General features: G+C 43.9%; 1 protein-coding gene across 1 annotated transcript; it reads right to left on the reverse strand.

The window, feature by feature from the left end:
* Positions 1 to 1,372: 1,372 nt before the first annotated feature.
* Positions 1,373 to 37,808, reverse strand: NUF2 (NUF2 component of NDC80 kinetochore complex). Its single transcript, XM_077453041.1, has 14 exons — positions 37,712 to 37,808; positions 34,506 to 34,669; positions 30,924 to 30,998; positions 27,906 to 27,982; positions 25,578 to 25,639; positions 25,377 to 25,474; positions 25,185 to 25,258; positions 24,032 to 24,128; positions 13,968 to 14,030; positions 13,239 to 13,376; positions 7,950 to 8,090; positions 7,682 to 7,857; positions 7,068 to 7,203; positions 1,373 to 1,603 (listed from the first exon to the last, which is right to left on the reverse strand). The coding sequence occupies exons 2-14, from the start codon at positions 34,635 to 34,637 to the stop codon at positions 1,478 to 1,480; spliced, it is 1,395 nt and encodes a 464-aa protein (XP_077309167.1). The 5' UTR covers positions 34,638 to 34,669; positions 37,712 to 37,808; the 3' UTR covers positions 1,373 to 1,477.
* Positions 37,809 to 72,089: the final 34,281 nt, after the last annotated feature.

Below are 72,089 nucleotides of genomic sequence, written 5' to 3' on the forward strand. Positions count from 1 at the left end.
TATTAGGGGTAATTTAGATAGGAGCCATTTAACCTACCGGCATGTCCTTGCAGTGTAGGAGGAAACCATAGTACCCGGCGGAAACACGCACAGAGTGATGAAAACTCCAGGCAGGTAGCGCTGTGGTTGGGATTCGAACCAACGACTCCAGTGCTGCTAGGCATTAACACGTTATTAAAACCAAAACCAAGAATGTACTATATTGCAGCTTACAAATTGTTAGAAGTGGTGGCTGCAGGCTTAACCCCCCGCCCCCCCCCCCCCCCTCGGTTCTCACTTGGTGATCTGCTCAGTAACACATCTCCTAGATTAGTGAGCCCCCTACTCTGTATGAAGAGGCAAAGGGACACCTTTGGACAGTAGCAGTCTCAGTCTGGGAGGAGGGGAGTGTTAAATGTACTAGCATATTTAAATAAAAACCAACAAATGCCAAAATGCTAACACTGTTGTAAAAAGTCAGCCTAGCAGCCAATTACAGGCAGTGGGAGGGGGATGTCCCTCCTCTTCCGCCACCTTACCAGGCTCTCCCATGCAATCAGGGACACCAGTATCCGCTGGGTTATCATAGAGCTGGCTGAGGACCAGGCGGTCCCTGGTCCTCTCCATGGTCTAGGAGGCTGAAAGTGTGGAAATGTTTTGTTTTGCACTTTCCAGGGTAGATCAGGGCTCTTATAGACCCCAGATGTCTCCATAAAGAGGACTGGTCATGCCTGATTTCTATCACAAAAGCTGTTTACATTTCTTGTGAAAGGAATAAAAGTTAATAAAAAATAATAATATTGCTGAGCAAATACAGTGCGACATAAAAAAAAAATTACAACACCCACCATTTAAATGGTGCCATTTACCACTCTGGTTGGTATAGATTAGGCGGAGTTCTGCAGTGGATGCTTCTTCATATGGTAAAGGTATAGGAATACACTACGACATATGGAAATGAACGATCGGTCTTGACAAAACCTCCTGTAATCCCAAGTTACCAAACAGCACCCAAACCTAATTTACCTATACTTATTTTATGTAGGTTATTTCATTAACTACAAAGCATTATTGAGCTGGGTTTGCTATACTATATACAGATCAGCACAATTTTTGGTGCTACATCCCTGTATTCTCCGCTGTGTCCTGAATATCTGCTACCATGATGGAAAAGATAATATGCCTAAGCATGTATTATGAGCTTGGTTTTGGATAGATTGAGTTTGAGGAAGTGGTGCGACAGCCAGACTGATATATCTGTTAGTAAATTAGTGATACATGAGGAGATGAAGAGAGTAAGCTGAGGGGTAGAGATACATTTTGGGGTCATCGCGTAGAGATGGTATTGGAAGCCATAGGAGGCTATCAGCTACAAGTATACTCAGAAATTACATTACTGTTTTGCAGTCCAAATTTATTCTTAGTAATGAAAAACACATACATTTACACATACAAATAAAAACAAAAGAGAGACAAGAAGTTGTGTAATTAGTGCAAGTTATCTTCGGCTCAACCTTTTCAGCTCGGCCAACTTTTCTCGTTTTCGCTCAGCACTGCGATCAAATGTCTTTTGCAGGTTGTCATGGTATATCTCCAGTGCAGTTCTGAAGTTTGCCACAACATCCTGAGGAAGCCAATAAAAAAAAAAAAAAATAAAAAAAAAGAAGAGGATTAAAAACAACCCAAATGCAAACAGTCAATAGCAATGCAAGTTTGATGGCCATAAAATCTTCAGCCATAGTTAGGTATGCAGCACGCCATTGTAAGAAAGATACAAGCAATTATTTCTTAAATCCCGAAAAATACAAAGATGAAGCCACTACATATAGCACACCGGATCCTTGTGCTGTCTTCCATACCAAGACTAACTGTGGTTGGCTGTTATGCTATTGGTTTTACATAACAATTTGGTTTGGGACACACACAAAAGGTAGTGGTGCAGTACCAATCCACAGCACTGCTTGCGGTCTTCCAGCAACGGATATTCCCCCACTGTTGACTTGCCATTACTTGTTCGGCAGTTTGTCTTTATATGGAGGTGGCCATTTTGGTAGAGGCTGGGTTTTGCTTCCGCATGCGATAGCCTACAGCAGGAAGAACAGTAAGCAGCACAGTAGTGATATTAACTCTATAAAGACTATTGGTCAGAGGGAGCAGGTCCTTACATCTCATACGTCTGATATACAGCTTTCAGGCTGTAGGCACAGAAGTGCTTAGACATGCCTCACACAGCAGGAAGTGCAAAGCTATTTTTCAGAGCGATTTAAGATTTTTTTTTTTTTATTATTAAAAAGTAAAGCTTTATGGTACTGTTTAGGCACACTGGTGCACACAGAATCTGGTGCAGTTGTTCATGGTAGCCAGCTTCTAACTGCAGCTTGTTTAATTAAGCTTTGACAATTAGCCCCTGTTCACATCGGCGTGATTTGTATCGGAACCTATTGCTGGCAATAGGCGCGTCCCAATCAACGAGACACCGACTTTGCAGCGCCACACAGATTTTAGAAAGTAGTTCCTGCACTACTTTTGGCAACTTCAGGGGCGATTTCAATAGACATCTGTGCATGAATCCACACATATGTCTTTCAAGTTTAGATGAACCCACACGATTTCAAAGCCATGTTAAGTGTGAACGAGGGATAAAACCTGGAAGTCGATCAGCTACTATGCACAGCTGCACCAGATTGATCTTAAATGTTTTGCTTTAACATGGCACATCTATAACTTTGGAGTTCAGGTCCACTTCATTAAAAAAAAAAAAAAAAAAAAAGAAGGAGGAATAAGCAATAAATGTATTCCTCGCCCCAGCAATTCTAACCGGTCCCCAAAGCCTCTTCTCTAAGGTGCTCTGGGGTTGCAATCTTGACATCATCATATAAAAAGCAGAAGCAATAATCCTGCCGTTGATGTAAAGCGAGGGCCTGCCCACAATCTGAAGCACCAGACAGAAGAGTTCCAACGGCTGGGGGAGCCAGGAATAAGGTTTTGCTCCCCTTTCCTCTACCCTGCCTACACTATGAAGCCAATCTTTTTTATTAAATAAAAAAAAACCTTTACAGTAGCCCCATCACCTCTCACACTGCAAGGATCCCCCCTCTCCACCATCGGAGAGGTCAGCTTCAAGTCTCACAGTATAGGTTTCTGAATCCAATAATAAAGTTTAATTTGCAGATGAATAATTCATAATTCTATGATTTTTAAGTTATCTGAAATTCCCTTAGGTAAATAAGTAGTATGGGAATGGGTTTTTTGTTTTTGCGGTCTAAAAAAATAAAAAAAAATAATAAAAAAAAAGCCTCTAAACTCAACTGCCTAGAAACGACTATAAATGACCCTGTGTACATGTCCTGATAAGATAACAGAGGAGAGTTCACGAGCAGTTGAAAAAAATGCCCAACTGCTCCTAAATGTCCATTTACCAGCAGCAGTGTACATGAGGACTTACAGACGTTTCTAGGCAGTTGAGTTTAGAGGCTTTTTTTGGAACACAAAACAAAACAAACAAACAAAAAATGGGTTCATAAGCCAAGTTTAGAGGCATTTCAAGCACCAAACGCTTCTAAACTCGGCAACTCGCGGTTTGTTTACAGGTGTTTTTTATTTTGGCTATAAAAAATATATATATATATATATATATATATATATATATATATATAAAACGTGGGTTACTATCTGTCAAGTTAAAACGTTCAGGAGAGGTTGCAAAAACATCCCGTGTACATGAAGCCTTAGAAGACTCCGTCAGCATTTGGCAAGGACCTCAACTTCCCTGCTCCTTTCATATTTCCCACAGGCGCTCTTGTTTACCTCCTGTCACTTTAGAACCTGAATGGCTCTTATGTACAGCTTGATGATCTGCTTCCCTCAGTGTTCACTTTCTATTGCACAGCAAGCTTTCCCACTGTTCTTACCTCTTTAGGATTTCATTAAGCTGTTCATTTATATTTGAGATGTCAAATAGGTTTCTTAATTGTGCTGCAGGCTTAAGACTAATTATTCAGGTTATCCCATATCAATGACATCAGGAAGGTCTGGGTCGTGTTTATCATTCATTAACTGATAGCTAATCAGTAGATGTATTTAAAAACTGGTAGTAATGATAGAAATTACGCTGGGCTAAAAATCCAGGTTATCTGTTCCAGCTTGCACCTTCCTCCTCCTCTTTTACACCTACACATGTCTGGAAGAGGCAGGCTAGATAGGAAAAAGATATTGGATGGTTTCTATGGATGACAGAACTAAGAAAAATGGATGGGATGCTGCAACCCTCTAAAATTTCTCCATACCAGCGCAGGGTATAAGTAGTGGCCGTTCTCAGTAATTAACCATGAGCCAGAAGAGAATGAAAACCACCACTTACTAGGGTTGCACCAATACAGACGACGTATTGTTTGTGAATGCATGCCCAATGTCTGATGTGTCAGTCATAATGTCTCCACGATTTAAAAAAATAAAAATAAAAAAAAATAAAATAAAATCGCTGATCGCCCATTACTAGTAAAATTAATAAAAATGCCATATAAACTATCCTATCCTTTTTATAAACGCTATAACTTTTGCGCAAACCGAACGCTTAGTGTGATTTTTTTTTTATATACCAAAAATATGTAGAAGAATCGGCATAAACTGAGGAAAAAAAAATTTTTTTTTTATATATTTTTGGGGGATATTCCCTATAGCAAAATGTAAAAAATAATGCATTTTTTCCACAAATTGGCGCTCTTTTCTGTTTATAGCACATAAAATTAAAAAAACCCAGAGGTGATTAAATACCACCAAAAGAAAGCTCCATTTGTGGGAGAAGAAAAAAAAAAAAAAAACGGCAATTTTGTTTGGGAGCCACGTCGCATGACCGCGCAATTGTCAGTTAAAGTGACGCAGTGCCGAATTGCAAAAAGTGGTCTGGTCTTTGGCAAGCAAAATGCTCCAGTGGTTAACGGCTGCTCATGGCTCTGGGTTTTAGCAAAATGGCAGCCTCCAGCAAGAAGAAACAGAAGAAATTTTGGAGGCAATTTACAGCACACACCAATTTTGGTAGCATAATGGATGTTCCTCACTAAAGTACATTTCTTTTTATCAATTGTTGTGAGTAAAGTTCAGTTTTAAAAGCAGAACCTAATCCACGCAATCGTTTTCAGCTAAGGAAGCTGGCATCTTTGCCTCTTTTTGATCTTCAACTGCCATAATGCTGCACATGTGATCAGTTATGACACCAGCCAATGACAGTTTGACAGTTTTTGAGAGCACAAGCAAACAAAACCGTTACGATCCAGGCATATGCCAGAATGTAACGGTTTTTGAAACTCTTTTAGGCTGGGTTCACACTGCTGTGATGCGGGAACGCTGCAAATCTACTGCGGGTTCCCGCATCGCATGCCTCCCGGCGGCAGTTCACACTGCCCTATGCGAACTGCTGGGAGTGTCAGTGAAAAGTTAATGACACCTCCAAATCAGTTCGCATATCGCAGTGCGATCTGCAAACTCTGACAGGAATCGGATCGCACGAGTTTGGGCCGGACGCGATGCGAATTCAGCCATACTATCTGTATGGCTGAAATCGCATTGCACAGAGATCGCATGCAATTTGCACTGTGGTGCGAATCACATCCGATCTCGTACACCGCAGCAGTGTGAACCAAGCCTTAAATTGTTGGGTTTGGTTCCGCTAAAAGCAAACATTTATGAAAAAATAAATAAATAAATAAAAAAATAAAAAAAAGGAAGGAAGGAGAAGGCTTTAGTGACATGTTGTTGAATTCTACAGAAATCTTGTCAGGGATGCTAGTGCTCTATCTGGTGCTGAACTTCCAGTGCTGGTTAATAGCTTCAGATCCTTGGACAGAACCGCAGTGTAGTAGCTCCCGATGGAGACCCCACCCCCCCCCCTCCTCGCTCCATTCCAGTTCTTTCATTGTTTATAATTCATGCAACATGGTCTGTCAATGGGGAAGAGTGATGAATGACAAGGGTCTCGCTCCCATTTACAGATCATGTTTAATGCAGTGTCAACAACAAAAAGAACCCTTTCTCAATGTTAAGAGGAGGGGGTGGGTCCCCATCAGGAGCTTCTTTACTGCCGTTCTATGCAGAAGCCATTACCCATCTCAGCGCTGGCATCCCTGCAAAGAAAATTTCTACAGAATCTAGCAGTCTGCACAGCGTGGGTCATTACTGGTACAATAAGTCAATAAAGCTGTAGAAGTAAACTACATTTAAAGCGGGAGTAAACCCGCTGACTTTTTTCTGACCTGCAAGGGAAAAGTCATAATGAGCTCCGCATACTAGCTCATTACAAAATACTTACCTTAGAACGAGGCCGCGACATCTTGCCCGAGCCACGCTGAGGGAGCTGACATGTTCCCTTGGCGTGTCTTCCGGGTATAGCGGCTCCGGCGCTGTGAGTGGCTGGAGCCACGATATCGTCACTCCCACGCATGCGATTTCTTTCCGGCAGGGTCCGGCATCTGCCGGACTTTCAGCTGAGAATCCCCTGTGCGCATGCGCCGCTGCAGTCAGCGGTGCATTGCAAGGGGAATATCTCCTAAACCATACAGGTTTAGGAGATTTTTTTTTTTACCTACAGGTAAGCCTTATTATAGGCTTACCTGTAGGCAAAAGTTTTTTTTTTTTTTATATAAGAGACTATAGAACCGCTTTAAGAAAATGCATGCTTTATTGAATAGGGCGGCACAGTGGTGTAGTGGTTAGCACTCTCACCTAGCAGTAAAAAGGGTCGCTGGTTCAAATCCAAACACAACAATACCTGCCTGGAGTTTGCATGTTCTCCCTGTGCCTGCATGGGTTTCCTCCCACACTCCAAAGACAGGCAGGTAGGTTAATTGGCTTCTGTCCAAAATTGACCCTGGTATATGAATGGGGACCTTGGATTGTGGGCTCCTTGAGGGTAGGAACCAATGTGAGTGTGTGATGTACAATGTACAGGGATATGGTCAATTGTAGACACTCACTCAGGTTGAGCTGGATGGACTGATGTCTATATTCAACCTTACTATGTAAATAAAGCCAACTTCCAGAGGTGCCAAAAATAAATAAAACATGGACACATGCACAGCAATGCTAGAACATACCTCACAGGTCCTCTTTACTTTTTCTGCTCTTTCAAGGATCTGTTCCTTCTTACTGTTAATCTGCTGTATTTCTTGAAGAACATGTGACACGCGTCCCCCCATAGCCTGTCTCTTTTCTTGAATGCGACTACAGGTCCTGTGTTAAAAAGGAGACAAACAGGTCCGACATTTTTATACAAGGGCAAATTAAGCTGAACTCCAGGAAACATCTAAAACCAAAAAGGTGCAACAATTCCCAGTCTGCTGTTACCCAGTTGTAAAAAGTGCGTTTACATATCTCAATAACTCAAAAAAAATAAAGTGCACGCACAAGTCTAACTAGTGACTCAAACCCTCCATCTATAACAGATAACACAACTATACCTTTAACAAAATCAGAATAAAAACAGACGCAAAACCATTAGCATTTCCCTTTAAACATGACACATCAAAAATGTACTAAAACCCTTATCGCTAGAGGAACAAAGGGCAGCGTCTAGCTCCCAATGTCCCGATTCACAGCAGTATATGTATTAGTAATACCTAGGTGCGCTTTGAAGACACATGAAAGCCATTAAAATGAATAATATTTTAGGCTTTGTTTTCAGCTCACTGGATAAAAGCCAAAAACTTACTCAGAAATGTCCTTCTTTCTCTGCTCAAAGTTCTCTTGATTCTTTTGGTTTTTAATATCCGTTTTTGCAAGCTTCTCTTTTTTCACAAGAATAGTCCTTTTTAATTGCGTCTCTTCTGAGGTTATGGACTTCAGATCAAGCTTTTCTTTTAAATTTTGTTCTTCCTCTTGTCTAATCTGGAATATATGAACAAGGACTACTGTAAGAAAGGGAATACAGACAGTTTTTAAACCAATGACAAACAAGATTCACAAGTATAAAAAGGTACCTCTTCCCGAATCTTCTTAAACATTTCCAGGTTGGCCTCCATGCTATGCAACTTCTTGTTATAAGCGTGTATGTCTGGTAGCCACAAAGCAGCCAGGGTCACCCTCTCCCGGTAATGGTCATACTTTTCTAGTGTCTCTAGCTGTATATGAGAAAAACAAAATCTTGTTTAGAGCATATTGTAACATCTAGTAAATTACCCATCTATGCCCCCATAGGTAGAAGAGGAAATAGATGGTTCTACAGTCACACGCCTGAATTGTGGTAAAAACGGATTATGGGAGCACTTTTGTATAAAAAAATAAAAAATAAATAAAAACAAAAACAAGTACCATAAATTATGCATTTTGCAGAAAAAGCATACATTTGAAATAGTAAAATGGCAGAACATGGATAGTCAAAAATCATTTAAAATTTACACTTAGAGGAAGAAAACCATATAATTTATCTTTAAAATCCTGAAAAGTAAACGCATAATGTGCTAGTATGCATCGCAATGATCGCATAAGCGCACATTATGTAACACTTCCTTTAGAACGAAGCCCTGCACCGCCACCCTGTCAGCTCTGACAGATGCTTCCATAGTCACGCGCTCTGCCTTCTGATTGGCTGTGTCGCGATGACGTCACTCTCACGCATGCACACAGGAGTCACACCGTGGCAGGGAGCTATGAAGGAGTGGCACGGGTATACCATTCCTTCAGAGACTATTGCGCCGGTGACATCACCGGCTGCGTGAAGTGTGAATATCTCCTAAACCGTGCAGGTTTACGAGACACTCATAGTGCCTACAGGTAAGCCTTATCTGTAGGTACAAGTATACAGAATGGTTTACAACCTCTTTAACCACTTCAGGACCGCCGTATTGCCAATGTACGTCAGCACAATGGCACAGGCAGGCACAATCACGTACATCTACGTGATTGCCTTCCAGCGGGTGGGGGGTCCGATCGGACCCCCTCCCGCTGTTTACGGCGGTCCGATTCGGTCCAGGAGCGCTCCGTGATGAGGGGATGGCCGTTGGTTTTCGGCCACCCCCTCTGGATCGCTCCTGGCCAATGAGAAGCTTCCTCCCCTGTGTATTGTTTACACAGGAAGGAGGAAGTGATGTCATTCTCCTCGGGGCGGTCTTTTTGACCGGACTACGAGGAGAAGAGTAAAAGTAAGTGTGCACCAACACTACACTGACATGTAGGTACACACAGGCACACAAACCCCCCCCCCGATCCCCCCCCCCGATCGCCCCCCGATCCCCCTCCCCCCCCCCAGTCACAGTGTCACTGATTGCATTGATCATTTCTTTACTGATCAATGCATTCAGTGTCAGTTGTGACAGTAAAAACTGTCAGGACAGTTAGTGTTAGGTCCAGGGTAGCCCCCTATCACCCCCCAATAAAGATTTAACCCCCTGATTGCCCCTAGAGTTAACCCTTTCACCCCCTTTTGCCAGTGTCACTAAGCGATCATTTTTCTGATCGCTGCATGTGTCGCTAGGTAGCTAGTTATTTTTTTAGGTTCACCGCCAGGTTTTTTATATCGCTAGGTACCCCGATATACTACCCAATAATGTTTTTAACCCCCTGATTGCCGCTAGTTAACCCTTTCACCCCCTTTTGCCAGTGTCACTAAGCGATCGTTTTTCTGATCGCTGCATTAGTGTCGCTACAGTCGCTAGGTAGCTAGTTATTTTTTTAGGTTCACCGCCAGGTTTTTATAGCGCTAGGTACCCCGATATACTACCCAATAATGTTTTTAACCCCCTGATTGCCGCTAGTTAACCCTTTCACCCCCTTTTGCCAGTGTCACTAAGCGATCATTTTTCTGATCGCTGCATGTGTCGCTAGGTAGCTAGTTATTTTTTTAGGTTCACCGCCAGGTTTTTATATCGCTAGGTACCCCGATATACTACCCAATAATGTTTTTAACCCCCTGATTTCCGCTAGTTAACCCTTTCACCCCCTTTTGCCAGTGTCACTAAGCGATAATTTTTCTGAACGCTGCATCAGTGTCGCTAGGTAGCTAGTTATTTTTTTAGGTTCACCGCCAGGTTTTTATAGCGCTAGGTACCCCGATATACTACCCAATAATGGTTTTAACCCCCTGATTGCTGCTAGTTAACCCTTTCACCCCCTTTCACCAGCGATCACAGTATAAGTGTCACTGGTGACGCTGGTTAGCCAGTTAGTTATTTAGGTTCCCCGTCAGGTTTTTATATAGCGCCAGGGACCCCCATATACTACCTAATAAAAATTTGAACCCCCTGATTGCCCCTAGTTAACCCTTTCACCATTGATCACCGTATAAGTGTTACGGGTGACTCTGGTTAGTTTGTTTTTTATAGCATTTTATATTCAAATCCGGAAGGCAGTGCTTGGTTTTCGGGGTCCCGTACGTGGCTAGGCTCCCAAAAAGTCCCACACATGTGGTATCCCCGTACTCGGGAGAAGCAGCAGAATGTATTTTGGGGTGTCATTTCACATATGCCCATAGCATGTGTGAGCAATATATCATTTAGTGACAACTTGGTGCAAAAAAAAAAAAAGTTTGTAATATTCCCGCAACTTGTGGCAAAATATAAAATATTCCATGGACTCAACATGCCTCTCAGTAAATAGCTTGGGGTGTCTACTTTCCAAAATGGGGTCATTTTGGGGGGTTTTGTGCTATTTTGGCATTTTATGGCCTTCGAAACTGTGATAGGTAGTGAGGAGTTAAATCAAAAATTTGCACCCTTAGAAATCCTGAAGGTGGTGATTGGTTTTCGGGGTGCCGTGCGCGACTAGACTCCCAAAAAGTCCCACACACGTGGTATCGCCATACTCGGGAGAAGTAGCGGAATATATTTTGGGGTGCAATTCCACATATAACCATGGCATGTGTGAGCAATATATCATTTAGTGACAACTTTTTGTAAAAAAATTTTTTTTTTTTTTTTTTGTCATTATTCAATCCCTTAGGACAAAAAAAATAAATATTCAATGGGCTCAACATACCCATCAGCAATTTCCTTGGGGTGTCTACTTTCCAAAATGGGGTCATTTGGGGGGGATTTGTACTGCCCTGCCATTTTAGCACCTCAAGAAATGAGATCGGCAGTCATAAATTAAAAGCTGTGTAAATTCCAGAAAATGTACTCTAGTTTGTAGACGCTATAACTTTTGCGCAAACCAAAAAATATACGCTTATTGACATTTTTTTTTACTAAAGACATGTGGCTGAATAAATTTTGCCCTCAATGTATGACTAAAATTTAGTTTATTCGATTTTTCTTATAACAAAAAGAAGAAAATATCTTTTTTTTTCAAAATTTTCGCTCTTTTTCCATTTATATCGCAAAAAAAAAAAAAAAAAAAAAAAAAAAAAAATCGCAGAGGCAATCAAATACCATCAAAAGAAAGCTCTATTTGTGGGAAGAAAAGGACGCAAATTTCGTTTGGGTGCAATATTGCATGACCGCGCAATTACCAGTTAAAGCAGCGCAGTGCGAAATTGCAAAAAGACCTCTGGTCCTTAAGGTGTTTATTGGTCCGGAGCTGAAGTGGTTAAATAAAGCTTATCCTTTCAAAAATGATATAATTATATATATATATATATATATATATATATATATATATATATATATATATATATATATATATATATATATACACACACACACACACATATACACACACACAAACACACACATATATACACATACACACACAAGGTGCATTTCAAAGAACGGCCTATAATGCACCACTCAGCGCCGAATGCAGACTAAACCAGAAATCCAAAAAATATATATGGTAAATATAGAACCCACAGTTATGGCCTGTCAAATCTTTGCAAACTAACAGACAGATCAATACGATAACAGCCGTTTAAAAAGTATAGTAATTATATAACCAGTAATACAGAAATTAGTCCATATGATTCCTGAAATTTTCAGTATTAAAACAGCGCTCTAAATTAAAGCGGGATTCCACTGGCGTTTTTATTTTTTTTTACCTGTGTCACTGGTGGGCGATTCCTACGGTGTCTTTGCAGCCACGATCGGCGTCTTTTTAACCCCCGGCGTGACGATTTCATTGCCAAGGAAAACTTTAAAAAAAAGCAGTCCGGCGGATTCCATTTTCACTGTGGGCGTTTGAAGCCCACAGGCATTTACTTCCTGGATGCGATGACGCTGAGCTCCCAGAATCCACTGCTCCATCTCGCACATGCTCATTGAGTGTCCTCTTTGTTTTCCTTCCTTTTGTCTCATGTGCTATAGTGGTAATGGCTGATAGAGCTGCCTGCCCACTTTCAAAATGGCAATTTCGGCTTGACTGTGTCCCCCACGGATTCCTGGGAAATAGCTAAAAAAGTTCCCAGGGACCATTGCGAAGCCGATAAACACACCTACTCCCACAGGAGGAGAGCCTGGAAGTCGGCATAAACATTAAAAATAAAAAGGTAAATACTGCATATTATTTTATTTCAATGGTCATAACTGCATCTATGTTCCAAAGCCATTTGAATAAGATGAACTTGCAATTTTCTGTACAAAACCGCTTTAAGTCTAAGATATTTTCATAAAAAGTTATATCCTAAACAGTTAAAACAAAGTCCTTAATGTGCAGAAAGGGTGACCATAGTGATTTAGTCAACGTTGCGAGGTGATCACGGTGGTTATATCAGAGTGCTGTTAATATCGCTTCCACCAGATAATTCCACCAGGGGTCGCTGTCCTATGCTAAAGGCCCTCCTTTCAGGTGAAAGGAGGGCCTTTAGCATAGGACAGCGACCCCTGGTAGCCAAGTGCAGGGATTTTCCTCAGACTTCCTGCACACACCTTCTAGAACATAGAGACACATAATGAGGCCTAGCTGCATTGTTGAAAGCTGGACCCCCGAGGGATGACGTATGAATTCTGGTAAACCTAGAGAGGGAATACTTCTTAAGGCTTTTTTGCTCAACATTGTCTGGTGAGTTTAACCCCCTAAGGGGGATGTATCACACACGGTGAAATCCTCCCATTATCTGGTGGAAGCGATATTAACAGCACTCTGATATAACCACCATGATCACCTCGCAACGTTGACTAAATCACTATGGTCACCCTTTCTGCACATTAAGGACTTTGTTTTAACTGTTAAGGATATAACTTTTTATGAAAATATCTTGGACTTCATTTAGAGCGCTGTTTTAATACTGAAATTTTCAGGAATCATATGGACTAATTTCTGTGTTACTGGTTATACAATATATATATATATTTGAATAATCTCCTACTTAATACACGGTTAGTGAATCTGAACAATCTTACCTTGGCTCGCTTGACTTTGTGAACATTTTCCTTCATCCTCTCAGTCTTATCTTTACGTTGTTCTGGCGATTCCACAATTTGGGATTTCATGAGCTCCTGATCTTCCTTCATTGTAGCAATAGCAAGCTTTAACTGGTTCTGCGCCACAAGAAATTGCTTTAATCAATTTTAAATTGCTTATTCACAGGCTGCACAAATGACAATAAGGGACATTAAAGCGGAGTTCCACCCAAAAGTGGAACTTTTCTTTGACAGGTATCCTGCTCCCACTTCCGGGAGTCTGGGCTGTGGCCCATGATGTCACTGCTCGGCTCCCTCCTCTTCCCCCTGCCACCGGGCCAATTGGAGAGAGGAGCCGGGCCTCACGCATGCGCTATATAGGGTTCCCGGCGTGGAATCAAAGCTACACACAGCATTTTGTGGACAGAAATGGAACAAAATTATCTTTTGCCAAATGAATGAATCCCTCCTCCTCCTCTCTTCATCCCCACAACATGAACAGAATAGTTGTAGATTCAGTCCAAGTAAAAAGCTAGGAGGTCTAAATTTGATTCCTTGAGATAAAGGTGCACAGGACTGCTCTGAAATTCTGACACAAAGTAGTATGTTGCACAGACATAACAAACACACTATACTATACACACACACACCACAATAGGTAAGGAGGTGTTTTGCCAAGTGTTGGATTTGGGGGTTGTCAGGTTTGCCTGCAGTTCTGCTTTAACTTACCAATTTTTTCCCAGTCTCTGCAATGACCAATTTTTTCTGTACTAATTTTTCCTGGAAAGCACTCTAAAAATAAGAGGGAAAATATTGTTCAAAACACTCAAATAAATGAACAAAGCTTATATAGTGAAAAGAAACATGAGAAAAATTTTCAGATGTGTTATTGCAACCAAAAGATTATTCCACTGACAGAAAAACGTACTAGTAAAGTAATACTAAAAAACATGCTCTTTGGATGACCAGAGGAAATGAAGTACTAACCAAATTTTACATACAGTTGTTACATGTTTAATCTGGGGAAAAAAAAAAAAAAAAAAAACACACACAAACACAAAAAAAACGCCAAACACCCCTAGCACACTCAAATAGAAAACCTCCATAGAAAATGGGGGTTATTTACTAAAGGAAAATCCACTTTGCACTGCAAGTGCACTTGAAATTAAAGTCGCTGTAGATCCGAGGGGGACATGCAAGGAAAATAAAAAAACAGTATTTTAGCTTGCACATGATTGGATGATAAAATCAGCAGAGCTTCCATTCATTTTAGATTTAGAGCGACTGCACTTCCAAGTGCACTTGCAGTGCAAAGTGTATTTACCTTTCATAAATAACCCCCAGTGCCTTGAAAATGTATTCATACCCCTTTAAATTTTCCACATTTTGTCATGTTACAACCAAAAACATTTTATTGTGATTGTATGTGAAAGACCAACACAAAGTGGCACATAATTGTAAAGTGGAAGGAAAATGTTTTTCAACATTTTTTACAAATATGTGAAAAAACGTGTGGCGTGCATTTTTATTTAGCCCCCTTTACGCCGATAAACCCCCCCCCCCCAATTAAAATATAGTGGAACCAATTGCCTTCAAAAGTCACCTAATTAGCAAATAGAGTCCACCTGTGTGTCATTTAATCTCAGTATAAATACAGCTGACCCGTGAAGTCTTCAGAAGTTTGTTAGAGAAGCTTAATAACACCCACATGTGTAAATGGTGTTTGTACCACACATATCACCACAAACGTTAGAGTGACAGCAATATTTATAGCACTAGACCTCCAACTCTAAACTGGTAATCTGTAGAAAATTTTGAAGGATCGCCTATAGAGACTTTTTAATTACTGACGTTTGGCACCGTTCCACTCGCAATTTTTAAAGAATGACATGTTAGGCATCTATTTACCTTACTAACATTCATATTGTACAAAAAAAAAAAAAAATGTATAATATAATAAAAATATAAAAATTCATTAACCACCTCAATACCGGGCACTTTCTCCCCCTTCCCATTTTTCAGCGCTCACACTTGAATGACAAATTGCACAGTCATGCTACACTGCAACCATGTGAATTTTTTTGTAAATTTTCCTCACACAAATAGAGCTTTCTTTTGGTGGTAATCACTGCTGTTTTTTGTAAACAATAACCTGAAAATGTTGGAAAAAATTAAATAATAATAAAAAAAAAAGAAGATTTAGTGCATCAGTAACTTTAGTAAATAAGCAAATTTTCTCCTTCATTGATGTGCGCTGATGAGGTGGCACTGATTAGGAGGTACTAATATGCCGCACTTATGGGCGCTGATATGTGGCACGGATAGGCGGCACTGACTGGCATCACTAATGGGCACAGATTGGTGGTGGTATATTGTAATCAGTTCACTGATGATCAGTGCCCTGATTACATGTCTAGATGTCCCCTGAGAGGAGATGCCACTGATCAGCTCTATTCGCCATCCTCTCTCAGTGTGAGGCGAGGAGAGCCGATTACCAGCATTTCCGTGTTTACATGTGACCTCTTTAACCATGTGATCACATGGTTAAAGAGCCAGAGAGCGGGATCGCGCTGTGCCCTAGCAACACGGCGGCGTGGACGTTGTCCCAGAATGAGAGCCACACCGTCCCTCCGTCATTTGGATAGTGGGCGGGCACCAAGTGGTTAAAGTGTATTTTTTTCCGAAACAATTGCGTTTGAGACCACTACCCTAGAGAATAAAACATTTTTTTGTGCAGTGGTATTTCAAAGTACTGGCCTGGGGTGCACTGCCCCGCGCCTGGGAGCGCTTGCTCTCGTGTCCTCTCCCCTCCATGCTGCTACAGCCCAGCATGCACAGCAAAGGAAACAGACACAGCACAGGAGAGCGAAAGGAACAGAGCGGAGGGTGGATCCGCCCATCGCCCCACCCACATAGGCTCTGATGATCGTTCAGAGCTGTGCTCCTGGGAGGCTGTACCCGGATCCAGGGTCCTGCTGCCACCTCATGGCGTTCTTGGGGTGCCCTACCACTAGGCCCGTGTTGCGCCAGGACCTGACAAGAGGAGAGGACTCGAGAGGCAGAAGATCAGACTACCAGCTGACTGCCAGAAGGAGAGGTAAGCAAAGACTGAGGCAAGTCCTTAGTGGGGTGACTGGGGTTGAAATTTGTGAACATGATATAGGTGTTTGTGGCCTGTAGGGATAGCGTGCCCACTGACATCAGTGCTGGGGGTTAATAGTGCGCCCGCTGACACCAGTGCAGGGGGTTAATAGTGCGCCCGCTGACACCAGTGCAGGGGGTTAATAGTGCGCCCGCTGACACCAGTGCAGGGGGTTAATAGTGCGCCCGCTGACACCAGTGCTGGGGGTTAATAGTGCGCCCGCTGACACCAGTGCTGGGGGTTAATAGTGCACCCGCTGACACCAGTGCTGGGGGTTAATAGTGCGCCCGCTGACACCAGTGCTGTGTTTGAAAGTTTGCATGCAGCCCCCATGGGATATGAAAGCTTATCTTGTGGCCCTCAGGTAATTTGAGTTTGAGATCCCTGCTCTAGGGTGAAATTAAATATATACATAAATAAAATGTATATGTGTGCAAAAAAAAATAAAAAAATACTGATTTTAACTTGTAAGCAACAAATGTCAGAAAAGGCCAGGTCAGCAAGTGGTTAAATTTCCTCTTCTCAAGAGAATAAATCCAGTTCAGTTAATACTTTCCTCAGCCAGTTTCTCTATGCCCCTTATCAGTTTGGCTGCCCTTCTCTGCACTCTCTCCAGTTCTTTAATATCAATATACAGTGGGTATAGAAAAGAAACTCCCCACTTTAAAATAATCACATTTTGTATGCTTTGCAGCCTGAAATGAAGACAGACGCAGTTTTTGTTTTATCCAGCTGTATGTACTCAACTTATAACAAAGAAAAGAAAGCTGTAACACCAACCTGTCAGAAAAAAAAAAATAAAAAAACAAAAAACAGATTCACCCAGTTGAAAAAGAATCACTCCCCTCCTAAAAATGACTTGTAAACTCAATCAGGTGTAGCTAATCACCTTCTCAATGGCACACAAAGCCATTTGCCTTTCAACCGTGATCATTTTGATTAGCTCAGCATGAAACAAGCTTTACTGGGGAATTTCAGTCCCTGGTAGTGCAACTGAAGCAATCAACTATTGGTAGCAAGGCACTGTCAAAAGATCTCTGGGATAAAAGTGGTTTACAGACAAGTCAGGAGATGGATACAATTTTTATTTTTTAAAGGCTTTATCATCTCCTAGAACAGGGATATGCAATTAGCGGACCTCCAACTGTTGCAAAACTACAAATCCCATCATGCCTCTGCCTCTGGGTGTCATGCTTGTGGCTGTCGGTGTCGGTGTCTTGCTATGCCTCATGGGACTTGTAGTTATGCAACAGCTGGAGGTCCGCTAATTGCATATCCCTGTCCTAGAAGCACAGTGAAGTCTATTATTAAAGTGGAAGTAAACTTCCATCTCTGACTTTTGCCTATAGGCAAGCCTATAAGTCCTACCTATAGGTCAGTGATTCTCAACCAGGGTTCCGTGGAGCCCCAGAGTTCCTCCAGAGGTTTCTCGGGGTTCCTTCAGCATTGGGCAATTTCTGCCTCTCAGACAAGTTCCCACTGACACCATTAATCTTTTTTAGCCCTCTGTAAGGAGGTAATTCTTCCCAATGACCACAAGTATAAGGACCATTCCTCTCACTGAGCATCACACTAATGTATCATGAGTTGTAGAGTTCCAATTTTTAGCAGGGGTTCCCCGAGACTGGAGAACTATTTCAAGGGTTCCTCTGTGTTGAAAAGGTTGAGAAAGGCTGCTATAGGTAGTGTAAATATCTCCTAAACTGTGCTGAAATCAATAGTGCATGCACTCTGAAGGAACAGCCACCCGGCCATCTCTTTAGAGCCCTGTGCCATAAACAGGGGATCCCGTGTGCATACACGGGAGTGATGTCATCATGTCTTTGGCCAGTCACAAAGCCGAAGTCTGCAAACCCAGAAGCAAGACGGGTGAAGAAGAGAGCTTCTGCAGCTGACAGATGCTGGAAGGGCTTCGTTTTTAATGTGATGTTTTATGTGATGCATACTAGCACAATATGACATTACTTTGCAGGGTACCAAAAAACAAAAACCAAGCAGTTTACAGCTGCTTTAACCACTTCAGCCCCAGAAGGATTTGCCCCCTTCCTGACAAGGCCATTGTGATACGGCACTGCATCTCTTTAACTGACAATTGCGCGGTCCTGTGACATTGTACCCAAACAAAATTTATGTCCTCTCCCCCCCAAATAGACCTTTCTTTTGGTAACATTTGATCACCTCTGTTGTTTTAAATTTTTAAAACTATTAAAAAAAATAAAAAAAAAATAAAATAAAAAAAACACACCCCCAAACAATATTTTGTAGTTTTTACTATAATAAATAAAACACCCCACACATTTTTTCCCTCAGTTTAGGCCGATGTGTATTCTTCTACATTTTTTTTTTTTTTTCTTAACAAAAATAAGTATTATACAGGTTTTATATAGTGGCAACAGTTTGCGCAGCGCTTTACAACATAAATAAAATCGCAATAAGCGTATATTGATTGGTTTGTGCAAAATTTATAGCATAATGGTGGCAATCAGCGTTTATCAGGACTGCGACATTGCAGCGGACAGATTGGACAATTTTGACACTATTTTGGGATCATTGACTTTTATACAGTGATCAGAGCTAAAAATAGCCAGTAATTACTGTATAAATGACACTGGCGGGGAAGGGGGTTAACACTAGGGGGCGAGCAAGGGGTTAACTATGCTCCCTGGGTCTGTTCTAACTGTAGGGGAGATGGGACTGACTGGGGGGGGGGGGGGGGGGTATGAAGACACAATCTCTCTCCTCTCCCTTGAGAGCCAGGATTTGTGTGTTTACATACACACAGATCCCGGTTGCTGCTCTGTCACACCGGCTCCAGGGACACACGGCCGGTGTGCTCCTGCTGCGTCGTCTTAAAAGAGCGATGTACAGCTATGGCGATTTGCCCAGCCGAGCCAACTGTGGCTGGTCCGCTAGTGGTTAAGTAGTGGAAGGTATTTGGTACAACAGAGATCCTCCCTGGATCAGGAGGTCGCGCCACACTGGATGAAAGAGCGAGGAGGAAACTGGTCAGAGAGGCCTACAGCAACTTTGAAGCAGTTGCAGGAATTTATGACAAAGAATGACGATTGTGTTCTTCAAACATTGCAAAATTAGTAGAGACATATCCCAACAGACTAAAGGCTATAATTAAAGCAAAGGTGGTTCATCAAAATACTGACACAAGGGGGTGATCCTTTCCAACTCAGTAAATTTGTTTTTTTATATGGACACATGGATTTTATAAGTTGCACTGAACACATACAGCTCGATAAAACAAAAACTGCAGCTCTTCATTTCAGGCTGCAAAGCAACAAATGTGATTTTAAAGTTGTATGACTTTGCGTGCAACCTCCTGACTTGGGTGCAATATTAGGCCTTGCCTTTTCAATTGCCCCTATCTTCTACAGTACCTGGTTGATCCTGCCTGGTTTTGACTCACCTTCTGTGAGCTAACCAGATTTATTATGGCTGCTGAGCCATGAAAGAGTGGTCAGTTTACGTGCCACCATCTTAACAGCTCACCCCTGTGCATCTCTGCATCTCCCCCCTCCCTCTCAGTTCCATAGTCAGCAGTGAGAACACAATCCCCTCCGAGTGTAAAAAATTGGAAAAAGAAAGCACACGCACAACGTGATACATTTCAAGCATCTTTTTTACATTTTGACGATTATGGCTTACAGCTATTGAAACCCAAAATTCTGTATTTCAGAAAATTAGATTAGGGCTGTGCCGCCCTTGGACTTGATAAAACAGTGGACCAACACCAGCAGATGACACGGCTCCCAAATTCATGGACTGTGGACATTTTTGCATTTCATTTGGAAATCAAGGTCTCAAAGTCTGGAGGAAGAGTGGAGAGGCACAGAATCCAAGCTGCACGAGGTCCAGTGTGAAGTTTCCACAGTCAGTGATGATTTAGGGAGCCATGTCCTCTGCTGGTGTTGGTCCACTGTTTTATCAAGTCCAAAATCGGTGCAACCCTCTACCAGGAAATTCCAGAGCACTTCATGTTTCCCTCTGCTGACCAGCTTTATAGAGATGCCGATTTCATTTTCCAGCAGGACTTGGCACCTGCCCACACTGCCAAAAAGTACCAATACCTGGTTTAATGATGATGTTATTACTGTACTTGTTTGGCCAGCAAACTCACCTGACCTAAACCCCATAAAAAAAAAAATCTGTGGGGTATTGTCAAGAGGAAGATGAAACACCAGACTCAATGCAGACGAGCTGAAGGCTGCTATCAAAGCAACTTGGGCTTCCATAACACCTCAGCAATGCCACAGGCTGATCGCCTCCATGCCACGCCGCATTGATGCAGAAATTCATGCAAAAGGAGGCCCACCCCCCGAACAAGTATTAAGTGCATACTATACTGTACATTTCAGTAAGCCAACATTTCTGTATTAAAAATAATTTTTTTATTTTATTGATGCTAATGTTCTAATTTTCTGAGATAGAGTTTGGGGTTTTTAATAGCTGTAATCAAGCAACAAAATGAAAATAAAAATGCTTGAAATATATCACTCTGTGTGGAACACATCTATATAAAATATACGAGTTTCACTTTTTGAATTACTGAAATTTACTTTTTGATGTTATTCTAATTTTAGGAGATACACACGCGTAAAAAAGGTGTTGGCGCTCAAAATGTAGATTATTCAAACATGCATTTCTCCCCTATGCAACAATGCAAATTATGAGCAATTGATAAATATATTACACATTGTATATCAAAAAATAAATGCATATTTTTTTGCAATAGTGCAAATGGTGAATATTTTACACATGTAGAAAATAAATAAAATAGTCTAGTCTAGTCTAATGTGACAATACCAAACACCCAAAAAATAAAAAATTCCAGTTGCACTGATACCACTTTAAGACCGAGTACAAGTACAGATATTTTTAAAGTCATGTGACACACCGACTAATGAGATCTTCATAATGAGGCTGCACTGATATGCAGCACTGACTGATGGGCACTTATACGCAGCACTGATGGCTGGCACTTATATGAGTGAAAACAAACCTACAGGATTTTGCAGCTCTAGTACAAATGCTGCGATGCCCATCTTATACAGTCAGAAGGCAGCAACTGCCATCTTGTTACATCTAGCCCATATAGTTAGTGAACTATATGGGCTGGGTGTAACAAGATGTCCGCTGCCGTCTTATGACTGCAGGCTTACTGTAGCGTGTACCAAGATGAGCCTCACAATGTTCAATCTCTGACAGGGACATCACTTCTGTTAACAAATGTGATGGCCCGGGTCACGGATTCTGATAGAACAGAAAACAGGACCCCTTTGTGACTACCCACCCAAGTTTATTCTCGAGCGCAAGTCATGGACCGCACGCCAGCTTGACAGATTCTATCCGCACATGCTGTAGACACCTAGAGCCAGCAAAGGCACAGATACATGCAAGTACAACTTTTAGCTATCTACTTTTAAACATCTAATAAAAACCATACTACACTATAAAGTCCTTCTTTGTGTCTCTGATGGGGTCCATCCCTACATCTCCAGCCATATCCTGAGGGAGTATCAGAGTGGAGGAGGGGTGCAAACCCAGGAACCAGTCAAGTTTTCCAAAAGCGTATTTTGACCTTCTGTAAAAAAAAGGAGGTCAAACACCTCTGGTGAGTGGCCATCTACCATATAAACACTCGTGGTGAAGTGTTTTGAAGACACATCTGTCCAGAAGCACTTTTATATTTTTTGGTGTTGGGTATTGTCACTTTTTTTTTTTTGCATTTTTTATCATTTAAATTTATTTTTTTTTTTTTTAATAAACCATGTGGAAAATAGTCATCATTTGCACTATTGCACAAGAGTAATGCATGTTCAAATAATATTCCACATTGTGATCGCCAACACCTTTACCCATTGTTTTTAATTCAGAAGCGATTTTCTAATTTTCTTAAAAGGGCAGTCACACAATTTTCTCATTTAGGGCTCCATCACTAGTTATTATATACACTATATTGTCAAAAATATTAGGACGCCTGCCTTTTCATGCGCATGAAGTTTAATGGCATCCCAGTTTTAGTCCGTAGGGTTCAATATTGAGTTGGCACACCCTTTTCAGCTATAACAGCTTCAATTCTTCTGGGAAGGCTGTCCACAAGGTTTAGGAGTGTATTGGTCTAAATAATTTGGTGTGGGGTGTGGTTTTTCAGGGGTTGGGCTTGGCCTCTTAGTTCCAGTGAAGGGAACTCTTAAAGGAGTCAGCATACCAAGACATTTTGGACAATTTCATGCTTCCAACTTCGTGGGAACAGTTTGGGGATGGCCCCTTACTGTGCCAACATGACTGCACACCAGTGCACAAACAAACAAGGTCCATAAGGACATGGATGAGTGAGTTTGGGGTGGAGGAACTTGACTGGCCTGCACAGAATCCTAAACTCAACCAGATAGAACACCTTTGGGATGAATTAGAGTGGAGACTGAGCCAGGCCTTCTTGCCCAATATCAGTGCCTGACCTCACAAATGCTCGTCTGTTAGAATGGTCAAGCATTCCGATAGACACAATCCTTGTGTCCAGCCTTCCCAAAAGTGTCAAAGCTATTATAGCTGCAAAGGATGGGCCAACTCAATATTGAACCCTACAGACGAAGATTGAGATGCCATTAAAAGGTCACAGTATATGTTTTTGGTTGGCTTTAAACAGGCAATTATAAAAATATGCTAAAGTGCACATATAAAATTTTATAGGAAAAAAATAAATAAAAAATTTCTGTTCAAATGAATAGTCTGGAGACAGGGTCTCTTTAAAATGTAAGAGGTTAAAAAAAAAAAAAAAAAAAAAAACACACAAAACACCTTTGCATAATTTGTTTAGTATAAATAACTTGTCATTCACAGATCTCAGACAGACACTTCTCTACGGTTGGCAGGCAGACTCTTCTGGGAGCTGCTGCACCATTTATATCCTCTGTTCTGGGATTTATGCCATTATGCCCCACACATGCAGCGTTCATTTCCATAGGATATAAGTTGAGAGTTCCTGGAAACAGCCCCATTATTTTTTATGGTAAGCAAGACTTCATGCATGGGGGGTACAGTGAAAGAAATCCAGCACAAGGTAAACAGCAGCAGCTCCTAGGTCCAGGTAATCATTTATATGAGATCTATAAATTAGGAGTTTTGTGGACTGTGTTTTGACCAGGATATTAACTACTTCAATACTGGGCACTTTCAACCCCTTCTTGCCCAGGCCGATTTTCATCGCTGTTGCACTTTGAATGACAACTGCCCGATCATGCAACACTGTATCCATATGGAACTTTTTTAGTGCTATTAAGATCACCACTGGGTTTTTCAAGTAATTTTTCTTCTTCACTGATGTGTACTGATAAGCTGCTCAGACAATCAATGCCCTGATTACCAGTGTGCTGACAGCCTTGCTGGTTATTAGCACTCCTTCCCTCACACAGACAGTGTGTGAGCAAAGTACGGCCAAGTCTTTTTACATTTGATCAGCTGTGATTGGACACAGCTGGTCACATAAGGGCTGCTGTAATTGGCCCTTTACCGTGGATATATGATCAGCTATATGTCCTTCGGATACAGTGGTCACAGGGCAAGCCCAGGTGGTGGGATGTCTATGGAAGCCTATAGCACCAAAAAAAAAAAAAAAAAGGAGGAAATTCTGGTTACTTACATCTTTTGTGTGATATTCCTGATTTATAATCTGCTGCAAGTCTTGGATATCACTGGAAAGCGCTTTGAATTCTGCTTGTTGTTCTGGTGGGATAGTCCTAAAAAAATAAAATTCATCATTAAGACTTCCAGTGAGAACAGACAATATATTACTCCATGACAATCAAATGCCAGGGATCATTTTTAAAGAGCAGGAAAAAAAGATAACATCCGATTTCCTCACTGGCTTTTTACCACCAGTCATACAAGTCTCTGAATAAGGCTTGGGAAGAACGTAGTGCACAGTTAAAGCAGAATGCCTGTCAATTTTTTTTTACATTATTCAGCTGCATTAAATATAAAATGACAACCTTTGGAAAAAAAAGTATTTTTTTTTTTCTTACCTTTTTCAGGTCTGTTACTAGGGGGTCCCTCGTAATCTGCCTCTTCCTCTCCAAGGCGCCAGGCGTAATTTCCCTCTAGTGCTCCTGGGAGATGTCTGTCATAATTTTCCCAGGAGTCACTTGGCAGCGCCAAGGGCTTCGTTGCCATCACAATGGGGGCGGGCACTTCCGTCACCGCCGCCTGTTGTGATGGCAATGGCAGAAGTGTACGAGAAGGGGCAATACATGCTGGTCGCTCAGCTGCACCAGAGCCTGGAAACTGACACGAAACAGGAATATAACATATTCCTCTAAGGAATCGTCAATCGAGCGCCGATTAATCACACAATTAAGCATTAGAAACAAAGGTTATGCATCCTAAAGAAAATAAAAAAATTTAACAGTGGGAACTCCGCTTTAAGGACAATTCTTCTGCTTTTTCCATACCATTTTTCAATCAAGGATGTTAAACCCTCAAACCTAGTAGAACACCTTTAGTCTCATCTTGGCCTTTTGACATCCCTATCAATGATAGTTTTACTGGAAGCAAAAGTCTTCAGCACTATGGGGCAGGGAGACAAGCCATTCATCCACAAGGTAGTGATGCGCCTGAGAGGAGGTGGCGATATGCTTGATGTACAAGATTGCTTCGCAATGATTAGTGGACATCCAGTCTCCCTGCAAGGGTCACTCGGGGTGCCTTATTTACACGGTTACCCTTTAGTTCAGTAGATCAAAAGTCGCATCCTAACAGGCAAAATTATAACAGAAATGGTATTCAGCAAAGCTTACGTAAGTTTCTCTTTTTTAGCTTCCAACTCCCGAAGGACCTTCTGCTGCTGGTTCATGATATCCAAGGCAGATTTCTGCAAGCAATGAAACATTCCAGCATGAATGAAAGCTGTAGCAATAGGACTTGGCAAAAAAAAAAAAAAAAAAAAAAAAAAAAAAAAAAAGGAGGATATAGAATTTATTTTTTCTTACATATCTCAAACAGAACTCATTGTAGGTGTCCATTCGGGTATTCCTGAAGTGGAGGAAGTTGACAATCCCACTAAGCAAGGTGATAATATGTTTCCCTTCTAAAGGTGGAGAGAAAAAAAAAAAAAAAAAAAAAAAAAAAGGTAGTGACAGAAATACAAGATTTAGATTTGGTCACAATGTTTACTACCACAAAATACTTACTGGGATTCAGAACATCAGACGGTAGAAACTCATATACTCGACATATCGGCAGCAGACGTGCCCTTAATGAAAAGAGAAGAATTTCATTTACATGTAAATAATCACAACCCCACTTTGTGGGCAACTTCCCTCCTTTAGCTGTAGGAAACAGGTTTCTGTGTCTGAGGTCACCTCCTGGTTGAATTTCAAAGTTCTCCGACTTCCCGTTTCCAGTCTGGATACTACATCACCCATGATCCTTTGAGCCGCTAGTTTCAGGGCAGGTTATGGGAGTCACTTGTACCAGTGCTGGGAGTCGATGTTGGTGGGTCCTAGGGTTACTGTGGGTGTTTCTGGGCCTTCATGTAGGTGGTGAAAGGTGTAAAGGGGTCATACCTCCTCCTGTGTCATTTCGGTCTTACAGCATGCCAAAGAACAATGACTTAGTGCAAGACTACAGAGGAAGGGCTATGGGAGGTTATTATGAAGGAGTTCACAGAGGGCAGGGCAGGATCTGAGCGCATGGACTCTCCCTGTTCACACTGGTCGGTAGATTTAACTTGGCAAGATTGAATTCTAATTGTGATCCATGCAATCCTGCCCAGTAGCAGCACAGCTAGCTTTCAGAACATGCTGTGTATGAAGGAGTTTCCTTCTTGAATAAAGTTGTGATCTGCGAGGCAGAACTTGGAAGATTTGCACTATTCTTGTAGGTGTGGCTGGGTGGGATTGAATGCCGATTAGGATGTACCGTATATACTCGAGTATAGGTCGATCCGAATATAAGCCGAGGCCCCTAATTTACCACAAAAAAAAAAAAAAAAATGGGAAAACGTATTAACTAGTGTATAAGCCGAGGGTGAGACATGCCTGTCCATCCCTGTGTCCCGTCCATCCCTGTGTCCCGTCCATCCCTGTGTGTCCTGTGCCTCTTTGTCCTTCTGCAGCGATCTGCATGTAAAAACATACGGCGGCCATGCCAGGATCGCCGCACCTCTTCTCCTCGTCTGTGACAGACGGCGGCCATTCCACTGTTCAAAAGCCGCGCCTCCGCCTGTGATAGGCGGAACACTCAATTTCCCAGCAGTCAGTGTTCCGCCTATCACGGACATCCTCTCATCCTCGTCCGTAGTATGAGGATGAGCGGATGTCCGTGATAGGCGGAACACTCAATTTCCCAGCAGTCAGTGGTCCACCTATCACGGACATCCGCTCATCCTCATACTACGGACGAGGATGAGAGGATGTCCGTGATAGGCGGAACACTGACTGCTGGGAAATTGAGTGTTCCGCCTATCACAGACAGGGAGGCGCGGCTTTTGAATAGTGGAATGGCCGCCGTCTGTCTGCACGACACGCTGATCGGCTAGACAGACGGCGGTGACTCGAGTATAAGCCGAGGGGGGCACTTTCAGCCTAAAAAAAAAAAAAAAAAAAAAAAAAAAAAAAGGGGCTGAAAATCTCGGCTTATACTCGAGTATATACGGTATTCAATTCCACCCACAATTAGAGCTGTAAAGGAATTTACATCTGATAGACTACAAAGGGGAGCATTACAGACTTTAGCTGCCGTGGAAGGGAAAGTGTCACAGGATAAAAAGCCACAACTAAACCCAGAATATCAGGGGATCTGCAGACAACAGAGCAACATGGTACAGAGGTATGATCTATGCTGATCATTCAGAAAGTTTGAATTCAGCGTCAACTTTTTTTTGTTCACCTCTAAATGTCCCTACAGGTTAGCCTATGTATCCATACACACATAGGTGTTTACAAGAGTTTAGAGCCAGAAAAAAAATAAACAAACACAATCCCACACACACGCACCCCTAAACTTACCCGAGTGCTCGGTGAACTTAGCGCTTGAGCATTTTTTTCAGTCCAATGGTCAGAATAAATATTATGGTCAATGCAACAAAACACCCGATCGATTGATGTGCCTACACACGTTTGCAAAAGTTTTTAGTTTTGGATAGAGTTAAGAGGGATTAGAGAACCTATCAGTTTTTATTACTGTCTGTAGCCGTTATAAAGAGTCACCCTCTATTTGTCTCATTTACCATTATCACTGAAGTAAAAGAACATTGGAAATTTTGGTTTATCCCCGAAAAAGGAAGAGAGGGGGAAATCGTTCCAATAGGGACACTATGGGAGAGATAGTGAAGGGAAATCTCTGCAATGGGATTACATATCTCTAATCAAGCATTTCTGTAATCTGGGTTATAAAACAAAAAGGAACTGAAACAGATCTCACACATCATATATCTATATCTATTTTTTTTTTTTTTATTTGACCATAAAAAGTGCAAAGCTACCATCATGGAAAATGTAAAAAGCAAAAATACGTACATGTAGGATACAATATAGCCCAGTGGTGCAAAGCCTTCAACAAGATGAGGGTACGGAATTTCCAAATCCACGGGTACCTGAAAACATATATAGCCATCAGCTAGGAAACAATTTGCAACTACTAGTAAATATGGTTATGTATACTATACAGTGTGTCATAGAGAATATGTGTCCAATTAAAAAAAATGTATTATTGTATTCACCATAAAAGCCCCTTCTTTGAGTCCATTGAGGAACACAGGGAGCCTTAAAGTGTTATTAAACCCACAACAGTAAAATCAGTCTGTATGTGCAGTAAAGCATACCTGTATACTCACCGTGGAACCTAAGGGGTTTAATCTTCCACATTGTGTAAAAAGGCCGTTTGATCCTGTCTTCTCCCTTCCTTTTACTGTCCCAGTCCATCTCCTGAAAGTACAAAGCCTTTGGGGCACTCTGCACATGCTCAGTTTGGTGTGTATTACTAGAGTGTTTTTTTGGGGGAAGGGGCAGTGATAGGCACAGAGCCAATCTGCACTGTCCAGACAGACGGTCAGGAGTCATGCAGCCTTATAAGAGACAGTCAGAGGAGAATTCAGTGAATGCAGGGTCCTGGGTTTAGTATCACTTTAAATCCCCAGATTATTTTGCCATCTACAGGAGGACAGTGGCAAACAAAAAGCACTGTAGGCCAACATAGGATACCCCCGACTGCCATCAGCATGCCTCAGTCTTGTAGCAAAGCAGTACCAAGACCATGATCATAAACACAGATGGGTAGCACCTGTATGCTTCAATGGACTCTAAGAAAAAAGCATATGGAGAGTACAAAAGTTCTATTTTCTCTCTCATCTACTGAAGGAAGTTCAAAAGCAGTCCAGCTGAGATTAGGTGCAGGAGGGGAGGGAGACAACAGGAGTACCGGGGGACTGCCTGCAGCGCAAAGAACTGCCTGGCTACCAGAAGAACCTTATGAGTGAAGCTGGCATCACAGGCAGAAATTTTCCCCTGGTAAAAAACAAAACAAAACAAAAAAACTTACAGAATGTATTACCTGATGACTGGTTAGAGGCCCTACAAATTCAGATAAAAGTAGCCCAATAAAAAAAAAAAAAAAAAAATCTTAAAGATACTATCACCGATCTAGAAGAGAAGCCTCAACACAAAACGAGGGAGCCCGTCTGTCTGAGCCACCTAGAAATGGTGGAACACAAAGCTAAGCTGCTCTTCTCGTGCCCACCCTAGACAAAAAAGAGAAATCAGTCTTTCTAAAGAAGAAGTGGCTACGAGATACAGACACAGCTGAACTAGATCCAGGCAGTGGCGAGAAATGTCCTTTTGATTACCAGTCAAATGAACGAAAGAACAATGTCCTGGTTGAGGTGGAAGGCAGAAACTACCTTAGGCAAGAAGGAAGTCTTGAACCCTAACTGGAGACGTAAAATTTACAGAAATTTTGAAGACATCTTCAGAAAATTTCAACTATATATAAGAACAGGTATGCCGTTTAGGCAAAAAGTTTGCAAGCATGTATACTATGCTGCACCTGCCCCAACTGCACTTGGCCCCATACTAGTTTAACACATATGCAGCACTTTCCTGCTTCAGGATAAAAGTAAGCTTCTGCAGACCAAATGCACATTATTCTTATTAGTATGCAGCTGTTAAAACTGCACCAGGCCCCATACTATTTTTGTGTCAAATGCACCGTATTCTGGAGACCCCACACTTTGAAGTGCACTGCTAGGAGTGTTTCCATTTTCAGATGTACAGGCCCCCCAGATAAAGCAGTAAGTAAGCAAGCAGTATATAATCATGACTTGTCTGGCCACACAGTTCTCACATTTCACTAGTATCTATGGGCTGGTGCTAGGCCTCAAGAGGCCCTGCTGAAGCTGCGGACCTCATGGCAACATGGCCACCCTTCCTTGTCCCGTCTATATAAAAATAGGCCAAAACTGAGCGAGCCTGCATGATTAAACAGTACACTGCCCACAGTGGCCACTGGGAGAACAGACAGTCAGATTTTTTATTTTTATTTTTTTAAAGAAACTGCAAAAATGCAGACTTGCCATTCCTGCTGCAGGACTCTGAACATAACAGGAGTCCAATCTTCACCCATAACAGCAAGCTTTGTCATAAAAGACCTTCAGGGACTGGGTCCCCCTTAATTTGGAGTCCACACCCCTGGACCTGTATAGCACCCTGCAGGAAAGCACCTTGGTCAGAACAAACACTCCCCGGGGTTCCATCATGCAGGGTCAAGCACCATAAGGCTGCATTACAGGCAAAACCTCAAGGAATCTTCTCTCCTTCCAATGAGACTCGGGTACCATCCATTTTGCCCAATAGCTTTTTAGAATATATCAAAATGAAGTCAATGAATCGTAAATAGAACCGTCCAGACCTCCAAGAGCACACTTATCACATTAGTGACCATTCCACCTTACAAACACTGGCGAAAAAAACTGAGGTCCTTCCTGTGTAGGAGGGGTTATATAGGGGTGGACTTCTTGTTTGACTATCTGCCAGTGTCCATCCATCTCTAGGTGGCATATAACCCATATAGTGATTATTATGGTTGCTCTGTGTCCAACAATGTACAATAAAAGGAAAACAAATCTGATAATCAGTGCATCCCTAAGTGTTCGGTTAAGGCTCGCTCACTGTACTGCATCTATGGAGGAGTGGTGTAGTCCCCCTAAGCTGCTGTCCCCTTATTTGGACTACAGATCTCATATTTTGATAATTGTTCTGTAGCCTATAGAGTTAAACTGGGTAGGGCCAATAACACTGCTTGAGATTTCAGTGCATCCAAGATAGTACATACAGAAAGTTTACAGCTCACAGGATTTCCCAGCAGGATCAACTGATGATTGCAAAAAATAGCTAACAGATAACAAAAATGCTTTTAAAAAAAATGGGATATTAACCAAATTAAAAACGGAACAAAATAAAAAAGCAAGAAAATGTAATTGTTAGGGTTTACATATAGAGTACTTTAAGAAAAAAAATAAAAAGCAAAAGACAGAGCCATACCATATAAAAGTGTTCCACTCGAAGGTTGAACACTTGCTGCAGTATTCTCATGTAGATCTTCTGAACCCATTCTAGCTGTAAATTAGAAGCCATCTATTAGACAAGGATGCTTTTAAAACATTTCGAAAAATTATAAAGAGAATAAACTGAAATCTGTATAAACATTCTGCTTTGTGTAACCCTGTAACAGAAGAAAACATTTCCAACTTCTCTCCAGGTTTCCTTATTTGCACACTTATCCCATGTCAGTGACTCAATCTAAAGCAGAACTACACTCACCTCTCCTGATCTAATCTCTGCAAGCTTCCTTGCTGGTGTTGATGATATCTACCTGTTAACTCAACTTCTAACTTAAAGTGGTTGTAAACCCACTAACCAAAAACGGCAAGACAAAGGCATAATGAGCTAGTATGCATAGCATACTAGCTCATTATGAATTACTTACCTTAGATCAAAGCTCCCACAGTGGCCCTCGCATACTGCTCCAGCCGGCGACATCTCTCCCGGAGTTATTTCCAGGTATCTCGGGCTCCAACGCTGCGATTGGCCGGGGCCGTGATGATGTCACTCCCACCGGTAACGGCGCATTAGCTGAAGCAACGGCACCAACGTGCCATTGCTTCAGTGTGCATGTGTCGATGACGTTGGCACATGCTGATACAGGGGAGATCTCCTAAACCGTGCAGGTTTAGGAGATAACCTGGGCAGCTACAGGTAAGGTTTACCTTTAGTAAAAAGTTATTGTAAAGGGTATACAGCCACTTTAAAATGGCTGTAAAGCCACTTTGTGTACTTAACAGATTCCCCAGTGTATGTTCTATATAAAAAAAATATGTAGCTGTATACCTTATTTCCCCTCACATGACTGCCCACTGCTCTGCTCTCCTGATCTGGCAACTAAAGCAGGAGGGGCTGAGAACCCCCTGCTGACATCAGCCTGAAGGAGAGCAGCAGACGGTCAGGTAGGCGCTGAGCGGCGCTCTGAAATAAGGTATACAACTACAGTTTTTTAATATAGAACATATGCTGGGGCACATAACTTCATGGAACAGAGGGGAATCGATTAAAAACGGATTGTAAAGGTTTGCAGTTACCTATTTTTTTTTTAAAAACAAACTCAGTATACTCATCTCTTCAGTGCAAGAGTGGCCCTGATCCCTGCTCTTCTGGGGTCCCACCCAGTGGCGCTCCTGGCTCCTCCCCACTTTGAGTGCCCCCTCGGAGAAATGCTTTCCAAGAGAGCACTCGTACAGGTGTGTGCCCGAGTCCTACTGCTGTATTCATTGACACAGACAGCAGGACTCGGCCCTGCTCCCCATGTCACTGGATTTGATTGACAGCAGTAGGAACAAATGGCAGTGAGCAAGCAGTGAGACATTTTCCAGATGCACGGCTGCAGAGATCGAGAAATGTCTTGCTGCTTGTGATTAGAGCTATGTGTGTGTATACACACACACACACACACACACACATAGCGCTAATCACAAGCAGCCAGACATTTCTCAATCTCTGCAGCCGTGAAAATGTCTCACTGCTTGCGATCAGTGCTGCGCAGTGCTGACTTCCTGGCGGGCTCTGTATGTGCGAATTGCGAACACGCATGATCGCATCTTTACTCTCTTCCAATGATCAGACTTGTCTAAACACCCCCCCCCCCCACCCCAGCACCACAGCCTAATCAGTGTTATATTATCAGTACACGTACACAGGGTCGTATATAGTCATTTGTAAGCAGTTGCGTTTAGATGCTTTTTTTGGGAACCCAAAAAAAAAAAAAAAAAAAAAAAGCATTTAAAAACGCAGCTAAAACGCAGTAATTCGTGTTTAGCACGTTTAGTTTACAGACGTTTCATTTTTGGCTATAAAAAAAATAAATAAACGCTTCTAGAAGCAAACAAGGCTAAACACGACATGTAAACGCAGCTAAATGACAGTTTTTAGCTGCCGGTTTCTAGCTGTCGTGTTAAATCATTCAGGAGAGGTTGAACGTCCCATGTACATGAAACCTAATGCAGAGGGAATGTGATCACTTTTATAGCTATACAAACAGGTTTTGCATTTTATTTCTATTTTAAACTGAATTGGTTATTTTACAGAGTGAGATTGTTCACTTTAACATTGTTCAGGTAACCTTTGCCAATAAAACCTAGAAGCTGATTGATTACTATGCACAGCTGCACCAGATACTGTGTGCACCAGTTTTTGACATGTCAAATCGGTGGGTTTTGCCCACAGTGGATCAGTCCAAATGGGTGTGACGCCGACTTTGCGGCGCTGCATCGATTCCCAAAAGTAGTTTCTGTACTACTTTTGGTGATTTCAGGTGTGCTTTCAATAGACATCTGTGCAGGAAACTGCAGAAGTCTCTGAAATCGCCAAACTGACATGCGGGAATGAAACTCAGCTGAACTCGCACAATTTCAGTCCTGCATCAATGTGAACTGGGGCTTAATCAAATTTTCCCCATTGCATATTTCTGCAAAAAAAAATAAAAAAAAAAAATAATAATAATAATAATAATAATAATAAAAAATAAATAAAAAGGGCACACCAAAGACCAGAATGATTAAAGCGGAGGTCCACCTTAAAATGGACCTTCCGCTCATCGGAATCCTCCCCCCCTCCGGCGCCACAATTGGCACCTTTCAGGGGGGAGGGGGGTGCAGTTACCTGGATAATCCAGGTAACTGCACCCACTTCCGGGATAGCTCTCTGCGGAAAGGGGGCGTAGATTACGCCCCTTTCCGCAAGTGCCCCGCTGCCTGCTGGGAAAACACACAGCTCCCAGAGGCAGCGGGGACCGTCCTTATTGCGCAGCTCGCGCATGCGCAGTAGGGAACCGGGAAATGAAGCCGAAAGGCTCCATTTCCCGATTCCCATACCCAAGATGGCGGCGGCAGCACCCGAGAAACGATCTACAGATCGGCTTCGGGTGCCGACATCGCGGGCGCGCTGGACGGGTAATTGTCACTATTTTAAAAGTCAGCAGCTGCAGTATTTGTAGCTGCTGGCTTTTAAAAAAATAAAAATAAAAATAAAAAAACGCGGAGTCCCGGCGGACTCCCGCTTTAATGAACAGCCACGCAAACTAGCATTGTCTACAATGGCAGGTCCCATTTCACTCAAAACTATTTTAGTTCCTTTTTAAAAGATACATCGCTGTGCAAAAAAAAAAAATCAGAATGTTTCTGCAATGCATTATCCCTTGTGTACTTTTAAAAATACTGCAAATGCAAGAGAACTATCTGCTGAACCTGACACTTGAGTAAAACACATCATATAAAACCTTTGACGAAGACGTAAGAATGAAGCACGTCGGAATGGGGCTGTACGGCAACTGGAAGTGACGAGGCCGAGGACTGGGTGAGACACGACATTCACCGGACCCTCCGGTACTGGTGGTTCTGATGCTGTAGCTTACATGGTACATTGATGGGCAGGATTCCTATTGAGAGTGTCATTTTAACTGGGGCAAGTACTGATAATGTACATCTTGGGCTGGAAAAATTCTATCCAAAAAGGAGAAAACTTTTAAAACTAAAAAATAAAAATTTAAATCTAACAGACTGAGCAGCATCTTACCTTGGGATTTGGATAGATGTCAGCCTTGGTGAAATTTTTAGCTTCAGCGGCAGTAAGAATATTTTGTCGGAAAAAATTAACCAGATCTACAACTGAAAACCTTGGAAATGTCAACTTGTCCGGATTAGACATGGTGTGTTAAGGCAAGAAAGCCTGGGAGATACCTAGAAGAGACATGAACATAAACATCAAACCATCTCTAGAAAATGAACATCAAAAAAACAAAACAAAAAAAACACAACACGTGTCATATTAACCCCTTACCTACTGGGCACTTTCACCCCCTTCCTGCCCAGGCCAATTTTCAGTGCCATCACACTTTGAATGAAAATTGCGCGGTCATGCAACACTGTACCCAAATGATATGGTTATCTTTTTGTTACACAAATAGAGCTTTCTTTTGGTGGTATTTAAAGTGGTTGTATACTCGATTTTTTTAACTTTTACCTACAGGAAAGCCTATAATAAGGCTTACCTGTAGGTAAAAAAAATATCTCCTAAACCTGTACGGTTTAGGAGATATTCCCCTCAAGTATGCGCCGCTGACTGCAGCGGCGCATGCGCACAAGGGGATTCTCGGCCTGAAAATCCGGCAGTGGCCGGCCGGCCGGAATGAAATCTCCCGCGCGCATGCGCGGGAGTGACGATATTGCGGCTCCGGCCACTCACAGCGCCGGAGCCGCGATACCCGGAAGAAAGGCCGAGGGAGCATGTCAGCTCCCTCGGCGTGGAACGGGCCAGATGTCGGGGCCTCGTTCTAAGGTAAGTATTTCATAATGAGCTAGTATGCGGTGCATACTAGCTCATTATGCCTTTTGCTTTGCAGGTTTAAAAAAAAAAAAAAAAAAGTGCGGGTTTACTACCGCTTTAAACACCACTAGGTTATTTTTTGCTAAACAAAAAAAAAAAAAAGACAAAAATTAAATAAAAATGTTCATAGTTTGTTATAAAATCTTACAGGTAATTTTTCTCCTTCACTGATGTGCGCTGATGAGTGACACTGATAGGTAGCACCTGTGGGATCTGATAGGATCAATATCTCTAACAGAAGCTGGTTATCGGCTTCCTTTTCTCCTCACGCCATCAGCATGAGGAAAGAAAAGCCGATAACCAGCTCGTGTTTACATCCTGTGATCAGCTTTCATTGGCCGACAGCTTATCATGTGGTAAAGGCCCTTTACCCTGATCTGTGATAGCTAATCACAGAGCGTGCTAAACATGGGTACCAATGAGATTTGGGGGGGGGGAATCAGGGATCTGCTGAACGAGGGTACCAATGAGATTGGGAGGGGGGGATCTTCTGAGGAGGGCACCAAATGAGATGGGGGGGTCTGCTGAACAAGAGTACCAATGAGATGGCGGGGGGGGGAGATCTGCTGAACGAGGGTATCAATGAGATGGGGGGGGGGGGAGATCTGCTGAATGAGGGTACCAATGAGATGGGAGGGGGGAGGATCTGCTGAATGAGGGTACCAATGAGATGGGAGGGGGGAGGATCTGCTGAATGAGGGTACCAATGAGATGGGAGGGGGGAGGATCTGCTGAATGAGGGTACCAATGAGATGGGGATCTGCTCTAGGCACACCATAAATCCCATAATTCATAGTCTATCTCAGGAGGAGAGCATTAGGAATAGACGTAACCACACTAACAAGATGTGAGATCACAGAAGCCAATAATAAGAATAGTTTGGAGGAGACTGAGAGCGACAAGGGCCTTTTCTGAGTTGGGAATACATACCGTACTTGAATAAAATGTTTGTGTCAATTTAAAGGACCTGTCTCGACAACCTTTGGTTTAGATCAAAACAGCTTCTCTCCCTATACAAGCCTATGGGGCTACAGAAGCAGGTCAAGAGGAGGTTAGCTGCACCTGTCAGTGAATTCTGAATACCTCAGAAGTGTCTTAACCACTTGCCAACCAGCCGCTGTCATACTCCTTTAAGCGGGATAGCAGGCGTGTGCGCGCTGCACTGCAGGGGTGCCGATGCTCAGGACAGGCAGTCCTGATGACCACCGGTCACGAGCGGCAGAACAGAGACGTGTGTGTGTGTGTGTGTGTGTGTGTGTGTGTGTGTGAACACAAAAAAACTCTGTTCTGAGGGGAGATGCAGATTGTGAGTTCCTAATAGCTGTGAATCACGGTCTGTCATCTCCCCCTACAGTTAGAACACAGTTAACCCCTTGATTAGCCCGCTAGTGTTTAAACCTCTTCCCTGGCAGTGTCATTTACACAGTAATCTGTGCATTTTTATAGCACTGATCGCTGTATAATTGTCAGTTGTCCCAAAAACGTGTCAAAAGTGTCCGCCATAATGTCGCAGTCACAAAAAAAAAAAAAAAAAAAATAAGCAGATCGCAGCCATTACTAGTAAAAAAAAAAAAAAAAAAAAAAAAAAATCAAAATTATAAAAATGCTATAAATCCTCTATTTTATAGACGCTATAACTTTTGCTCAAACCAATCAATAAACGCTTATTGTGATTTTTATTACCAAAAATATAAACTGAGAAAAAAAAGTGAGCCTTTTATAAACAAACTGGGGATATTTATTATAGCAAAATTGTGTTTTGTTTTTTTTCAAAATTGGCCTTTTTTCTTTTTGTTTATATGTGTTTTGCCTGCAGCAGGGCTAAATGTAGAAAAAAGGACTGAACGTCCTGGATGTCAAGTGAAAAGCCCAGGTGCCAGGACGCAATTCCCAGTCACCATGGCAACCTGGGATTTTGCAAGCCCAGTCTCAAAAGTCAGCAGCTACAGGATTTGTATCTAATCCTAATGACTTTTCAAAAAATTGGAGATGTGGCCATCCTGGTACCCAGGAGCACACCATCCTCCAACACGGCGGGAGGCACCGCCATACACATTACAACCTGACCATACAATCAGCTTTACCAAAACTATAGAAGACATGTCCTAAACTGCACAATCCATTTGTATCCAGTCTGACAGTTCCCCGAACTACATACATGTTGGTAAATACAAAGCAGATCATTACAATGTGATTGTATGGTCACCATAAAGCACATCATACAATCACATTGTCCTATGTGTAGTGCTCACTGGCCCTTCCTATAGGTCTCTCCTGTAACATTGTTCTCCTATGATGTCAGCTGTACAATGAACACACACTACACGAACCAGACACCGGCACTCTACACCCAGAGATGCGTACAATAATATGCGGTGCCAGTCTCCGCTACTCACGTTAGATCGCTGCTTCTATCACCCACAGACACTCTATTAATACGTTATAACCGGGAACTTTTTAAACTTGATCCCTCCCCCCTCCCTGATGTCACTACTCTGCGTCTGACACGCACATGCGTTCCACCGCTGGACAGTCGCACGTTAGATTTCGCCGCCGTTTTGTTTTATGTGAATACAGAGATTGTATTGCTAAGCCTACGGCTGTGTAAGTAGAGATATTGTTTACATTACGGGCGGTGCAATGAATGAACGGGAATTGGGCGGTAAAGCAAAATAGCTAACCTTCTACGCCTGCGCACTCAGCTGACTCCTTATCCCTCTGGGTAACGTGAGGGGTGGGGCCGAGCACGCCGTCGGCCATCTTTATTACGGGAAAGTGACCTATTCTTGTTCAGTTTGTAATAGAGGTATTAGCAGTCTATTAGACACTTAAAGAGGAAGTAAACCCCTTCAAACCACTTTGACCTACAGGTAAGCCTAGATTAAGGCTTACCTGTAGGTCCAAGCAATATCTCCTAAACCTATATGGTTTAGGAGATATTTGCCCGAAAATGGGCACAGCTGTCTACGGCGCATGCGCCGTAGGCAGCGGCGCGCAGGCGCACTAAATGCGGCAAGTCCAAGAATGGATTTGCCTAATTTGTCGACTCCCGTGCGCATGCGCGGGAGTGACGTCATCGCGGCTTCGCCGAATGGCAGCGTCGGAGCTGCGAGACGCGACTCCCGTGCGCATGCGCGGGAGTGACGTCATCGCGGCTTCGCCGCTGTCATTGGTCGGAGCTGCGAGACGCCACCAGCAAGATGGACGCGGCGGACTACAGGGATCAGCGGCGACTTCGCTGGCTCCTGTGTCAGGTAAGTGACACATAATGAGCTACTATGCGATGCATAGTAGTCCATTATGCTTTACCTTTGCAGGGAAAAAAAGAGGAAGTAAACCCATCAGGGTTTACTTCCTCTTTAAAGTGGTTGTAAACCCTTACAACCAACTTTGACCTACAGGTAAGCCTAGATTCAGGCTTACCTGTAGGTCCAAGAAATATCTCCTAAACCTACATGGTTTAGGAGATATTTACCGAAAGAAAGGCACCGCTGTCTATGGCGCATGCGCCGTAGACAGTGGTGCGCAGGCGCACTGAGCACGCCGCGGTCAATGGCGATATGCCACGAGTGGCGGATCCCGTGCGCATGTGCATGACCCACCGAGAAGATGGATGCTCCGGACCGGACTACAGGGGACCGCGGTGACATCGCTGGCTCCTGTGTCAGGTAAGTGACACATAATGGACTACTATGCGATGCATAGTAGTCCATTATGCTTTACCTTTGCAGGGAATCAAAGAGGAAGTAAACTCATCAGGGTTTACTTCCTCTTTAAAGGGGATTTCCAGGCTTTTTATGTTTATTAAAAGTCAGCAGCTACAAAAAGTGTAGTTTCTGACTTTTAATAAACAGACACTTACCTGTTCCACAGTCCAGCGATGCGGCCGAACAGGGTGTCGCTTCTCTCCCCCTCCTCTCCGCCAGCGCCTCCATTGCCACTCTGCGCACCCGGCCATGACAGCTTTTGGCTTCACGTCTGGGCATGGACGGCGCATGCGTGAGTCGCGCTGCGCTCCTGGAGTGGACAGGTGATCTCTTGGGACCTCTCACGTATACCAGGAGATTGCCTCGGGGGAGGGGCCACCTAAGGTGAAAGGAGAAGTCGCCTTGGCAGTCCCTGGGCGGAAGGAGGAAGTGGGACAGGAAGTTCCCCTCTTAATGAAGCCCCCCCCCCCCAAAAAAAAAAATTACTTGCCAAATGTGGCAGGTAAGGGGGCAAGGTAAGGTAAGGTGGCAAGGAGTGCTTAAAGCGTAAGTTCCATTTTGGTTGGAACTCCGCTTTAATGCTTCTGCAAAGAAGACCTATCACCTACCCAAACCTATCACAAGGGGACTTGTTTGACCTCTTGTGATAGCAATAAAACTAAATGAAAAAAAAAAGCAAATAAATATAGCTTAAAAATAAGGTTATGCACTTCAATACTAGTGTTCTGTCAGAATAGCAAACCCGTCAGATTATGTGACAGAAGTGACGTACTGTCAGCTGCACATGCGTTCCACTGCTACCAGGTTTGCTCATCTAAGAAAACATCTGCAGTATGAAGAGACAGACCGACCTGCAACAACTCATTTCAGGGAAGTGGGCGTGGATTAAGTCATGCTACATATTGTACGCGGCTTAAATAGGGCGTGGTTTTATAGAGTCTGAGCTGTACAGTGCGGAGTGTATGAAGGTGGGTAGTATGTGCAGGAGAAGAGTGCAGAGTGTACATAGGTGGGTATAATCTGCATGCGAGGAGTGTGGAGTGTACAGCAGGATGGTGTCAGCAGGGCAGTGGACAGTGTCAACAGTTCTTTATTTTTATTATAATATTTTATTTTTTTATTTTTGACAATGATTGGGGTGGAGTGGACAGTGTCAGTAGAGCAGTGTGTAGTTTTTGGTTTTTATTATTTTCTCTATTATTTTTTACAATTTTGTTGTTAATTATTTTCTTTAACCATTTGCCGCCTGCCCACCGTCAAATGACGGATGGATGGTGCGGCTCTCATTCTGGGTGGACGTCATATGACGGCCTCCCAAAACGACCGCTCTCGAGCGACCCCCATCTGTGTAAAGAGCCGTAGCTCTTTAACCATGTGTTTGGCTGTGTCCAATCACAGCCGATCACATGTAAACACGGAGATGCCAGTAATCAGCTCTCTTCGCCGCACACTGACAGAGTGTGAGTGCCCATAAGTGCCACCTCATCAGTGCCCATAAGGGCCATCTCATCAGTGCCCATCAAAAAAAATTACTTATTTACAAAATTTACTGACAGAAACTAAGAAAAACTTTTGGAAAAAATAAAAAACCCAGGAGTGATTAAATACCACCAAAAGAAAACTCTATTTGAAATTATAACAATTTCATATGGTTACAGTGTAGCATGACCGCGCAGTTGTCATTCAAAGTATGACAGCGCTGAAAGCTGAAAAATGGCCTGGGCAGGAAGGGGGTGTAAGTGCCCTGTATTGAGGTGATTAAATAATTTTTTTAAATATTTTTTTCATAGTGCTTCTGGGGAAGGGGTGGGGAGTATGTGGCGGTGATGGTTTCAGTAGTTTTTATTTTTTCATATTGTTTTTTTTTTACAATTTTATTTGTTTTAAATGCTTTTTGGGGGGAGGGGGTTGGGGCAGTGGACAGTGTTGGTAGGGCAGGGGGTTGGTGTCAGTCGTTTTTTTTTTCTTATCATTTCTTTTTTTTTATAGTTTACATTTTTATAATGTTTGTTTACAATTTCATTTTTTATATTTTCTCAAGTCATCTTCCAGGACGGCACACCTGAGATGAGAGGCTCCTCCCTACAGGAAACACAATCAATCGACAGCTGTTTTAAGTCTCCACCCTTCCCCTTGATCCTCAGTTTTTGATTGTGTTTCTCCCTACACAGTGAAACTGTTTGTTTTTTTCCAAATGACCCGAAGCCTGGGGCTGGTGGTCTCCCCCTGGGAGCCGGACCACAAGCCTGGGAAGCCTCTGGGTCTGGTAGGATATTCTTGTCCTTCCTGGGGGGTTCCCCTATCTTTTCCTCAGGGGGGGCAGCAGAAATTGGAAGAGCCCCCCTGAGAGCTGAAGGACCCTGGGTACAGTGGTGTACCCAGAACTTCAGGGGCCATTATCCTGTCTCCCCTCCTTACCTGTACAGGTGGCTGTTCAGACGGGGGTGCTGGCCATCGGTTCTTTCCAGGGGGATCATGTCCCTGACTCCTGGGTCCCCGGTAGCTTGCGTGGGCTGCCGGAGAGGGCGTGGCAACAAGCACCCGCATCATTTTCAAACTTCGGGAAAATGGCGGCGGCGTTCTTACCCAGGAGGGAAGGCTGAGAGTCAGTAGGAGCAGGCGCCCACATCCTCCTTTCTCTAGAGCAAGGAGGCACCAGTTTACTACGATGGATATCTGCCTTAACCACCTCAGATAGGAAGATGGGAATGAGGAATGGAAGGCATTGCCCCCCCCCCCCCCCCCCATGTATATAGACTGACTGGTACAGTGCAGGACACAGCCTAACCTGGCACCTCCCTATGGGGACAGCAGTTGGGGGGGGGGGGAGCACTTTGGCGGCTATCCTCCTTGCGTGTGGACCATAAAGATGGAAAAGCAAGCCCGCTGGCTGTGGCAAAAAGAGGAAGACGACAACGGTGAGTACTTTCCTTTTGCTGTGGGAATTTAGCTGCAAAATCCCCAATTCCAGCCAGAGGGTTTCTGGGCATTTGAGATCTCCCCTGGGGTCTGGATTCAAATAGCCCTTAAGCTTCTGCTAAAAAAAAACAGCCGCAGCTCCCTCTTACATCAGAGAAGCTGTATGGTGGACAGGTGGTGCAGAGGAACGAGTGTGCCTAAACCACCTCAGATGGGAAAGAGGTAGGTAGGCCATTGCTCCCCCTTCCCCGTGTATATACTGACTGGTGCAGTGCAGAACCTGGGGTCGGGATACAAATAGCGCAGACGCCACTGCTAAAACCACCAGCCACAGCTCCCTCTTACAGCAGAGACAATGTGGTTATCGCAGCAGTAGGTTGCCAGCCTCTCCCTACATGCCCAGTTGTGGTACATTAGTAGGGATGAATATGGCGTACAGAGGGGACCTGGTAGATACAAAGTTACTTACAGGCCAGGTATACCACTGAACAAGTGATTAATTGGGCAGTGTTTGGTGGATTCAGAAGCTCCCCTGGTCAGCAGGTGCACTAGGTTACTGGCCCTATTAACCCAGCTGCTAGGAATATGAAGTTGCTTCACAATGTTTAAAAGCTGACCTAGCATTCAAGGATGGGCAGAGACCAAGCTACTGTGTGGCACAATAGGGGTTCCCTTGTGACAGATCCTCCTTTTGGGGGTTGCTTGCTATAGTTAACTTTCATAAGCTCCAACCTCCCACTCCACGTTTACACTGTGGTTATATTATAGTATAGGAGGTAAGCAGAAACTTTTTTTATTGGTTTGGGCTACAATCCACTCAGTGGCAGATCTAAAGGCGATTCACCATAGATCGCTTCCTACATCCTTTTAATTGAGGATTTTCTGTGCAAACCTATGCAAGAGCTACATAATTGCTTGTTTGAAGCCTGCAAATAGCTATTTACCCCCCCGGCTAAACTGGTAACCACCTCCCTCTAGAGGCTGTCTTAAATCGGTCTCTAGGGCTGGGCTCATTGAGACTTTAGTTGCTAATCAGCACCACCTGGATATGTGCTGGCTAGGGTTTGCTCAGTCTATGGAGGTAAGGTAGGACAACAACTACTAATAGTAGGGTGTCCAACCATTTTAGGATTTGTTCCTTCACTGGTGGTGAGTAGGGATGAGCTTCGTGTTCGAGTCGAACGTACGTTCGACTCGAACATTGGCTGTTCGGCCGTTCGGTGAATTCCGAACGTTTGGGCCATTCGCGTCAAAATTCGAGTGGCGCGCGCGGACCACAATGCACTGCGGTGGCGCAGTGCATTGCTGGCTCATGATTGGCCAAGCATGCACTGTGACCCCGCATGCTTGGCCAATTGTAGCGCCAGCAGCGAGGAGAGCCATGATTGGCCACAGGCATCCTGCCTGTGGCCAATCATAGCTCAGGCTGTGTAGTGCACGCCCCACACTATATAAGGCCGCCTTTAGGCGGCCTCGTGTAGTGTGTTAGCATCTGAAGCAGTGGGTGTTCTGTGTACCTTCAACACAGTACACACCGATCGTTTTTGGCTGATTTCCTATCTTGCTACTGTGTAGTGGTTGTTGTCTGTGCCCTGACCGCAGTATACACCACTATATTCACCTCACCTATATAGCTAGTGATCTAGCTTTAACCACTTAACAACTGCCCATTGCCGATTAACGGCTTCAGGGCGGTTGTTTAACTCTGAGAGGCCGTTAATTAACGGCCTCCCAGAATTCTGCTCTCGCGCGCCCCCTGGGGCGTGCACTCAAGAGCATCCGTGACCGCCGGGTCCACAGGACCCGGCGCATCACGGATCACGGTAAACGGCCGCTCGTCGCGGCCGTTTACCACGTGATCGCTCCGTCAAATGATGGAGTGATCACTTGTAAACAAACCGGCGTCATGTTATGACGCCGGTTCCTCCCTCCCCTCTCTGTACCGATCGGTACAGCGGAGGGGAAAGAGATCGGTGTCAGCAGTGATGTGGGCTGCATCTGCAGTGCCCACATCGCTGCTCACCGAATTTAACCCCTCAATTCCCTGCCAATACTCTGCAATATCAGTGCATACTCTGCAGTACCCCGCCATTACTCTGCAGTGCAGTACCCCGCCATTACTCTGCAGTGCAGTACCCGCCATTACTCTGCAGTGCAGTACCCCGCCATTACTCTGCAGTGCAGTACCCCGCCATTACTCTGCAGTGCAGTACCCCGCCATTACTCTGCAGTGCAGTACCCTGCCATTACTCTGCAGTACCCTGCCATTACTCTGCAGTACCCCCCAATACTCTGCAGTACCCCCCAATACTCTGCAGTACCCCCCATTACTCTGCAGTACCCCCCATTACTCTGCAGTACCCGCCATTACTCTGCAGTACCCCGCCATTACTCTGCAGTGCAGTACCCTGCCATTACTCTGCAGTAACCCCCATTACTCTGCAGTACCCTGCCATTACTCTGGAGTACCCCCAATACTCTGCAGTACCCTGCTATTACTCTGTAGTACCCCACCAATACCCCGCCAATACTCTGCAATACCCTGCCATAAATTGCCATACCCAGCCATACTCGGTGATACCCTGAAATACCCAGCCATAGACGCCCCCCACCCCTCACCGCCCTCCGGTGCTTCTACCAACTCGCCAGTACGATCAAAGCCAGAATCTTTTTTTTTATTTTTTATTTCAGGCTTCCCAGCCTAGAGGTGAGATGTGGGGTCATATTGACCCCCAGATTTCACTGTAAAGAGGACCTGTCACCCCATATTCCTATTACAAGGGATGTTTACATTCCTTGTAATAGGAATAAAAGTGATCAAAAATATATTTTTGGGGAAAAAAATGTCAAACTAAAATAAATAAAGTAAAATGAACAATAAAAAAAAAAAAAAAAAAATGTTTTAAAGCGCCCATGTCCCCATGTGCTCGCATGCAGAAGCGAACGCATGCGTAAGCCCCGCCCACATATGAAAACGGTGTTCAAACCACACATGTGAGGTATCGCCGAGAACGTTAGAGCGAGAGCAATAATTCTAGTCCTAGACCTCCTCTGCAACTCAAAACATGTAACCAGTAAAAAAAAATGTAAGCGTCGCCTATGGGGATTTTTTAAGTAGCGACGTTTGGCGCCATTCCACGGGCATGTGCAATTTTGAAGAGTGACATGTTTGATATCTATTTACTCAGCATAACTTCATCTTTCACTTTATGCAAACATTGGGCTAACTTTACTGTTTTTTTTGTTTGTTTTTTAAGCACAAAACAGTTTTTTCCCCCAAAAAAACGCGTTTGAAAAATTGCTGTGCAAATACCGTGTGAGATAAAAATTTGCAACGACCACCATTGTATTCTCCAGGGTCTTTTGGTATGCATATGCTGTGTGTGTGAAATAACCTGATAATGACAATTTTGTGGAAAAAAAAAAAAAAAGGAAATAGGCCGTCAGTACTTCAGGTGTGATCAATTTTCAGATATTGGCACCATAGCTTGTGGACTCTATAACTTTCACAAAGACCAAATAATATCCACCAATTTGTACTTATTTTTACCAAAGATATGTAGTAGTATGAATTTTGGCCAAAATGTATGAAGAAAAAATTACTAATCTGCTAAATTTTATAACAGAAACGAAGAAAAATTCATTTTTTCGCAGAATTTTCGGTCTTTTTTCTTTTATAGCACAAAAATAAAAAACTGAGAGGTGATTAAATACCACCAAAAGAAAGCTCTATCTGTGTGGAAAAAAAGGACAAACATTTCCTATAGGTCCAGTGTTGCATGACTGAGTAATTGTCATTCAAAATGTGAGGGCACCGAAAGCTGAAAATTGGTCTGGTTATTAAGGGTGTTTAAGTGCCCAGTGGTCAAGTGGTTAATAATAGAGCTTGCAGTCAGTAGTGTTAGGAGATAGTGCGTGCTGTCTGCGTGCTCTGTACCCAGTACATACCGCTATAATATAGGGCAGGCCCCTACTTTCAAACATCCAACTTACAAACATCTCCTACTTGCAAACGCAAGGAGACAGCAGCAAGTGAGATGAAAAAAGATGGACGACAAAACAAATTATACAGGGGTGATAACCCTTCCCTGTGTTTTCCAAAAAGCTTAAAAATAGTTTGTTTGACTGGAGCTACACTTTAAAAATGTACCGGTTGAAAATTACAAACAGATTCAACTTAACATAACAAACCTACACAGTCCCTGTCTTGTTTGCACCGCCTGTATACTGCTGTTCTGAGTATATAGGGCCTGGGGGCCACACGCATTTCCTTTTTTTAATATGGGTACGGGGTTCCCCTTAATATGCGTACAAGACCCAAATAGGCTGGGTAATGGGCAGGGAGGGCTACCCATGCCATTTTTCTGAATGATTTTCAACCATATTGCAGGAACCAGATATAACATTAAAACCGCAAGCAGTTTTAAATGGTGTTATTTCCGTTTAATGTCACTTTGTGCAGGGACTGTTCCAAACACGGGAAACACGTGGCACTTCACAGGCATACTACAGACACCCCCAGGCACCATATTTAAAGGAATATTTCACCTTTTGTTTTCACTTTAATCGTCATTAAAATCAGTGCTCCCGCCAAAACGGCAGTTTTTAAAACTTTTTTTTGCAGTGACCCATGTCCCCTGAGGCAGGAGGCAGGTCCCCAAACCCTTTTTAGGACACTATCTTGCATATTAGCCGTTAAAATTAGCACTTTCCATTTCGAACGTTCGAGTCCCATAGACTTCAATGGGGTTCTAACGTTCGTTTCGAACGCGGGGGTCGTTCGTAAGTTCTGGTGCGAACCGAACCGGGGGGTGTTCGGCTCATCCCTAGTGGTGAGGTTTAGTATCTACAGCCCAGGCTATGCCTATGAAATAAATTGCCTGTTGGTTATTTCATAAAGGGATAGACCATGACTCCTCATTGGCTGCACACCAGTAGACCTCAGTAGTGAAGGTTTGTCCTTGCTGGGATGTTTTTGTGGCACAGCAGAAATACACATTGAGATTTGTGACATCTCTGCTTATAAGGGCTATATTGCTGTAAATCAGAAATGCACTGCACTGAAGCTTGTTTGCTGTCCTTTATATACTAAAGGTACTGCTTTGTTTGGCTACAGATCAGAAAAATACAACAGTGAAGGTGGTCTGTACTTTCTGGTTTTGTGCTGCACAGCAGAAATGCACATCATTGAGTCTGGTGACATCTCTGCTCATAATGGTTATATTGCTGCACATAAGACATACACAAGATTGAGGTCTGTCTGTGGGGCTTTGTGTCCTGTATTACTGCCTTGTTGGTTACTTATCAGAAAGGCAGCAGTGAAGTCTGATAGTCCTGAAGTCTGATGGTCCTGATTTGAGTGCTGATTCAGACAGTGCTATTAACGGCAATGGCTGCCGAGTTTAAACATGCGATTTGACATGTTGAGTCGCATGACAAATCATTTCAATATGGATGTGCTATCTCTATTCATAGTGTTTTATTGTTGCACATCAGATATATACAGCATTAAGGTCTGTGAGGTTTTGTGTCCTGTATTACTGCCTTATCAGAAAGGCAGCAGTGAAAATTGATGGTTCGAATTTGTTGGGCTACATAGCAGAAATACAAATTGAACCCCTGCCAGGTGTAGTACATATACTGCCTTTGGTAATCCGTGTAGCACCACAAAGTAGTGTTGTGCTGATTTTAGCCATGCGATTTGACATGTTGAGTCGCAAAGCCAAATCACTTCAATATGGATGTGCTATCTCTATTCAGAATTTATATTGTTGCACATCAGACATATACAAGATTGAAGGTTGTCTGTCCTTTATGTCTTGCATATACTGCCTTATTGGCTGCATATCAGAAAGGACACAGCAGTGAAGATTGCTTGTCTTTTTCTGATTTTGTTTTTGCTGCTCAGCGGAGAGACACATTGAGGATGGTGGCATCTCTGCTCAGTATTGGTATATTACTACACATCAGACATACACAAAGATTGAATGTTTGTGTCCTGTATGTCCTATATTTACTGCCTTATCGTTTGTATATCAGGCACAGCAGTGAGCAGTGTTTCTCATGGATCTACCTTTCTGCATCTTAGGGATACACAGCAGGGGTTTGTTGGCTGCACTCCTCCAGGGAGTCACAGCATTGGGCACCCCTTACTTGTTCGACCTGAAAATTGCAATTTTTTTTTTTTCCCTGCGACCTGTGTAATCTTGAGGTCTGTGGATCCAGGAATCAGGGACTGCTGGTATCGCACAGACACAAATGGTACCCATTGGAAGCCATAGTATATGACTTCTCATGCGTCTTGCAGTCCCAAGTCGCAGGTTGGGTCGCACGGGTGTGGGAACCCTAAACTTATCTGTCCCTTCTGATTGAGGTTTTGCTACACAGCAGGAATACTCATCATGGCGTTATTGTTTTATTTTGCAGCAGACCAGAAAGATTGCAGCTGTAAAGGCTGTCTGTCTTTTTCCTCAGTGTCTGCTTTTGTTGTTGCACAGCAGAAATACTCAAGATTGAAGCTTGTTGGTGCTTTCTGTTTCAGAAAAACACAATGCTGCAGGTTGCTTGTGTCCTTTCTCAGTGTTGGTTCTATCTGAACTACACTACAGAAGTGCATGACAGAAAGGATTGTCTTGTGTTCCATATTTTTCCCTGTGGCATAGCAGAAATGCACAACACGGGAGTTGGTGTTCATATTAATTTGTCAGAAATACACAACATAGAAGTTTGGATCTTTCTGTCTTTATGTTTATAGCCTTGTTTTTCTGTACATAGGTAAAACACAACAGTAAAGGGGGTTCCTGTCCTTTCTGTATTTATATATCGGTTATGACCTAGCTAGCTGCACTAAAGAAATGCGCAGCATTTAGGGTTTGCTTGTGTCTTAATGTTTTTACGTCTTGGCAGCACATCAGAAAACCAGACTGTGAGGACTGTTTGTCTACATTGAGGTTCAGATTTGGGTCTCTTCCCATATTTGATATATTGGTTTAGCTAGTCACACTCAGGCACACAACATTGTTGTCTATGCTTGTGTCCTTTCTGTCTAAATCTATTGTGCCGTGCCCACAATCTATGATAATTTTATTTGTGATATTAATAATACATGTATCACCTTTTTGTATTTCAGCCTTCTTTTCCATGGAGGGGCCAGGAGTTCGGGCTGCAGATGCCACATGTCAGAAAACCTTGACCACTTGCATTCAGGGATGCCAGAACCATTTCCTAGGGTTGAAGCCCTGTAGGGTTATGGGACACTGGAGAAAGGGGATAATGAATCGCCCTGTTTAGTAAGAACTTGGAGAGTTCTGTTCAGAGTAGTATTAGGGCCTGAGGATGGAGTATAAAGATGTATACCCGAACGAATAGGTTTCGGCTCGGTGCATGGCCTTCATTTCGCCCTTTTAGCAAAACTAGACGTAGCAATATGGGTAGTCTACTCCTGCTAGGGACTTTAATCTCCTGAAGAAGGCTCTCGGGCATAAGTAAGGACATAGATTGGGCATGCCTTAAACCCAGGGTTCAAGCTTCTGTTAATCTATTTCCCTTAAGTAGGCTTCCCTTTAGTCTTTTGCTGACATAAAGATAAAAAGGAACAGTTGCAGTTTTATTTCCCTCAACAGGGTAGTGTTAAGACAGGCCCTCTTATTGATTAATGTAGTGTCCTTGTCTTACACAGGTCTCTTATTTATCTTTTTAGTGGTTCTAAGTAGCACCTACAGGCACAATAGGCCATGGTTGTTAGATGTGTGAGATAGGCAACATTGCTAATCTACAAGTTTAACATGTTTTCTGATTCCATTTTTAAGAGCCCATTTCGCCTAGATACTGCATCCGAAGCGGAAAAGGCAGGAACATCTGTGGAGCAGACCTGCAGATCAGCCGCATGATCCAGCTAAGATGCCTTCATCAAGCATATGAGCGTATGGAGTGGAGGTAAAGCTCACTGCAGAACCAAGGTTCGCCAAGAGGGTCTTGCAGTGGCCCCACCCTAAGGTAGGCCTGAGGTACTTGTTTATCCTCTCAGGTGTGCCGTCCTGGAAGATGACTTGAGAAAGGTACCAGTTACTTACCGGTAACTGTATTTCTGGGAAATCTTCCAGGACGGCAGGCCTACTTCCCGCCCGTTGGAGGAGGGAAAATTCTAGAACACTAGAAGGTGAGTACCTATGAGGAATGATTTCCCTTGTGAACCTGGTTCAGGAGTTACTTCTCTACAAACTGAGGATCAAGGGGAAGGGTGGGGACTTAAAACAGCTGTCGATTGATTGTGTTTCCTGTAGGGAAGAGCCTCTCATCTCTCAGGTGTGCCGTCCTGGAAGATTTCCCAGAAATACAGTTACCGGTAAGTAACTGGTACCTTTTTGCATTTTTTTTTTTTTACTCAACCTTGTTGGGGGGGTGGGGGGGGCTTTGCTGAGATATCAAGGGTCTAAAAAGACCCCTGACATCTCCCCTTTGAGACAGAGAAAGAGGCTGAAGACAGAGATTCCCCAGTCCCTTTCTCAGCATTGAAGATAAATGGAGAGGAGACAGCGGCTCCTGTCCATTCATAAACTGAGCTCAGTAACACTCAGGTTACTCTGCTCAGCTTTGTACAATTCAGAAAAGGAAGGAGCTGGTAAATGACCATTTCCTTCCTCCGCTCTCCACTCTGACAGATCCCCACAGCAGGTGGGAGAGGAGAGGAGGAAAGCCGGCTGTGGGAGATGGGAGGGGGGGGGGGGGGCAGAGGAGGTGGACAGGGAGCCAGAGAAGAATGGAGGCGGGGTGAAGGACACGGAGGGGAGCCGTAGAAGAACAGGAGGGTAGAAGGTCACGGAGGGGGGCTGGAAGAGGAGGATACAGGGAACAGTCGGGAATGATCTGTGCAGCAGGAGGGACAGCTGTGATCACTGATCTCCCTGTATAGCTTCTTACTTGTCAGCCGCGGGTGGGAGAGGAGAAGCGGATGTCAGCTATACAGGGAGATCGCTGTTCACAGCTGTCCCTCCTGCTGCACCGATCATCCCCGACTGTGAACCATGGGGCCATCCAGGATCAGCCCCGCAGCCGGGATATCAGGCAGCACTTGCGGGTGTCCGGGAGCTGCCCCCTGGGAGGCTTCCGCACCTCGTGGGAGACTTGGGATGTCTGGTATGAAGAAGTCACTTCCATTACTTAATCTGACGGTTTTGCTATTCTGACAGAACACCGGGCTCTTTTACCCCCTTCCTGCCCAGGCCAATTTTCACCTTTCAGTGCTGTCGCATTTTGAATGACAATTCCGTTGGTCACGCAACACTGTATCCAAACTAAATTGTTATCATTTTGTTCACACAAATAAAGCTTTCTTTTTGTGGTATTTAATCACTAATGGGATTTTGCTAAATAAACAAAGACTGAGAATAAAAAAAAAAAAATTTTTCTTTGTTTCTGTTATAAAATTTTGCAAATAAATAAACTTTCTTCTTACATTTAGGTCAAAATGTATTCTGCTACATTTCTTTCGGAAAATAATCCAAATCAGTGATTCAGTTAAGATTATTTAGGCTGTAGGAAAGTTATACCACAAACTATGGTATATATCTAATTTCTTGAGGCCCATAAGACCCCTTTCACACCAGGGCGTTTTGAAGGCGCTATAGCGTTAGAAATAGCGCCTGCAATCCGCCCTTAAAAAGCTGCACCATTGTCTGTAGTGTGAAAGCCCGAGGGATTTCACACTACAGCGGTGCGCTGGCAGGACATCAGGGAAAAGTCCTGCCAGCAGCTTCTTTGGAGCGGTGAAGGAGCGGTGTGTTTACCACTGCTCCCCATTAAAATCAATAGGGCAGCGCTGTAATACCCTTTCTCGGCCGCTAGCAGGGGGTAAAAGCGCCGCAAATTCGACGGTAAAACGCCGCTAAAAATAGCGGCGCTTTACTGCCCACGCTATGGGAAGTGTGGTGTGAAAGGGGTCTTAATGTCAGGACAATACCCTTTCTCGGCTGCTAGCGGGGGGGTAAAAGCACCCGCTAGCGGCCGAAATGCGCCGCAAATTCGACGGTAAAACGCCGCTAAAAATAGCGGCGCTTTACTGCCCACGCTATGGGAAGTGTGGTGTGAAAGGGGTCTTAATGTCAGGACAATACATGTATCCCCTATTAGGAAAATAGACAGCCCAGGGTATTTAGTAAGAGGCATAGCAAGTTTTTCGAATGTCATTTTTTTGTCATAATTGTTTGAAAAAGAAAGAAATTAATAAAAAAAATTCACAATTGTAGTACAGCGTCATCATATAACTGGTGTGGTGATCAGGTATACTGACGGCGACAGTACAGATTTTTTTTTTTTTTTAGTACATTTTGTTTCTTTTTTAAGATTTCTTTTTTATTACACTGTGACCAGAGCAATATAATGTTATCATAGTGACATTATACTACTCTGGGGAAGTGATCAGGATTTTTTTATGATTGCTTATAGCAAGGAATTTCATTGTTATAAGAAAGCATTTTACTGAATGAAACTGATTCAGTTTGTTTTGTTGTGATCAGCCAGAGCTAATCACATAGTACATATGGGCTGTGATTGGCCCTGCCTGTACCATGTGATCACATTGACCAATCACAGCTAGCACATAATTGTACACAATGGATGGCATAAAAAGAAGCCATCTATTGATTACAACTGTCATGTGACCTGCTGCGATTGGTCACATTGTACCAGCAGCAAGCCAGTACACTGATCAATGATTGGCTGTGTCCAATGGACACAGCCGGTGATAAATAGCACTGTAGCACAGCATGATCTGGGACAACGTCATGTGACATCCACCTAGATCGACGAAAGGTGCGCCCGGCCATCAGTTTGTTATAGCCCAGGTGGGAACTGGTTAAAGTGTAAATTCAGCCCTGTGAAGCAAAAAAAATAAAAAATCGCTATACATACTATTTCTGCAGCTGATCTGGTCTGGTCTCCAGTGGCAGATGTTGTGTCGAAGAGACAACTGACAATGGCTGGGAAATGCCTGGGAAGTGACATCACTCAGAGTTACTATAGGACTTCCGCTGTCAGCTGCCTCTCCTGCACACTCCAACACAGAGAAGCCGCTGCTGACAGCTCAGCCTGGGACCGGGCAGTATCAGTTGCGAGGTATGCACAACGATTTTTGCTTCTTTACAAGATTAGATAGATTAGTCTTAGAATGTGACTATCAGTAGATTTAGAGTTAGTTTGTTTTTGGCTGAACTTCTTACTTCAGAAAAAAAATTAAAAGCACCCCCATGTTCCAAAGCATACACGCAAAAGCACGTGTAGGCCTAGTATGCGTATGTAAATAGTGATTTCACAACACATATGAGGTATCGCCATGAATGTTGGTGTGGGAATGATAATAATAATGAGGCTCCTTTCACACTGAGGCAGTTTTCAGGCATTTTAGCACTAGATATAGCACCTGTAAATGGCATGAAAACTGCCTCCCATGCCACCTGAATGTGAAAGCCCGAGTGCTTTCACACTGGGGCAGTGTGCTTGCAGGACGTTCGAAAAAGTCCTGCAAGCAGCATCTTCGGGGCGGTTTGGGAGTGTTGTATACAGTGCTTCCAAAACGCCCTGTCCAATGAAATAAATGGGCAGCGCTCTCGAAGTGCTTTTGAGGCGCTGCCTATTCAGTTTAATGGGCAGGGTGTTTTGGGTGCGCCGCAGCAGGGGCGCTTTTAACCCCTTCTTCGGCCGCTAGCGGGAGTTAAAAGTGCCCCGCTAGCGGCCAAAAAGCGTCCACAGTGTGAAAGTAGCCTTATTCATAATTAACTTTAAACTGATAACGTTAAAGCTTTTTAAAGTATCACCATTGGATATTTTTAGGTGCCATAGTTTGTTGCCATTTCACAAGCATGTGCAATTTAAAATTTTGACATATTTGAGATACATATTTGGTATACATTTACTCAACACATCATCTTTTATATTTTACCTAAAAACTGGATATTATATAGTTTTTAGGTTTTTCCAGAAGCAATTACCAGGGTATGGAAGCATATAAAAGTAAACGCCCAGGAACACGGAGAGGAGTTGAAGAAAGACTGTTGATGGAAGGAGCATGTGTTATGCCACGTACACATGGCTGGACTTTGACAGGCTTGGTTCGGCGGACTGGAATCCGTCGGACAATTCGATCATGTGTGGGCTCCAGCGGACTTTTTCTTCCCAAAAGTCCAGAGGACCTAGAAATAAAACTTGCTTCAAATCTTTCCAACGGAGTCGAGTCTGGTCGAAAAATCCGGTCGTCTGTATGCTAGTCTTACGGACTAATACCGACGCTAGGGCAGCTATTGGCTTCTGGCTATGAACTTCTTTATTCTACTCGAGTCCCGTTTACGTTCGAATCCGGACTTTTGGAGTGATCGTGTGTGGCCAAGTCCATTTGTTTGAAAGTCCAGCGGACCTCAGCTGCAAAGTCTGTCGGATTGTCCACCGGACCAAGTCCATTGAAAAGTCTGGTCGTGTGTACGCGGCATAAGAGCTGTGTTGAGCTGTGTGGGCTTAGACCGACGAGTTTGCTGGGAAAGCTGCAGACATCACTCTTAAGCCAAGCATTGAGTGTAGGAAAATGACCTGTGTAGACCTGTCCGCTCATCAATTTAAATATTATTTTTGCTTAACCACTTCCCACCCGGCCAATGCATATATACGGCCGGGTGGGAGCCGTCTACTTCTGATAGGACGTTCAGGAACGTCATTCAGGAGTAGCGGGATCACGTGCCCGCGCAGCGGCGCGATCCCGATGTGCTCGTGTCACCCGGACACGGCACATCTCAGATCGGCAGGAGGGCTCTGTGATTGGCCCTCCTGATCACATGACGGCCGTGTCCAATCACGGCCGTCATGTGATGTAAACAAACAGCCGGTTGCTAGGCAATCGGCTCTCCTCTCCTCACACGGAAGTCACCGCTGAGGAGAGGAGAGCAGATCGCTGCAGCCGGCTGATGATCAGTGAGTATGGGCTGCTTTTTACAGCTTTTTACTCACTGATCATCAGTGTAGTGTAAACACACAACACAGTACAAACACAGTCCCCACATATGTCCCCAAAACACACATGTCCCCAAAACATACATGTCCCCAAATAATAAAAACCCATGTCCCTAATAATAAAAACATGTCCCCCACATATGTCCCACTAAAATCACATGTCCCAATGATTATCTGCACACATATGTATGTGATCACCTGCACACATATGTACATGATCATTTGCGTACATATGTCTGTGATCACACAAACCAATTATTATACACTTAACGGAATTTTTTTTACCAAAAACATGTAGCAGAATACATTTTGGCTTAAATTTATGACAAAATTTGATTTTATTGGATTTCTTTTCAAATAGAAAAAAGAAAATATTGTTTTTTTTCCAAATTTCCGCTTTTTTTGCGCTTATATCGCAAAAAAAAAAAACGGAGTCGTGAATAAATAACACAAAAATAAAGCTCTATTTGTGCGAACAAAATGATAACAATTTCATTTGGGTACAGTGTAGCATGACCGCGCAATTGTCACTGAAAGCGCTAGAGCGCTGAAAGCTGAAAATTGGGGTGGGGAGGAAGGGGGTGAAAGTGCCCTGTATTGTAGTGGTTAAAAAGTTTTACTGACAGGCTGCTCATCTCTCCAGCAAATTTATTTAAAGTATTGAGAGTTTTTTTCCCGAACTTTCAGGCTATAGGTTGAATCTGACAAAAACTGAAGCCCTGCCCATAAAAATGCCTTCTCCATCTCTCTCAGCTTTACAATCCTCTTTCATTTATAACTGGAAAACAGATAAACTTAGCTATTGAACTCTATGATTCACACTAAAACTATATGGTCTTATTGTAACGCTCAATGTCTTCTTTCCGCAAAAGGCCTCCCAGATGCCTTCAGTCATAGGTAATCCCTCACTTCCTTCCAGCCTCGAAAGTCAGACAACACGACCTTGACCGTCTGAGGGCCTATTTTGTTTTAGAGAGACATTACAGACTCTAAAGCCTTGTACACACAATGAGATTATCGGACAAATGATCGTCATTTTTTTTTTTTTTTTTTTTTTTTTTTGCATGCTAGCCAGATTCCAAAAGTAAGAGGTTACTAAAGAGTACCAAAAGTCTCATACAACAGAATAAAAATGTGAAAGTGATATAATCTATTGCATTGTATTTTTGGATGAAAATTGCACTTTAATAAACAAAAATAATACGATCTGGTATTGTACGTAAAACATTTTCGTGTTTGTCCCTTTTCAAATTTCAGATGAAAGCTGTGTACTTAGGCCCCTTTCACACTGGGGCACACTCCAGCGGACACTGGAGTGAAAGGGGCCGTTTTTTTTCAGGCGCTACACAGGCGCTATTTTTAGCGCAGTAACGCCTGAATACCGCCCCAGTGTGAAAGCAGCCTAATGATCAGATTATCATACGATCACTCCATAAACTGTATTTTTTTGTATGGTTTTCTGATTGTGTATGCGGGGCTTAAGGCTTAGATCTTTTGCTGAAATACAAACCAAGCATTCTGTGGCATCTAAAGCACTATGGATCTCCAAATCAAACATTATGCAGTCATTACTCATGTTTTTTAAACTATCCCCATTTGAGAGAATATGTCTTAGCGGTCCCATGTGCCTACCATTTTATCACAGACATTTACAGACTTCTTACCACCACTGACACTGCTCTATTTCCCAAACACACTTCTATGTTAAAGTGGGAAGGTGGCTTAGGCCAGATTTTGGAGTTGAAGGAGTGGGAAGATATCTGAGATAGCTCCAACAAAACATTCATATGCATGCTTTATAAGGAAAATCGCTACAAGCTTTTGTTTCATTGGTACCTTACATCTGAAAATTTGCATGCTGTTAATCCAATATTACCCTCTACTTTTTAGCAATGTAACGAGTCTTTAGGAACATTATACAGTAAAACCTTGGATTGAGGGTAACTTGGTTTGAGAGTGTTTTGCAAGAAAAGCTAATTTTTTAAATAGATTTTGACTTGATATACAAGCAATGTTTTGATATACAAGTAGCAACCCACCACAGCTGAGTATAAAAGAGAAGAGAGGTGCCTCTAAGTGTATCAATATGGTTACATTTAACGAAGGTACAACATTTAGCAAATCACATTGTTGATGATTAAAACAGGCATCTAAGTATGCAGACATCCAGGGTAAAGCTGTCCACATAGACCGTCCTCCGCACTCCGCCATTAATTCCCTTCCATGCTGCGCTCCATGCCTCACTTTCAGATCTCTCTACTGCTGGGTAGTCTTCCCAGTCATGATTGCAGGCTGACAGTGGTGAGAGCCAGCGGTGGACAGCTTTACCCCGGATGCCTGCATACTTAGACGTGCCTCTTTTAATCATCAACCATGCGAGTTACTAAATGTTGTACTTTCATTAAATGAAACCATATTACTACACTTATGCCATGTACACACGATCGGAATTATCGTCGGAAAAGCCTAGGTTGTTTTTTCTGACGGAATTCCACTCAAGCTTGTGTGTTGCCTACACATGGTCACATCAAATTCCGTGTTGACGTACAACACTACGTCGAGTCGCAAAAATGAATTGCAATGCTTCCGAGCATGTGTCGAATTGTTTCCAAGCATACGTCGAAATTTTGCGCGTCGGAATTGCCACAGACGATCAGAATTTCCGTCAGAAAAATTGAGAACATGCTCTCAATCTTTTGCTGGCCGAATATCCGATTGTGTGTACGCAGCATAGGAGGTGCCTCTCTTCTCGCCTGCTGGATTTTGCTTCTAATCCCCTAGTGGAGGCTGCCATTTGTGGACATTTTATGGTTATACAACCTGGTCACATTGCTATAAAGAATGAGTAATTTGTACAGCGCTACCTATGCAAACGAAATCACCTCGGGATGCTTTTTGCCACTGATGTCCATCTGCGGTGTAGTATAGTGTGGTCCTTTACCCCGTAGGGTCCTCATACACATACTAGGGCCAATTCTTTTAGACAGAAACAAATTAACCTACCAACATGTCTTTGGAGTGTGGGAGGAAATCAACACAGGCACAGGGAGAACATGCAAACTCCAGGCAGATGGTGTCGTGGTCAGGATTTGAACCAGCGACCCTATTGCCGCTAGGTGACAGTGCTAACCACTGTGCTGCCATATAAGCTTTTTAAATGGACCATAAACTGAAGGGCTTATAAATATGGTTGTGGAAGGAATCATCTGAGTTTCCATTATTTCTTATGGGGAAATTCACTTTGATATATGAGTGCTTCGGATTACAAGCATGTTTCTGGAACAAATTATGCTTGCAATCCAAGGTTTTACTGTACCATATTTATTGTGAATGCCCTAAAAGACATTCCTTCTGGCTATCAACTGGTACTCTTTTTGAATCTCTTTTTGGCTCTTCAGTCCCTCTGAATCCATTTAATTAACCTTCAGGGCTTCCCTCGCTGAACACAACTAAATCAGCTGCCAAATTGATCAACCATATTCTTACTGCCGCCAGATGTTTAATAGCATTAAAATGAAAACAGCAATTACCGCCTTCTCAAACTGATCATTACAAAACTATGTATAGTACAGTAAATTAATTCTATTTTTTTTTTTATGTTTTTTTTAATATAACACATGGATGAGAATATGTCATTATAAGAGAATACCAAAGGCCTGTAAAAGCAGCATTTTTTAGGCCCTGAAGTTTACAACACTATGGCGAATATGTTTTCCTATATGGGATGCTTAAAGAATAGGTTCGGCAAAATGTTACACGTTATACCTGCATTCCAGGACTCCTTGCTCTCTTTTATGCTGAAGATAGTTCTTAATGACATTGGCTGTATGTTTGGGATCATTGTCCTGCTGCAGAATACAATTGGGGCCAATCACACACCTTCCTGATAATATGGCATGATGGTTAAGTATCTGCCTTTATTTCCCCGCATTGAGGACACCAATGATTCTGACCAAATCTCTGACTCCATTTGCAGAAATGCAGCCCCAAACTTGCAAGGAACCTTCAACATACTTCACTGTTGCCTGCAGACATTCATTATTATAGGTAATACAGAGACAAACTGTAGAAAACACAAGTCACTCAATTTTCCAATACATCAACAAACAGTTAGTACATCGTGGGGGACGGATTAGAACTTAATATATTATAGCGGTACTGTCCCTAAATATACTAAGGCCACCACATTATCTCACTTCAGTGAGCTGTCCCTCCAGTAATCTCCTATTCGCCAAGGCAGCCCCCGAGGTGGCCCTTCTCCAAGCCTAGTCTCAGGGGTCACCGTCATTGGCTGACCATATTTCTTAGAATATAAGGCCCGACCGGGGCCACTCCAAGGGCAGACTATCCCTGGCTGGGAAACTGAGAGAATAGTATGGTAAATCCCTGGCAATCACCAATTATTTTATTTATGATTGAGGGGTATGGGAAAGGAGGGGGGGGGGAGGAGGAGGGCAATAAGAAAGAAAGTAAAGAGAGTGGGAAAACAGGGCCAAGAGGCAGAAGGGGCACAGGGAGGAAAGAATGGACCAGAGTGTTTCATAGGAGGAAAGAGAGATGAAGAGGACTCTAGTGGTTTCCCAAGACCGGGTCTTTCTCTCTGCACTTTTGCCAGTGCTCATAAATAGGTTCTGTAGTCATCAGAAAACCTAAACAGGCTCCAAGGCATCCATCGAGAAGTGTGTTCCTCCTCCCTGTCATCCAGTGCCGACGTGAGCTGTTCAATGCGATAGATGTCGCAAACTTTCGCAAACCATTGAGACACTGCCGGGGCGGATTGCTGCTTCCACATGCTAGGTATACATGCCCTGGCTGCACTCAAGAGGTGTTTTAATATAGATTTATGATACTTCTTACCCGCAAGTGGGGTCAGGTTAAGGAAGATCGCCGATGGATTGTTCCTAAGATCAATAGCCATGAGGTCGTGTATAATCTTGAGGATTTGCCCCCAGAAATGGGTCAGTTGTGGACACTCCCAGAAGATGTGTAGCAGCGTACCAGCTTGCTCATCGCATCTCCAGCACAATGGGCTGTGCCCAGGAAACATAGCTGCCAGGACTGTGGGGGTCCTGTACCAGCGGGTCAAAATTGTATAAGTGATTTTCTGGTATTTACTGCACAAGGATGACTTGTGCGCAAAGAGAAGTGCACGATTTTTTTGGTCTGTCGAGAACTTGACATTGAGGTCCCGCTCCCACTTTCCGATGAACAACGTGTCACCCTGGGATAGATGATCCAACAGGATGCGATACGAAAAGGGAAAAAAGACCCACGGGTCGGCCCCTCTCCCGAGCACAACTCCTCAAACGATGTTAGGGGTCTGTGGAAACCATCACTATTTGGCAAAGATTTTAGGAAGTGAGAGAGTTGGGCAAGCTTCCATTTGCCCAGGGCTGTGTTCTCCAGCGTTCTGTATATAGCCGAGAGATTCTTCCATGTCCTCGGGCCAAGAAAGGGAGAGGCTCTTACCAGGTCTTGATCTGGGTTGAGGCGAAAGGACTTGTCCGCCATCCCTGGCTCAAAGTGTGGGTGACCAATAATAGGGGTCATGGGTGAGGGAAAGCTGGGCACACCCGCCAGTGTGAAATATCTGTCTAGTTCCCGTAACGTTGGCTCAACAAGGGGGTGTGCCAGCGTTACCCCTGTACAGCCAGGTCCACTCCAAACCCTCAATTGGGAATGGTATTGACTCTCGTTCAAGACAGACCCACAGCTTATCCTTCAGGTGCCTGCACCAGTCTACCGCCCTGTTCATATGGACAGCCGTATAGTACCATGCCGGGTCCGGGAGTCCGACCCCACCCCTGTTCTTCGGTCTAAGCAACAAGGCTTGGCTGAGCCTTGGTGGCTTACCCTGCCACACATATCGGACAAAGATGGAGCGCAGTGCTTTAAAGAATGATTGGGGAATTTTTACAGGCAAGGCTTGTAAAAGGTATAAAAGCCTCGGCATTACGTTAATTTTGAGCACATTGCATCTTCCAAATCAGGAGGTTGCTAAATTTGACCATGTCTCTAGGTCCATGGCGAGGGTTTTCAGGAGGGGCTGGAAATTCAGTTGGAAAACAAGGTGCAGGTCTGGGGGAATCTTGGTACCCAGGTATTGTATGGCATGAGATGCCCAGCGAAAGGGAAAGTTAATACTTAGACGCGCCTGAGCGTTAGGAGACAGAGATGTTAAGTGCCTCTGATTTCTGCAAGTTGATTTTGAAATCTGACAACGTTCCATAACGTCTTATTTCCGATAAGAGATTCAGTAGCGTGGTGTGTGGCTCTGAGACATAGAACAGGAGGTCATCTGCAAAGGCAGCGACTTTGTGGTGATGTGACGAGGTTTCCAGCCCCTTAATGTCAGCATTTAGTCTGATATGATGGAGTAAGGGCTCCAGAGAGAGCACAAACAGAAGGGGGGACAAGGGACATCCCTGCCTCATTCCATTGCCAATATTGAAACGAGATGAGGCGATCCCATTGACCCTGACCACCACCGTCGGTGACGAATAGAGAGCCGTTATCCACGAAAAGTATTGAAGGAGGCACTCCCAGGTGTCGCAGGATGGCTAGTAAAAAAGGTCAACTCACCCTGTCAAACGCTTTTTCTGCGTCTACAGATAGCAACATAATCGGTACTTTAAGGAGCCTGGCTCGTTCTATGACGTTCACAGTCCTTGTAGTGCTGTCTCTGGCTTCCCTGTTACGAATAAACCGCACCTGATCCAAAGGTATCAGGCGTTGGAGAATAGGCGCATCCGTTCCGCCAGTATTTTGGTAAATAGTTTAAGGTCGCAATTCAGTAGGGAGATAGGTCTGTAGTTAGCACAGAGAAGCGGATCCTTCTCCGGCTTGGGTATGACCGGAATGCTTGCCTGTAAAAGTTCTGGAGGGATGGTCTGGCCCTCTAATATGGCGTTGAAGGCTGAAACAAATGGCGTGGCCAACAAGGAAAGGAACGTCTTGTAATAGGGGACCGTAAACCCATCCGGGCCAGGTGCCTTGCCTTTGGGCGAGTCGGCTAAAGCAGCCGACAATTCCTCCAGGGAGATTGTGAGAGCAACTCCATCTCCTCCTGTGTGAGGGAAGGGAGGTTTGCCGAAGTCAGGTACGAGTCAATGGCTGCTGAGCCGGCCTGCAGGGTGTCTACCGACGTCTGTGGGTGCAGATTGTAGAGGGCCTCGTAGAAGGAACGAAAACACTCTGCAATGTCTCGCGAATCATGAAGTTTGGCTCCCATAGGGGAGGAAATGGCCGGAATAAAGGACGCATTGCGTTGCACTCGTAGGGCGTTCGCTAGAGACCTACTGCACTTATCCCCATACTCATAGTATGTTCTACAAACCCACATACGTCTGTTTTTTGCTTGAAAGAGAGAAAACTCTCCAATTTGCTCTCTAAGGTCCCTCACTTCCACCTCAAGAGCATCAGTCAGTAGGGATTTGTGTCGCTGTTCACACGCATGTAGTTTGGCGATAAGTTGGGAGAGAGCTTCAGTTCTAGCAACTTTGAGTCTATGTCCATGCTTGATAAGAATGCCCCTAATGTAACATTTATGAGCCGCCCAGACCATGAGAGGGTTGGAGACTGAATCCCGATTGTAAGTCTGAGTGGGTCACCCGGTCCTTCAGGAGAGACTCATTCAGCCTCCACCAGAACTGACCACGCGATTCCTGTTGTAGCTTCAGCACAAAAGAAATCGGGGCATGATCGGACAGAGCTATATGTCCTATCCGAGCATCAGAGACCAATGATAGGGCGTTGTGGGCAACTAAGAACATATCTATACGCGAGTAGGAGCCATGAACGGCCGAAAAGAATGTATAGTCCCTCTCCTGAGGGTGGAGAGTACGCCACACGTCTATCAGTCGGTGGGAGTGGAATAATTCTATTATGTGGGAACGTGTTCTCACAGATAGGGCAGAAGCGCCCGTCGATGAGTCTCTGTGAGGGTCCAAGGTAAGGTTGAAGTCCCCCCCCAACAATTAAGGTACCTTCCGAGAATGCAGCCAGGGCATCCAAGCATGCATCTAGGGCCGGCAGTTGGTCCACATTCGGGATGTAAAGGTTAGCAAGAGTAAAGGTTTGCGAGTGGAGTGTGCCCTTAAGGAAGAGATACCTCCCTTCACTATCGGTTTGGATGTCTAACAGTCGCCACGGCAAATTTTTGGCAAGGAGGATACACACTCCTCTCGATTTTGAAATAGAGGAGGTACTGTGGTAGGCCGTAGGGAAATGTTTACTGTAGAGCCGCGGTATTTGATCAGCCCTGAAATGGGTCTCCTGGAGAAAAACTACTTGGGGCCTCTTCCGCCACAGCTCTGCTAAGCAGCTGGACCATTTTTCAGGTACATTCAGCCCTTTTACGTTCCAGGAAACCCGTTTCAGGGCCATGACGACCGCTGTACCCATCTGGTGGTCACCACCAGAGTCCTAGATAAAGAAAGAGCCCAAGTACAAGGGAAGGGTAGGTAAGGAAAGGGAGGTGGTAGAGAGTTGGGGGAAGCCCCAAACTAGTGGGAAGGGGGGCGAGGGGAGAGGTTAGGATAGGTCGGGGAAATTCTAATGCTCCTATCAGAGAGAACCTGCCATTCAAGGCAGAGGGGCCTAGTGGGGGGAAGAGGTAGGGCACTGCAGAGGGAGGAACTCGTCAGTGCAGTACCCCTCCAGCAGTCCAGGGTCCATGCAGCCTCAAGCAGGCTTGCAAGGGGTTTCTTCGGCATCTCAATAGCAGTTCTAAACACATTATATAACTTCACTTCAGTCCGTATAGAACAATTAATAACATTAAAACAATGCAAGATTAGATAACCATATTAAACCTTTCAACTCAGAGTACATATAGCCTTATACCACCCAGGTACCAACCCCCCTCCCCCTCCCCATATCCCTCTCCCCTCCCCGAGAAGGGAGCAGGAGAAGGGAAAAAAATAATAATAAAAAAAAAGAAACTTGGTGGTATGTGACTGGTCAACATATCTCGTGGCTACTCAGATTGGCATCCTGTCTCCCCCAGAAGTCTCCGGGAGGCCAACAAAATCGTAATGCCTTTGTCTCTAGATGACAAGAAGGGGGTAGGAATGTCTCCAGGGGGCATCTGCGCAGCGTGGCAAGTTATCCCATAGTGGCCTCTGATTTACCCAAGATAGCCTAGAGGGCCTGTAGGTAGACAGTAACTCACAAGTCTTACACAACTTTCTCCAGCTCAGGCCCTCACCTAGGTGATAGGTAGTTCAGGCCCCCTGCCCCCTCCCCCTCTCCCCCTAGGACCGGGGATGATGAAGTCTTTGAGAGGTGGCCCCGGGTGGCTCTTAGGCATAACAATTAACTAAAGTCCTTAATCTCCAGTTGTCAAGGTGGGTGAGGAAGCTCTACTCAGGGTTTGTGGTCTTGAGGTGCTTGTGATCTCCGGCATTGGGATCGACGGTTTCGCCTCGACCTCTGTGGTCTGGCCGGTGGGTTGTTCGCAGAGGCCTCAGTACTTTGGGGAACAACAAATGCCAACCAGTCAGGGATAGAGACTGGGGGTAGACCCAGTGATTCCAAGAAAGACGGAACCTCCGAGGGGTGTCGTAGTGCATAGGGCCTGCCATTTTTGCGCACTATGAGATGAAATGGGTGACCCCACTTGTAGGGGATCCTCTGTTCATTCAGCTTCTCCAGAAGAGGTCGCAGACAGCGTCGCATCTGAAGGGTCCTCCGAAAGACACCTGGCAGTAGGGTGATCTGGGCTCCGTCAAAGTCTATGCTGCCTTTGCGCCATGCTGCTTGCAGGACATCTTCCTTCACTGAGTAGTTGTGAAGACAGCATAGAACATCACGTGGTCTGTTCTCAGTGGGGCTTCTAGGTCCCAGTGTCCTGTGGACTCTATCAATGGCAATCTTTGTGTCAGCAGCGCGGTCCAGACAAGTGTTAAAGATGGCCGTGACTGTAGCTTTAAGGTCAGCCTGACCTGTAGCTTTGGGCAAGTCTCTGATCCTAATGTTGCGTCTGCGGTTGCGATTTTCAAGGTCATCCACTAAAAGTTGCAGCTGTGCAACTCTGTCTGAGGGTATCTTGTGCATCTTTCGGGCCTGCAACATCAGTGTTCAGAGAATTCACATCAGTCACTAAGGTAGCCACCCGTGCGTTTGTGGCCGATACCTCCCGTTTGACCCCTTCATTTCTGAGGGTCGTTTCAATCCTGGCTGCCATGCAGCTAAAGTCCTCTTTAGTGGGGAGGTTTTGGAGTAGGGCCCACACGGTTCTGTCCCCCAAAAGTGCTGTTGGGTGAAGCGGCTGCATGTCCCTCTGAGTGCCTGGGGCGATTGCAGGCTGGCTGCGTGGCTCCGGGGTGAGGGATCCGCTGCAGGAGGGCCCCTGTGACAGTTGGGAGCTGTGGGGGTACCAGGGCGGCAGGCCGCTATGTTCTGGGCTGCCCAGAGAAGCCAGGGATAGTGAGCGGGGGAGGCAGGGGGGTAAGTCACTGGGTGGGGAGAACGGGGGCATGTCATGTGCCTGTGCAGCGTTCCATTCACCTTCCCCTGATGGAACCAGGCCGGGAGCGCAGGAGGCCGCGGGCGCCATCTTGGCTGGGTCAGGCGTGGAGGCCGGAGGCTGGAGCGGGACCAGGTATTTGTCCATTCCACCGGAGTCGATCCCTGCCGGGCAGACTCGGCGCCATGGTTGGTATGGTGTCAGAATGACTGAAGCGCATTATTTCTTATATTACATTGTAATATAAATGAAATAGCTCAACTCACCATAATGCAGAATCAATGGGAGCCCTGAGTGTGTCACTTTCCACGTCGCCTGCCACCAGATAAGGAACGTCACTTGCCACACTGCTTGCCACCAGTTGAGGAATGCCACTTGTCACGCTGCCTGCCACCAGATGAGGAATGCCACGTCACCTGCCTGTGCCACCAGATGAGGAATTCCACTTGCCACATCACCTGCCAGTGCCACCAGATAAGAATTGTCACTGCATTGGTGACACTGGTTCAGTGGTCGTTCTCGAGTGAGGGCAGGAGAGCAGAGATGCGGGGCACACGGTGAGAGATGATGTCATCTCTCTGCTCCCCGCTGCACCTCCAACATTCTGTATGATGTGAGGGCAGAAGATCGGTGATGGTAGATGGGCAGGGAGAGATGATGTCATCTCTCTGCTCCCCGCCACACCTCCGACATTCCGCACGCTGTGAGGGTGGAAGAGCGGTGATGCTAGGTGAGCTTCTCTCATTCACCCGCCCGCTTTCCCCTCTGATCCACCGGTGCCTTACAATGTCATGCCGCCCACCGCGGCCCGGCTGCAAAGATGCTATGGCCAGTCTAGAGCACCTGCTGCCATTTTTCTGCCCCCTAGTTCCTGTGTTTTAATGCATGGAACATGGAAACAAGGCTAAACGACTCAACACTGTTATGTCTCTATGTTGGCCTATGTATCCTTGCACACACAGGCATTTAGAGCAAAAAAATCCTGATGTGCTTAAACATGTGTAAACGGGCTAAATAAGCATGATTAGCGTTTGAGCGCTTATTCATTCCAGTGGCCAGAATAAATGACTATTCTAGCCAATGGAACGAATAAACACCCAAGCAATAAATGCACCTAAATGCACTTGCAAATTGCGTTCCCCCCAGATGTCCTGTGTGCATGAGGCCTAAGACTGAACTCTGGGTTCTGAAAGAAACACATTTAAACAAAATTAAACTAGAACTGAAGGGGAAAAAAATCCCACATTTTGGGTTGTCACCAGACCAGAAATTTCTTTTCACTTCCTGTTGTGGCTATGGGACAGGAAATGAAGGGAAATCTCCCCAATGGGATACAGATGGCAAAAAAAACGTGACAGGGGTTATAACCCTCCCTATACCCTATCCAAAATGAAATAAAAAGTGTTGTCTTTAGTTCTACTTTAAAAAAGAAGTATGTTTTTTGTTTTCTTTATAATCATACTTACCTTAGTGGATGGAGCTGCAACTGTCCCCCGGCATTTTTTCACTGAGAACTGAGTCACTGAACACCACCGATGGCTCGGTTCTCACTCCTCCCCGAGCAGAGAGATGCCGCCTGTCCTATAAATGGGCACATACGTCTACAGAGCATGCACTCCGTAGACAACGGCGCAGGCGCACTGAGCATGCCGTTCGTGAAGGCAATCATGCCGTCACTGACGGCTCCCGCACGCATGCGCCGGAGTGACATCATCACAGCTCCGGGCCAGTCACGGCCCCAGAGCAGCGATACCTGGAAGTCACTCCGGGTATCATGACGGCGACGGAGGAGGTGAACGAGGGTCGCTTTGGGGGCTTTCTATCTCAGGTAAGTAATTCATAATGAGCTAGTATGCTATGTGTGACGGACTGGGGTTTATATGGTCAACAAAACCCCAAAGAAAAGTACATATTCTTTTTTTTTTTTTTTCTAAGCAAAGAAATACCTTCCTGCTATTCTATCAATAACCAGTAGATGGCAGAGAAGGTACACAGAGTCTATATAAGGCCATTCACCATGTGACTGGAAGTGAAACTACTTCCAGCCATAAAGTCAGTGGTCATATCTCATGCCATTTGTGTTATTCTTTGCAGATATGTACTCTAAATTGTTCCTAATCTGTATTAAAGAGAAAGTAAACCCTGATGGGTTTACTTCCTCTTTCATTCCCTGCAAAGGCAAAGCATAATGGACTACTATGCATCGCATAGTAGCCCATTATGTGTCACTTACCTGACACAGGAGCCAGCGATGTCACTGCTGTCCCCTGTAGTCCGGCGCATCCATCTTTTCGGTGGGGTCTCGCAGCTCCGCCGCTGTCATTCGGCGGAGCCGCGATGACGTCACTCCCGCGCATGTGCACGGGAGCCGACACACGCGGCAGCTCCATTGTTGGAAATGCCACGCTCAGTGCGCCTGCGCGCCGCTGTCTACGGCGCATGCGCCGTAGACAGCGGTGCCTGTCTTCGGGCAAATATCTCCTAAACCGTATAGGTTTAGGAGATATTTCTTGGACCTACAGGTAAGCCTTAATCTAGGCTTACCTGTAGGTCAAAGTGGTTTGTAAGGGTTTACAACCACTTTAACCTGTGATAGAAAGATTCCTAAACATCTTGAGCAGATGCAGGAAGTCTCAGCAGATTTTATGCTATAGTTTTGCTGTAATTAGAAGTTTAGAACAGCATGTGTGAGAAACAAGTAAAAAAAGGGCATAAAAACATGAAAATACTGCATTAGTCAGAACAAATGTCTATTATAAGCACTAAACATTCTACATAGGTATATTTAACCACTTACAGACCGGACCATTTTGCTGGTCAAAGACCAGACCACTTTTTGCGATTCGGCACTGCGTCACTTTAACTGACAATTGCGTGGTCGTGCGACGTGGCTCCCAAACAAAATTGTCCTTTTTTTTCCCCACAAATAGAGCTTTTTGGTGGTATTTGATCACCCCTGTGGTTTTTATTTTTTGCGCTATAAACAAATAGAGCGACAATTTTGAAAAAAAAACACATTATTTTTTACTTATTGTTATAATAAACATCCCCCAAAAATATATAAAAAAAACATTTTTTTCCCCTCAGTTTAGGCCGATACGTATTCTTCTACATATTTTTGGTAAAAAAAATAAAATAAAAAATAATCGCAATAAGCGATTATTGATTGGTTTGCGAAAAAGTTATAGCGTTTACAAAATAGGGATAGTTTTATGGCATTTTTATTAATAATTTTTTATTATTTTTTTTTTTACTAGGAATGGCGGCGATCAGCGATTTTTATTGTGACTGCGACATTGCAGCGGACACATCGGACATTTTTGGGATCATTGTCATTTATACAGTAATCACTGCTATATAAATGCAGTGATTCCTGTGTAAATGAAACTGGCAGTGAAAGGGTTAACCAGTGGGCGGCAGTGTAGGGGTTAAGTGTTCCTAGGGGTGTGTTACTAACTGTGGGGGGGCTGGGCTTTCATTTAGTGAACACTGATCTCTGCTCCAATCACATGGAGCAGAGATCAGCATCATTGGTTGCTAGGCAGAATGGGGAAATGCTGTTTACAGGGCATTTCCTCCATTCAGCCGTCCTGTGAGACGATCGCGGGTATGCTCGCTGCGGTCGAGTCCGCGGGACCCACAACCGGACTCACAGGGGTCCCTCCCGGCACGCGAGCGCGCCGGCGGCGGCGCGATGGCAGGGCGGAATTGAAGATTGGACGTACCTGTACGTCAATATGCCTGCCCGTGCCATTTTGCCGACGTACATCGGCGTGCGCCGGTCGGGAACCGGTTAAACCTGATTTATGAAAATTACATAGATTCAGAAAGCACATGTTGAAAACTTATATTAAAATGCGTAAAAAAAATGTCCACCATCTAGTAGTTAAAAAAGAGTACTACTGAAATAATGTCTGTATTAAAGCAATGCATTGCCAGTATGATTATTGCACAGTTAAAGTGTACCAGAGAGATAAAGATAATTATCTATAACACTGAATAACAGGAATATATATGTTATTAAAATATAGTAATGTTCATTGTTGTAACTACGTTTTAAAATAATTTAGTTAAAATCTGTATTATATTTTGTTAATGGTTATAAACATGTGACTATAAAAATATAAAAGATGTATTGTTATGTAAAAGTGAAACTACTTCCAGCTATAAAGTCAGTGGTCATATCTCATGCTGTTTGTGTGATTCTTTGCAGTCCACGCCAAGCTGATCACCTTATCTCATCGCGTCTACAATCATCGACTCTCTTAAGTCACATTTTGAGGCTGGTAGTATATCCACTTAAGGACCAGGCCTCTTTTTTTTCACTGTTTTGCTAGAAAATGACTTAGAACCCCCAAACATTTTATATTGTTTTTTTTGTAACACCCTATAGAGAATAAAATGGCGGTCATTGAAATACTTTTTTTCACACCGTATTTGCGCAGCGGTCTTACAATCGCACTTTTTTTGGAAAAAATTCACTTCTTTGAATAATAAAAAAAATAAGATAACAGTAAAATTAGCCCAATTTTTTTTATATTGTGAAAGATAAATGGTACGCCGAGTAAATTGATACCCAACATGTCACGCTTCAAAATTGCGCCCGCTCGTGGAATGGCGTCAAACTTTTAGCCTCAAAAATCTCCATAAGCGACATTTAAAAAATTCTACAGGTTGCATTTTTTGCGTTACAGAGGAGGTCTAGGGCTAGAATTATTACTCTCGCTCTACCGATCGCGGCGATACCTCACATGTGTGGTTTGACCACCGTTTTCATATGCGGGCGCTACTCACGTATGTGCTCGCTTCTGTGCGCAAGCTCGTTGTGACGGGGTGTTTTTAAAAAAAAAAAAATTCTTATTTATTTTAATTGATTTTATTTATTTTTACACTGTTTTAAAAAATAAAAATAAAAATGGATCACTTTTATTCCAATTACAAGGAATGTAAACATCCCTTGTAATAAAAAAAAGCATGACAGGTCCTCTTAAATATGAGATCTGGGGTCAAAAAGTCCTCAGATCTCATATTTGGACTAAAATGCAAAAAAAAAAAAAAAAAATGACATTTAAAAAAAATATACCTTTATGAGGTATGGGCGGAAGTGACGTTTTGACGTTGCTTCCGCCCTCCTATGGTATAGAGACCGAGTGGGGGCCATCTTCACCTCACTCGTCTCCATACCCAGCTAGGAAAAGGACCCGATCGCCTCCGCCGCTACCGACGGCTCCGGTAAGTGGCAAAAAGTGCGGGAGGGCGGAGGGCGGGGGGTGGCACCTCTCCCGCCGCCGATAGCGGTGATCTCGTGGCGAATCTGCCGTGGAGACCACCGTTATCGTACAGACGACCGGCGCCTGAAGAGATGGACATCTCGGTTGTGGCAGCAGCTGCTGCCGTTACCGAGATATCCCTCTTCAAAAATAGGACGTACATCGGCGTGCGCTGGTCGTTAAGTGGATATGCATACTTTGTCCTGCAGGGTGTTTTTTTTTTTTGTTTTTTTTTTTTGTAGAGAGTTTACACTCTCTTTAATTTTTCCAAAAGGCAAATAAAACAGCTTATATTCCGAATAAAGCAAACAAAACAGTCCATGATCTCTGATATAAAACAAAGTTTACTGCCAGTATACACTAGTCCCACAACAGGGTTTAAAGTCCCCACCATACCTTAGAAAAAAGAAAAGGTCACAGCAGCCAAACTCCCCAGAACTTGTTTACATTGCGGTTTATTTACTAAATCTTAAGAGTGCAAAATCTGGTGTAGTTCTGCAAAGAAACCAACTTCGTTTTTTTTTTTGTCAAAACTTAATTGAACAAGCTGAAGTTAGAAGCTGATTGGCTACTATGGACAGCTGCACCAGATTTTGCACTCTCCAGTTTTAGTAAATCAACCCCACTGTTCCACACAACACGTCATTGACTCCTAAATATGTATATCTTGTGAGCTGCTATGTGTACTATAATTTCTCTCAATAAACAGCAAGCACTCTAACACTCATCACAAATGTGCTTAAAATGATTATTACTACAACACCAGTTCAGGGCTAATCTGACTATATATAAATTAAATGAAATATTTCCTTCTATGGCAATAGTCCATATAATAAAGTGGCTGAGTGGGAGAAAGCACCAGAGGAAAGGAAGACTAATTGCTGATATATATTGGCTGTGAATCACAATGCTAAGGTGAGGAGACATCTGATGGAGAGCAGGGGTGGACTGACAACTCATGGGGCCCCCGGGCAATAGGAGATTATGGGGCCCCCAGGCAATCAGTGATTACGTGGCCACACAGTATACAATCACACAGTATACACACACATGTACACGCAGTATACACAGACATGTTTCTGTTGGGCTGAGAAGACACTGGAGAGGTGGGGCAGCTATAATCTCAGGATTTTTAGACCAAAAGGATGTCAGTAAGGGATATTTCAGAGACAGATGTAAAAAAAAAAAAAAAAAAACATACTGTCCTTGGTTTTACTGAGGCTGGCAACCCTGATGGGGCCCCCTAGTGGCCCGGGGCCCTCGGGCAGTGCCCGAGTTGCTGAATGGTCAGTCCGCCCCTGATGGAGAGGAAGTAATCCCAGGCAGAACTTTATTAATTATATAACATTATATAATAAAAATGTATACTTTTAGATGCGCGGTGCAGGTTTCAACCCGCCAGAAGCAAAATATCCTC

This window comes from Lithobates pipiens, unplaced genomic scaffold, assembly GCF_037356315.1.
Source record: "Lithobates pipiens isolate NorthernLeopardFrog02 unplaced genomic scaffold, aLitPip1_a1.2 Scaffold_23, whole genome shotgun sequence".
NCBI classification, from domain to species: Eukaryota; Metazoa; Chordata; class Amphibia; order Anura; family Ranidae; genus Lithobates; species Lithobates pipiens.

Excerpts from the sequence above, each read along its gene's own strand:
- NUF2 (XM_077453041.1), bottom strand. The coding sequence starts at position 34,637 with ATGTCTAATCCGGACAAGTTGACATTTCCAAGGTTTTCAGTTGTAGAT. Across the intron at positions 30,999-34,505 it reads ACATCTATCCAAATCCCAAG|CTAGAATGGGTTCAGAAGAT; the intron begins GTAAGATGCTGC and ends TCTAATTTACAG. Across the intron at positions 7,858-7,949 it reads TTAAGAAGATTCGGGAAGAG|ATTAGACAAGAGGAAGAACA; the intron begins GTACCTTTTTAT and ends CATATATTCCAG.